Source organism: Carassius carassius, chromosome 5 (genome assembly GCF_963082965.1).
Source record: "Carassius carassius chromosome 5, fCarCar2.1, whole genome shotgun sequence".
NCBI classification, from domain to species: domain Eukaryota; kingdom Metazoa; phylum Chordata; class Actinopteri; order Cypriniformes; family Cyprinidae; genus Carassius; species Carassius carassius.
Genome location: NC_081759.1, coordinates 1,372,044 through 1,432,991, shown reverse-complemented (window position 1 = coordinate 1,432,991; position 60,948 = coordinate 1,372,044). Strand labels below are relative to the sequence as shown.

The following is a 60,948-nucleotide window of genomic DNA, read 5'->3' as shown; positions in this document are numbered from 1 at the left end:
AAGGGTGGAGAAGCTCAAAGCCCAAGTTGCTTAAAGTCCAGTGTTAAAGTTTCCACAGTCTGTGATGATTTGGGGGCAATGTCATCTGCTGGTGTTGGTCCATTGTGTTTTTTGAAAACCAAAGTCACTGCACCCGTTTACCAAGAAATCTTGGAGCACTTCATGCCTCCTTCTGCTGACCAGCTTTTTGAAGATGCTGATTTCATTTTCCAGCAGGATTTGGCACCTGCCCACTCTGCCAAAGTACCAAAAGTTGGTTTAATGACCATTGTGTTGGTGTGCTTGACTGGCCAGTAAACTCACCAGACCTGAACCCCAGAGAGAATCTATGGGCTATTGTCCAGAGGAAAATGAGAAACAAGAGACCAAACAATGCAGATGAGCTAAAGGCCACTGTCAAATAAACCTGGGCTTCCAGACCACCTCAGCAGTGCCACAAACTGATCACCTCCATGTCACGCTGAATTGAGACAGTAATTAAAGCAAAAGGAACCCCTACCAAGTATTGAGTACATGTACAGTAAATGAATATACTTTCCAGAAGTCCAACAATTCACTAAAAATGTTTTTTTATTGGTCTTATGAAGTATTCCTATTTGTTGAGATGTTGTGAATCGTTGGGTTTTTGTTAAATGTGAGCCAAAATCATCACAATTAAAAGAACCAAAGACTTAACCGACTTGTGTGCACTGAATTTAAATAATACATAATTTTCACAATTTAAGTTAAATTACTGAAATAAATGAACTTTTCCATGAAACTAATTTATTGAGATGCACTTGTATATAAGCGCAGTCATGGAAATTTTTGCATTTATACACACATTTTTGTTTTATGCACAGTGGTGGTAAAGCTTTTTGTTATGGACATACTAAACACTTAAACTGAAAAATGTGACATTAATGAAGCCTACCAAAACAGCAGAGGTGAAGGTAATGAATTACTACTCACGTTACTGCAATTAAGTAGTTTTTTCAGCACTTGTACTTTCATGAGTATATTTTTAAGTGTGTAACTTGTACTTAAGTACAAATTAATCAAATTATTCTACGTCACTACTTTTATAATCACAATTCTTTATTGAGTATGTCTTCTGGGGTCCACCTCATTAGAAATCATACTTTTTCATAATAAATAATAAACACAGCAGAGAGCATATGTACATATAAAACAACAAATCTTAATCAATATATATCTAATTGAGGCTTTATGATATTGGAATATAGCCTAATAGCAAAGGCCCAAAATGTAGGCTAAGGTAAATAATGTTAAACTGTTATCAGTTTATGAAACATAAGCTTATTTTTATTACAAAAATATATACCCAGGAAAGTTATTTTCACACAGAAGAAAAAACTTTCATCTAAAACTAAGTAAAATATTTTAAGATGTCTATCTGCTGATGTTTTGATGTTCAAAAATGAACAAAACCAAAAATATACCCTACCTAGGTTATGCTAATTAACTAAACCTTTATGTTGTTTTTCTGATGTTAAAATGAAGTTATTTTGTAAATAGTTGTAAAAAGTACTTTCAGTATAAAACGATTTATTTTTATTTACAAATGTTAATTTAGATGCCATATATATACATACATATATATATACTGTATAGAGAGAGAGAGAGAGAGAGAGAGAGAGAGAGAGAGAGAAATTCTGTCATTTACAAATTATTGTTAATTACTAACTTGGGCTGGTCTAATCAGATCAGGGGTGCATTTCCCAAAAGCAACTATGGTAGCAAGTTCTCTCATTACAAAGTTCAATGGAAATAACGACCATAGTTAGCTAATGATAGTTTTGAGAAAAGCACCCCTGATTTGTGCCACAAAATCCCCATGTTGAATTTGTCTCCCCTCACCCCAAAATGCTGTAAGGTCTGTTCTGGGTTTTGTTCAATGTTCTTGTTTTCATGTCTCTTATTTTGTAGTTTGTTTCATGCTGTTAGTGTCATGCTTCCCTTGCCCTCTTTTCTTCGTGCTATTGGTTTCTTGTTCATTGTGTCATGTTCACATCGGTATGTTCATGTCATGTGACCCTCATTGTCTGTTATAAGTAGCCATGTCGGTTCCATTGTGATTTGTTGTGTATTAATGTTGTAATCTGCTGTCAGTGAGTCTAGTCTGTTCATGCCTCATCAAGTCTGTTCAAGTCAAGTTTTTTTATTTATTTAACCTTTATTTAACCAGGGGATCTCATTGAGATTTAAAACCTCTTTTCCAATAGAGACCTGGCCAAGATGACAGTGTATTGACAGCGCACAGTAACAAATATGAACAACCAACACACATACATAAAAAAAAGTGTGCATTACACTACTTAAAAATTAGACAACATTGGACTACTTAAAAATACATATTAAAAGCAGTGACAACGATTTATAGCATCTATTTCCAAAGATTTCATGTAGTGTTTAAATTGACCAAAAGAAATCAGATTTTGCAACTTCAAATCAATCTGCAATGTGTTCCATGTGGAAGGGGCTGCATAACTAAAGGCCTTCTTACCAAGCTCTGTACGGACCGTAGGTACAGACAACAAATAGAAATTACCAGAGCGCAAATTGTAGGAACAGTTGCTGCGAGACATATAAGTGCAAAGATAAGAAGGGAGCATATCCAACATAGACTTATAAATAAACATAAGCCAATGAATGTGCCTCCTCATTGATAATGAAGGCCAATTTGTCATTTTATACAAAGTACAATGATGTGTTGATGCTTTACATCCAGTCACAAATCTTAGTGCACTATGAAAGACAGTATCCAATAAAGATAAACATTTATCAGGCGCATTTCTATAGAGCAGATCACCATAATCAAGTGCAGTGAGAAATGTAGCAGCAACCAATCTCTTCCTGGTTTTCCAAGAAAAACAGGCTTTGTTTCTAAAATAAAATCCTATTTTTAATTTGAGCTTCTGTACCAATTTTTCAACGTGCAACTTAAACAGAGCTGATAATCAATTAATATACCCAAGTACTTATACAATTTGACTTGTTCAATCTGCTCTCCATGTATAGTAAAAATATTTGGGAGACTTTCAAGGGACTTCTTAGATTTTGAAAAGAGCATAGTCTTAGTTTTCTCAACATTTAAAACTAGTTTAAGATGATACAGTTGTGCCTGAACAAGATTGAAAGCGGTTTGTAAATGTGAAAAAGCTTGGTGTAAAGTTGCAGCCTTACAATAAATAACGGTATCATCCGCATAAAAATGAAAATGAGCTTGTGGGATGTCTTGACCCAAGTTATTAATATAAATAGTAAATAAAATTGGACCCAAAACTGATCCTTGCGGTACACCACTAAATACAGTCAGTGTTGCTGATTTGAGATTGTCCGAATAAACACACTGAGTTCTATCTGCCAAATAATTGGTAAACCAATCTATAGTATGGTCAGAAAAACCAATATTATGTAGCTTTTCCAATAAAATGCAATGATCCACTGTATCAAATGCTTTAGATAAATCTATAAAAAGAGCTACACAGGTGTTCTTACAGTCCACTGCTTCAATAAAGTCATTAATGACCTTCATTGTTGCTGTAGTAGTACTATGCTGCCTACGAAACCCAGACTGTAAGTCAGACAAAATGTGGTTGGAAACCAAATAATCCTTTAACTGATCACCAACCAGAGTTTCTAAAACTTTAGCTAAAATTGGTAACTTAGAGATCGGTCTATAATTATCCAAATGGGCAGAATCACCACCCTTCAAAAGAGGGAGTACATAGGCCGATTTCCAGATTAATGGAATCTCATTGCAGACTAAAGTGAGATTAAAAATAATTGAAATTGGTTTAGCAATAAAATTAGCAGCTATTCGCAAAAAATAAGGCTCTAGCCTGTCAGGGCCCGGGGATTTACTAGGCTCCAAAGCAACAAGAGCTGATGGCACATCTGCGACAGTGAAAGGCTTTAGACAAAATACCTCTTTACTTGCCACAGATTTCGTTGGTGGTACTGATGAATTAAAACAGTTTGTCACGTTTGAATTTCCTACAAGAAGCTGCCGCTCAAACAAGGAACCAGCTTCCACAAAGTGCTTATTAAAACAATCCAACATTGCAGGCTTATCTGATATAACGGCTTTATCATTGATAATATACGGAGGTAACTCATTGTAAGCATTCATGGAGCATACCGATTTCAATGCTTTCCAGAATTTACGGGGATTGTTTAGGTTCTCTGTTGTAGCTGCTAAATAAAAATCTGATTTTGCTTTTTTGATACAAAATGTGCAGCGGTTGCGCAACTGTCTAAAACTATGCCAGTCTGAATCTGTCCCAGATTGCCTTGCTTTAGCCCAGGCTTGGTTTCTCTGCCGAAGAAGATTAGCCAACTCCGGAGTAAACCATGGGTTATCCCGTCCCTTTACTCTTAACCTCCGGAAGGGAGCATGCTTATCCACAATTTTACTAAAACCATCATAAAAATATTTCCAAGCAAGCTCCACATTATCAATCAGTGCAATTCTATCCCATTCAAAGCAAGACAAATCATGCAAAAACGCTTGCTCACAGAAGTGCTTCAAATTTCTTTTAAAAATTATTCAAGGTTTAGTCTTAGAGATTTTGTATTTCGTACTGCTGCAATAACACAGTGATCACTCAAATCATTAGCAAACACACCTACATTTGAATATTTATGAGGTGTGTTTGTCAAAAACACGTCAATAAGAGTAGCTTTATTAGGATTTCTAACATTAGGTCTAGTAGGAGTATTTATTATCTGTGTAAGATTTAAACCATTACAATGATTTTTAAAATCATCAGACACAGAGGATAACCAATCCCAATTTAAATCTCCCACTAAAACCATATCACTGCAATCAAATTCATTTAAAAATTTCATCAAATTTGATAAAGCATCGGCAACAGCAGAAGGGGGTCTATAACAACCAATAACAGTAATATGCTGACCTTTAGCTATTTCAAGATTTAACACCAAAATCTCAAATTGTTTAACAGTAGACTGTGAAGCTAAAATCCTGGTGTTAAATTTAGTCTTAACATAAATTGCAACACCACCCCCCTTCTTTAAACGATCACAACGGAAAACTCTATAGCCATTAATCACAATGTCCTTATCTAAGATAGTTTTTTTAAGCCAGGTTTCAGAAATTAATAGGACATCTGCATCTGTTTGAATAGCCCATGCCCTAACCAAGTCCATTTTTGGTAACAAACTACAAACATTTAAATGAATAAAACCAAGCCCCGTCCTAGATTTAAAATCTTCAGGAGTACTAAGACTATTAATGATAGGGCCAGGATTAGGATGTACATTTCCTGAGATTAACAATAAAATAAGAACCAAGCACTTCCTTTTCCTAGGTGTACATCCTGAATCATTGTAGGCACTAGGAATCAAGATGCGATTCATGACAACAAAGTAGTCCTTATAATCCAAGCGAACAGAGTCAATAGCCCTTAGTGATGATGAGTGATGCAGTTCCATAATAAGACCAATGTCCGAGAACGTTCCTTCAGATGAGATGTAAAAGTTTGTCCATACCTTTTGAGAATGAACCACCAGTGCCTTTTTATTCCCCGTGTAATCCATTACAATCAGCAGAAAAAAGGCTGCTGTTACAAACGCCATTTTGCACTACTCCGCACCCTCCGAAGTAGCTAATGAAGAAACAATCCACTTCACGAGGAAGGGGAAAACCACATCCAGCAATGCAATGTATGACATTGTCAATGCAATGTATGACATAAGTCAAGTCAAGTCTAGTCCCGTCTTTGTTTATTGTTTGGATGTCTGAATCACTTGTTAATAAACTGCACTTGGGTTCTCACTACTCATTACAGAGTACACGACCCACAAAAATTAATCCAGCAGTTAGCCTACTCTGCATTTGTCAAGGCGAGAGGGCCATAGAGGACTACTCTAGAGTCTTGACAGATCGCAGCTGATCGTCCAGAGTCTCATCACGACATGGCCACCATTTCAGAGCCTCGTCCCATCATGGCTGCCATTTCGGAGTCTGCTCATACCACGCCTGAGTCCCCGTCCAAGATGGCCGCCATGCCTGAGTCCTCCACAGATGCGGAGCTTGGGCAAGGACTAATTGACAGTATGATGGACCTACCATTGATGTTAGTGCGAGCAGCTGGCATCCCCAGGGCCTCAGCACTGGCTGTGACAGAGACAATTTCCCTGACCTCAGTGCTTCATGTTATGGCGGTCACTATTTTAAGCATGTGGGCTGCACACTGCGCTCCAGAGACTTCTCCTGTCCACGAGTCTGCTCCTGAAGCCTCTCCTGACCGGGAATCCACTCCAGTGCCTACAGAGGTGCCAGCTTCCGCTGCAGAACCTCCCGAGGGGGAGGTGCCCACATTTGAACTCTCTGCTTGTCCTATTACGGCCAAGGAGGCCGTCCACAAAATCTCTGCCTGTCCTGTCACATCCAAAGAGGCCGTCCATGAACTCACTGTCTGTCCTGTCACAGCCACAGAGGCTGTTCATGAACTCACTGTCTGTCCTGTCAGCCAAGTGGTCTCTCAATGTCTCTGCTCTGCCATGGCTACCCCGCTAGGCCTGCTCCGCCATGGCTCCCCACTCTGCCAGCTCCACCATGGCTCCATACTGCTCTGGATCTGCTCCACGGCCCAGGTCCACCTCTGCTGCATTGTCTGTCACTGCTCCACGGCCCAGGTCCCCCTCTACTCCATTGTCTGTGTAATGGTGTTTGCCTTGACTCAAAATATAACACAAATCAAATACCCCCACACAAAAAAGGGAGAAAAAAAACACACACTGCTGAAGCTGGAATCGAACCCAGGTCATCCGTGTGATGACTGAAAGTCCTAACCGCCAGACCACACCTTATTCTTAGTGATGACTGCACGCAGACTTTAGTCATTTTTCCAACCGAAAGCCTCAAAAGAAGAAAAAAAACCTATTATTGTTCGGGCGCCAGACAAGTCTATACCTGCCACATTTGTATATTCATTTCATTCATCCCAGATAGCACACCAGACAAACCAAACCTTCCGTTACATACAAAAACATAAACACAGAACAAAGGCAACACTGCGGGAAAGTTGTATGCATTCTTAGTTTTCTTTTAATGAGGTAACATTACTATAATATAGAAACGTTTTAAATCCAAACACACTTCCACTTCAAGGAAAAAAAATAAATAATAAACAACGACAATAATAATAATACCAATAACAGCAACAATAATAGTAAACTAATGAAAAGAAAAGGAACAAAATAAAAAATAAAAAAACAAGACCAAAATCAAACAAAACAAAAGAGCACTGTATATATATACAGAAATGAGTGCAAGGTGTATGTGTGACTGATTAAAGCGAACACTGACCAAGCTGGCAGTACGGGTGGCCAAAGTGACTTGGGAACATCAGCGGTATCAGCCTGACTTGCTCTTTCTCCAAGTCGCTGATTTTTAGGGGTAGAGCGCGGAACTCCAGTTCAATCCCGGAATTAACAAAGAGGCATTCATAGGCCATGGCTCCATACTGTTCTGGATCTGCTCCACAGCCCAGATCCCCCTCTGCTCCTTTGTCTGTCACTGCTCCACGGCTCAAGTCCCCCTCTGCTCCATTGTCTGTCACTGCTCCACGGCCCAGGTCCCCCTCTGCTCCATTGTCTGTCACTGCTCCATGGCCCAGGTTCCCCTCTGCTTCATTGTCTGTCACTGCTCCACGGCCCAGGTCCCCCTCTGCTCCATTGTCTGTCACTGCTCCATGGCCCAGGTTCCCCTCTGCTTCATTGTCTGTCACTGCTCCACTGCCCAGGTTCCCCTCTGCTCCATTGTCTGTCACTGCTCCACTGCCCAGGTTCCCCTCTGCTCCATTGTCTGTCACTGCTCCATGGCCCAGGTTCCCCTCTGCCCCATTGTCTATCACTGCTCCATGGCCCAGGTTCCCCTCTGCCCCATTGTCTGTCACTTCTCCATGGCCCAGGTTCCCCTCTGCCCCATTGTCTGTCACTGCTCCATGGCCAAGGTTCCTCTCTGCTCCATTGTCTATCACTGCTCCATGGCCCAGGTTCCCCTCTGCCCCATTGTCTGTCACTGCTCCATGGCCCAGGTTCCCCTCTGCCCCATTGTCTGTCACTGCTCCATGGCCAAGGTTCCTCTCTGCTCCATTGTCTATCACTGCTCCATGGCCCAGGTTCCCCTCTGCCCCATTGTCTGTCACTGCTCCATGGCCCAGGTTCCCCTCTGCTCCATTGTCTGTCACTGCTCCATGGCCCAGGTTCCCCTCTGCCGCATTGTCTGTCACAGGTTCCCCTCTGCTCCATTGTCTGTCACTGCTCCATGGCCAAGGTTCCTCTCTGCTCCATTGTCTATCACTGCTCCACGGCCCAGGTCCCCCTCTGCACCATTGTCTGTCACTGCTCCACGGCCCAGGTCCCCCTCTACTCCATTGTCTGTCACTGCTCCATGGCCCAGGTCTCCCTCTGCTCCATTGTCTATCAGTGCTCCACGGCCCAGGTCCCCCTCTGCTCCATTGTCTGTCACTGCTCCATGGCCCAGGTCTCCCTCTACTCCATTGTCTATCACTGCTCCATGGCCCAGGCCTCCCTCTGCTCCATTGTCTGTCCCTGCTCCATGGCCCAGGTCTCCCTCTGCTCCATTGTCTATCACTGCTCCACGGCCCAGGTTCTCCAGTGTATCACTGTCCACCACTGCACCATGGCCCATGGTCTTGCCCTCTGCTCCACAGTCTAGACCTGCCTCTGTTTTATGGGCCTGGCCCTCCATCCCATTCCATTGTGATTTTTCATGTATTAATGTTGTAACCTGCTGTCGGTGAGTCTAGTCTGTTCATGCCTCACCAAGTCTGTTCAATTCAAGTCTTTGTTTATTGTTTGGATTATCTTTGGATGTTTGGTAAATAATCCGCACTTGGGTTCTCACTATGCTCGCCTTCAGTGGACTCATTACAAATGCAATTGATTTTAACCCTTTGACGCACTGCGCTTTGGCTGGTGCTGAGCCAGAGAAAGACCAGTTCAGATAAAAAAAATAAAGGAAAAAAGTACTTTTCATATTTCAACTGTTTAGTGTTTTCAACCAAATAAAATTTATTTTAGGTTTCAGAAATGTAAATACACTTAAATTAAGTAAAACAGACATTTAATTTGTTAAATAGGCTACACACTTTCATGGTGGACGACATGTTTTATTCCTATCAAATAGCCTACACATTGTGTAGATTACTATAAGTTTACTGTTTTTCTCCCAGCTCAATAGTCACATACTTTCGAGCATTTCGGGAGAAATATGTGAATTTGCGTCCAGCACATAATCAACATGGTCACGTCACTATGTAAATAATAAAATGATATGTATAGATTATTAAATTATTTAATATTGCGCTTTTGTATAATTACCACTATTCACTGACATAATATATCACACTTTCATTTCATGTAAGCTGCATAAGTTTTTTATGCAAATTTTTTTGCATTTAGGCGCATCTGGGTGTTTCCATCCTGCATTTTTTAAATGTGATATTCCAAAATGTGCATAAAAACAGGTGGATGGAAACGCAGCTTATGTATAAACAGCTTGAATTTTTTATCTCTGCATGTGGGCTAGAATAAAATGCTCCTTAGCGCTGACTGGTCAACCAAACTTTGAAGCATGCCGTAATCAGTTCTTCCGCAGTTCTGTGTGGCAGCAAACAGTCCTGCTGCTACAGTTGTATGCGTTCTTAATGTGTTTATTACAACTATATTTCATTCACTTTCAAAATAACCAAACAAAGTAGTTTCACTTCAGCGAAATACACAGTGACTCCACAACATGGTGCCGGCAGCAATAGAGAGAATAAAAGTCATGCCTTCTTTCTTTGCGTGAACATTTGGGAAGCGTCATGTAAATCTTCCCAAATCGTGAGGTAGAGATGTGTGGGCGTGTTTAAACCAGGCATTTAGGGATGGCGTGGACGAGTCTTAACTTTTACAAAGAATATCTCTTTGGGTTTGAGACTTTGCAACTTTACAGATCTTCTTCATGTGTGCTTGTAACACTCCAAAGAGAAAGGAAAAATTGAAATCGCAACATATGACCCCTTTAATTTGTATGTTCGTTATGGCCACATCATTAAAAGCCACCAAATGGCACAATTCACAAAAGTCCTGAACATAATCCTCAATGGCCTGATTACCTTGACGAAGGTGGAGACAATCAACTACTGGGTTCAAATTTAGGGTCATGTATAATTTCACAAGTGGGGGACGTGTCCGGGCCCGGAACATAGCCCAAACCCAATGAACTCCCCTATCCCTAATTTGGGATAAAAATAGATTAGAAGTGAGGAGTTGGGGTGGAGGAGGAATGCCGAAAAACTGTCGTAGGACAGGAGGTAGGAAGGGTGCATATATATACACAATTGTTATGCTAGTTAAGATGGTTAGCTAAACGAGATGCACCTGCGCCAAATTTGAAGATTATCTGATCGTGCTCCTCCCAAACCTTGTTAATAAAACGTCATGTAAAGATTCCACTTGAAGGCGAGTGTTGTGAGAACCCAAATGCAGTGATTTAAACATCCAAACAAGAAACAAAGACTTGACTAGACTTAACTTGACGAGCCATGAAACAGACTTGGTATGAAACAGACTTGACCTCACATGAACAGACTAGACTCACCAACGGCAGGTTACAACATTAATTAAAAACAGGGAACAAGGAAATGGCTACTTATAGTGAACAGAGAGAGTAACATGACATGAACAAATCAATGAGCAAACAGAACTGATAATCATATGACAAGACAATAAACCAATTAGAACATGACACAATGAACAAGAGGAACCAATAGCATGAAGACAAGAGGGCAAGGGAAGAATGACACAAACAGCATCAAACAATAACAGAATATAATACATGAAAACATAAACATGACAAAATCCAAAACATCAAACATTACCCACATTACACTCTACTGTTAAAACAACCCTGCAGAGGCTGTGTTTCCTTGGCCAGCTGAGAAAGTTCAACTTGCCACAGGGGCTGCTGAAACAGTTCTACATGGCTGTTATTGAGTCTGTCTTTGTTGATCTGTAGATCTGTTTGGTTTGACTCAGCTACCAAATCAGAAATCAGGAGACTGCAACAGACAGTCATGACTGCTGAGAAGAATATTGGTGCCCCCTACCTAAACTGTAAGAATTTTACACCTCCAAAGTGAGGAAAATGGCTGGTAAAATCACTCTGGACCCAACACACCCAGCTCACTTCCTCTTTGAACTGTTGCCCTCTGGCTGGCACTATAGAGCACCAAAACAGCCAGAAGAGACCTTCCCCCGGCGCAATATCCCACCTGAACAACACACAACAGAAACCACAGAAATCCCTTTTACTAAATTGGGCTGATGCTTTTATCAAAAAATATGTGGTATTATGCCCTTTTACAAAGTCTTGATCTGGTTTTCGGGGTGTACTTTAGTTGTTAATGTTCACACATAATACTGGAACAAACTTTCAATTGACAAATAAGCATCGTGGACCACAGTTTTTGTTTGCATTATAAACACAGTTTATTAATACTTTGAAATAGAAGCAAGGTAATACATATTTTCATGTCAAATCATGTCTGTTATTGTTGATGTGTGTATATAAATGAAGTGCAAGCATCCTTAGCATTTGATGCTCTTCTACTGATTAAATATTAGAAGTAATGCTGATTTAGTAAGTTTTGTTTAGTAAGTTTTAATTAAGTTTAGTAGATCAGTGTAGTCAGTATTTAGACTGTTTTATTATTTAGACTTGTATTCATCATTAAATGTATTAATGTTAGGATTTTTTCAGCCCAGCGGCTGCACCAATCTGCTCCAGCAGTTTCTCTCTGTTGTTTGAGATGTTTTTTCCAGCAACCTCCATGAGATCAGCGATCATCCCAGGGCTGTAAGCTCCTTGAAAGGTGGAATATTTCTTCCACCAGGTCTCAATTTCATCTGAAGAAACAGTAACACACATCAGAACATTTTTTTCAGTGATATATACAGAGTTCTAGCATGAAACCCTAGATGGCACAGTCTGATAGGTCTAACTCAATCTGACCTAATGACATCATCACATGGCACAGCTGATTGGTTCTCTCTTGTATCGGTAGCCAATGAGTGTGCTGCTCAATAGTCAAATATATGACTAGAGCTTATTGTAGTAGTTTGCAGCCTGCTTCTGAAACCCTCTACCTTCTCCAGCTCCAGCTGTATAGATCTGCTATGAGGTGATTCATGTATGCTATATGGGTTTCTTCCATGTATGTTATATTTGCAGCAGCAGAATTTTCTTACATGCTTACAGCAGCATGTTTTGGATGTATTTGTAGTAGCAAGTCTCTGTACTTGCTGTGCCATAACAGCAGCAGCAGTAGAGTAGCAGATCTATTCCGCCAAGACCAAATACAATGACATTGTCATGTACATTACCATGCCAATCACCCCAAGAGTTGTCATAACAGAATTATTATTTTTTTTTTTTAGGAAAATGGTAAGATCTAAACTTGCCTCCACAGTTGCCCAAATTAAACAGAGGGATGTGAATCACGGTTGGAGCATTTTTGCCTTTGAACACATAGAAGTCCTTTGGTTTCTTTGTGTCTTCGTTGGGAATGTTGACTTCAGGGAACGGTATCTTTAGTTTATTGCACATTTCAGCAGCTTCCTTCACCGTCTGCAGTGGAAAATCATCACAGTATTACTTCATTGAAAAGGTTAGACATTTCAGTTGAAATTTATGTAATCCACTGAAATTGAGTACTAGCTGTGTCCATTAGTTATGCATGGATCACGGTTATATCTGCGGGTAATCTGCGGATTTGGTAATAAACATTTACATTCTGATTAATTGCATGTGGATTAGATAAATCATTAATGATGCAAATATTAACTGGATTCTCTAAAGTATGAAAGTGTTTTAAATGCATTTTTCATCAGGCAGATAGACTTTTCTTGATTTTACGTGTTTTTCTTGATTGTTGGGGTTCTACCATGGGTTAGTTGGCTAAATGGTTATGTTTTGTCCGGTTTAGTAATTGTGTTTATTCCTATGTCCTACTTTGTTGTGCTATAGCCTACAGATAAAGTTAAAACACTTAATAATTGAGTTATGAACGACAAGGATTAAAGATAAATATCTGTTTTAGTCATTTAAAATACATCCTCAATTATCTAATCATGTGCGGCTTTGACACAGCAACTGTCAAAAAAGGAATAGTCTATCTTTAGCAAAGCAGCGTGGAGAGCCGCTTCTGAAACTTGTCGCGGCATAGCTGGTATAAACACAAGCATTTACTAGTGGTCATGATCAGCTCTGGGAGCAATAATGCACTGCAGACATGTGCAGTGAGGAGCGAATAACGTCACTGAATCTGCTGTTAAAAATGAACCATAATTTCATCCCACAAAACTAGTAATTAGAATCACTGTAACGTGACGAATGTGTGCGGGTTGGGGCAGAAATATAAATAAGAGAAAATTATAGATATGGTGGATAATATATTTGAAGCAGCGGATTCAGGTGATGTTTGAGCTGATCCCCACATCTCTAGTGCCCATGCTCTAGCTGAGATATCCCAACTTAGTTGAATGAAGCAGATAAAAAGATAATCTCACTCAAGGTATTATAGACCCTATTTTAGCATATGCTTGTAGGTGTTTGAGCAAATCTTTTTTTTTTTTTTTATCTGTTAAAATGATATACAGTGCCTTTAGTGTAGTGCAACCTCACTATGAATGTCATGAGGAAAAAAGCAGGAAGTTTTATGCTAAAGGTTATAAAGGTTTGAAATGACTTGAGGGTGAATAAATTATGATTGATTTTAAATTTCTTTAAATCAGGAGTGTCAAATCTATTTCAGAGAGGGCCACTGCCCTGCAGCATTTAGCAACAATCAGAGGTCACATTAATTAAAAATTGACTGAATTTTTTAGCAGTGACGTAAAAATTTGAAAGCTGTCCGTCATTTTGACAGATTACATTGAGGGTGATCTATTATAACTTGTAACTGTAAATCCCACACCTATCCAGTTGGTGGTAAGTGCGGTAAGTTGTACTATATCTTTCAACATACCTTCTGATGTTCATTTATGTTTATTTGGTGATAACAGTTCATGCATTGTCGCTTCACAGCAATCTGTCATGGCATAATAAACCAGTGTCATCCCTGATTGAAGCTTGGCCATCCCTCTGGCCACCCTGGTTGCATTTTTACCGCATTAAAATAGCTGACTTTATAAACTGTAATTCGTTACCTTTTGAAACTTGAAAGTAAAATGGTAAATGGACTGCATTTATATAGTGCTTTCAACAGACCACATGGCCATCAAAAGCGCTTTACAAGCTGCCTCACATTCACCCATCCACACACTCATTCACACACCGACTGCGGTCTCAGCCATTCAAGGCGCCATCCAGCTTGTCGGGAGCAGCTGGGGTAAGGTGTCTTGCTCAAGGACTGAACCAACCTTCCGGTTTGTAGACAACCTACATGAACCACTGAGCCACTGCCGCCCCAGGGTTCAGTTTGAGCAGGTGATTTTACTATAACTCTCATTATCAGAGTGAACTTCCTCAGTACATTCAGTATTTAGCTCATATTCATGATCTCAACCATATTCTCAAAAATGTCATTTTCAGCACCTTCAAAATGAATATTTTGCACTTACAGCCTATTCACCATATCCACAATCAAATGACAATGACACTTTAGCCCCTTTCACACTGCACGTTGGACCCGGAAAATTGCCGGAACATTGCCAGGTTGCCTTCTGTGTGAACGCAAATACGTCCCAAGATTGATTCCGGGATTGGGGACCTAGTAACAATGCCGGGTTCAGTCCCGGAACAAGCACTGTGTGAACAAAAGCCAGAACTAATGCCTTAAAGGGTGTATCGTAGTGATGACACAAGTTATCGCGCAACTCTTTTACCGGGTGTTTTGAAGGCAGATCAGGGTGTGCTGTGTAGTAGTGTGAGAGTCTGTGTTGTGGATGATGACCTCTGGGTGGCGGCGTCCGCTGCAGAAACTCCAGAGGTGTCAGTGGTATCAACCTATGAACTCTCGTCCTGTCCTGTCATGGCTATGGAGGCTGTCTATGAACATCTGTTCTGTCCTGTTACGGCTATGAATGCCATCTTAGAATCCTCATTCTGCTCTGTCACGGCTATAGAGGCCGTTTATGAACTCTCATTCGTTCCTGTCATGGCTATGGAGGCCGTTTATGAACTCTCTGTGTTTCCTGCATCAGTCCCTGAGACCAGGAATGCACTGCCTGTGTTGTCTGTCTCTACTTTCTCTAGGCCCCAGTCTCTGCCATGGGCCCTGGCCCCATCTGCTACACCCTGGTGGGCTCCAGTTCCACCTGCTCCACCCTGGTGGGCTCCAGTTCCACCTGCTCCACCCTGGTGGGTTCCAGTTCCGCCTGCTCCACCCTGGTGGGTTCCAGTTCTGCCTGCTACGCCTTGGTAAGCTTCAGTTCCGCCTGCTCCACCCTGCTGGGCTCCAGTTCTGTCTGCTCCGCCCTGGTGGGCTTCAGTTCCATCTGCTCTGCCCTGGTGGGCTTCTGTCCCGTCTGCTCAGCTGTGGTGGTCTTCTGCTCCGTCCTGGTGGACTTCTGTCCCATCTGCTTTGCTCCACCGTAACTAGCCTTATACCATTTTACAATCCATCACGCTCCCTAAGGTCACAAAACGCTGGACTTTTGGTAGTTCCTAGGTTAACAAAGTCCACTAAAGGAGGTAAAGCCTTTTCACATTTGGCTCCCAAACTCGGGAATAGCCTTCCTGATAATGTTTGGGGTTCAGAAACACTCTCTCTGTTTAAATCTAAAAACGCATCTCTTTCATCAAGCATTCGAATAATGCATCTCTTAAATTGTGACTGCAGTTGCATCTGATCAAATGCGCATTCTTATTCTTTAGCTTGGGTTAAACTAATTAATTTTACTTTGTTGGAACAGCAGCTATGCTAACAATGTCTCTATTTGTTTCTCTGTTTTGTAAACTAGGATTTACACAAGCTCCAGTCTGGATCCAGAACACCTGAGAACAGATGATGCTGACCCCTCAGAGGACCCCAGATGATGCTAACCCTGAATCAAAAAAACAGAACTAACAAATACTGCTACAAGTGTGACTGCATCATATAATAATTGCTGTTAATAATGTTCATCATCTGGCTGACTACATCTTGAATTAATTATTCTGAAAAATCCTGTCATTTGCGCACAAACTGACAGTCAACACTTATAAGCTACTACTAAATATTGTAGAAACGTAATTTTCTGCAAAGGTGCTTTGTTATGATTTCTATCGTAAAAAGCGCTATACAAATAAACTTGAATTGAATTGAAAGTTTACTTGACGGGACATTGTTGTGTCCACCATTTTGTGACCAGGCTCTGCTTTCACTGCTATTTTGTGAGTTTGCTCTTTTGCAGCCGTCATTTCACGAATGAGTGCGATGTTGCGTTCCTACTCTGTGACAGTAAACAAAGACCCACAGTAAACAAAGAGCCAACAGACTAAAAAGCATAATCCAGGAACTGACAGAGTGATGAACGCGGACCCTCGCGTCTAAACTTAGATTGGAGAGGTTGATTTATGCCATCGCAGAAAATCTCTATTAAAATAATGTCTGATAACTCAGAATAGTAAGCAATGGTTAAAAACTGTCTAATATGGTTCTCTGGAGATCTAGGGCCTTGCTTAATGGCAAATTGTATTTTTGTAGTGTCCATTCCTGGCCAGTGTTCATCTGAACAGCAGCTGGATCCTTGTGTGGCCGAGTATTTCTAACGGCATGTTTTTAACGGGGCTGACGAGTCGTGAGATGTGCGGATCCATGTGCGAGCTTTTATTACACAGGGACATGGTCGTAACAGGTATATAGAGGGCAAGACAAAGAATATTCATAGGGCAAGTGTGGGTCTTCGATGAACAAGCAATATCCAGAGGGCTAAGCAAGAGGGGTAATCCTGAATCCAGAGCAAAGGGTCAAAACACGAGAAACAGGGCAAGGCAGGAAAAAGACTAAGCTGTGAAAACTAGAAACTGAGATAAGTCATGAAAACTATAAACTGAAACAAGACTATGAAAACTAGAAACTGAAACAAGACTATGGAAACAAACACGGAATGGCTTGGTATTGCAGCTATCACTAGGAGAGGGATATGTGTAGAACAATACTTGGCAGTGTGTGAAGGAAAGTCCAATGCTTATAAATCGTGTCACCCCTACTCAAGCCCTAATTAAACACACATGAACCAGATAATCAATGTCTTCAGGACTACTAGAAACTTCCAGGCAGGTGTTTTGCAGCTGGTTGGAGCTACACTCTGCAGGACAGTGGCCCTCCTGGACCAGAGTTTGACATGCTTTAAATAACTGGTTATCAATTCCAGTCCTGGTGACCCACTCCTCTGCACATTTTGTATGTCTGTCTTGTTGGCTGTGCTCTTGGCTCTGAGGAGGTTTTGACATGAATCTCTCTCCTAAACAGCTGATGATCTGAATCAGTTGTAATGAATAAAGGAGACATGCAAAATGTTCAGAGCAGGGGGTCCTCAGGGCTGTAGTTGAGAACCAGTGCTTTTAAATGGACTTTTTTTAAGAGTATTGTTACGAAGTATTGTAAGATGATTGGCCTCTCCGAAGCTTGTTTTCTTTAATAAACCATTTAAAACTGATATTTGCCTTTGTTGATCTGTTGGCTGAGGTCAGAATCCCATTACCACCATTCGTTCACCTTACACCCTATTAAAATGGACCGTAACAGTATGCATGCTTTATTATATAGAGAAAATGATATAATACCATGAAAGGATCGCCTTCACTGAAATCCAGGGAAATTATGAGGTCAGTGTCTCTTTCTTTTCTCAGAACTGACAAGTAGGGTGAGTTCAGCAACAGTCCAGCATCTATATAGTCTCTTGTTTCACTTGCCAGAAGAGCATCAGGCACTGCCTTATCTGACAGTATTGGAGTGAAAGATTACAATATGAAACTAGATAGTAAAGTTTGTAAGCAAACTTTAAGTTGGCTTGAAAAAGCCTAGCCAGAGAGACTGAAGTAGTTTAAAAGGGATAGTTCACTTTCAAATTAAATTTTGGTATGTTTTAGCTCACCTCAAGGGCATCCAAGATGTAGGTGTCTTTGTTTCCGCAGTAGTTTCCATTTTGATTTTTTTAGGTCAAACCGTTCTTGTCTGTGACTCATATAATGCAGGTCTATGGTCACCACCTCAAAGAGCATTCACAGAGTCCAAATTAAGTCTAAATTAAACAATTCCCCATCGTAAGTACACATTGATGACCTAAGACAAGAAACGAGCGGTTTGTGTGAGAAAACAAACAGTATTTATATCGTTTTTACCTCTTGTACACAACCATGTCCAAGTGATCTGAGTGCGCGCGGGCTTCCTGGTGTGTGACATATGCATGCCTTCTGGCTTAGTCTGTGCAAGCGTGGAAGTGATCTCTCGCGTGTGTACGTCACTCATTGTTTACACAGATTACTGAAGTGTTACCTTTTACTGTGAAGTTCTAAACATATTTAGACGTACAGGAAATCACAATGGAAGACGATTTCGATATATCAACAGACAACATTGCATTTTTTTCATAACCATATTTATTTGAACCAGAATAAACAGATCAAGTACTCAGAGCGATGGAGGAAGCATCCGCTGCAGCAGCACGTCTTCAGGTCTCAGAGAGACAGGATCTCTTCAAAACTGGTGGTGTTTTAGTAGCAAGTGTTGTGAGATGCCAACAGAAGTGGAGAGCATATGTTGTCATGAATGGAACACAGCAATGCCACAACTACAAGACGACGAGGAGAACATCGACAGTATCGCATCACACACCTGCCTGACTGAAGATCCTGAGTTTGCTCCGCTGTTGAGCCGCAGCGTTTTGCACGTTGTGTTTAGTTTGCCATGTATAAACTTGAGGTGACGTCCAATGCCAGAGGGACCCAATGGCACGCTGTCAATAGAGTGAGTAATGTGTTGTATTTTTATTATTATCGGAACGATTATAGGGTGCATTATAAACTAATTAATTAATTACAATTAATGCATTATATTCATCAGACAGTGCAGATTGGTGGCATATCATGTGGTAAACACAAGACTCATCCAAACACAAGACACGGAAAAGCTGAACAGAGTAGCTGGTTACTCGCGTGCTGTGTTCGGTCCGCACGCAGAGAGAGAGAGCCGCGTATCACGGACAGCGACACTGAATCGAGCTCTGCTCTGCAAAGTTCTCCTTGAAGTCCTGTACCTAGTAATATATATTTATATTACTAGGTACAGGACACTATAATACACTTATGTAAGTGAGTATAACAAAATTAAGCGACCTGTGACATATTATACCCAAATAATCTTCATACAGTGAACTACTAGTGAAATTAATAAAAAAAAAATTCTATCTATCTATCTATCTATCTATCTATCTATCTATCTATCTATCTATCTATCATATAAAGTATGTATTGCTTGTGTGCGTTTTTTTCTTTCTGAATTGCAAATGCAACATTTTCACACCACAGTCTGAACAAAATTAAGCATTGCTTGGTAATTGGTCAACAAAGTATTACTGGTTGTGTAAATATTTTCATACCAACAGTTGTCTGTAGTTTAGGTTGATTGTAATCCATTACATACATTTCTATCAAAGTTATGACATTATCAAGACGAATTTGTTCTGACACAATTTAACTCTAAGTTCTTGTCATATTTTATAACCATTTTACAAGCGATAGCAAATAAACTGTAATAATGTGAGAAATGTTGAAGGTGTCTGAATAAATTTTGGTTTGATTGTATATTTCATTGCTACACTGAAGACTATCCAGTGCTATTTTACATTTAATTATTCGATTGCTCTACCTGGACACCTACAAACTTGAAAAAAACTTAAACATTGTGTAAATAGCAAAAATAAATAAAAATTAACAAAAATACAAATGAAACAATTTCAAACAGGGCCCACTGGTACAACCTTCACCAGGGCCCGCTAGCCCTGCATAGACCTGCATTATATGAGTCACAGACAAGAACGATTTGACCTAAAAATATCAAAATGGAAACTACTGCGGAAACAAAGACACCTACATCTTGGATGCCATTGAGGTAAGCTAAACATACCAAAATTTAATTTGAAAGTGAATTATCCCTTTAAAGTCTTGAAGGCAATAAAATCTATCAGAAAAATAGATAGATAAATAGACAGATAGATAGATAAATAGATAAGAAATCATAAACTAGCATGTCATTAACATGATTAGCTAGTCAATAGCATGTTGTTAACAATTTTCTAGCATGTTGTTTACATTATTAGCAAGTAACTAACATGTCGCTAGCATGTTTCAGACATGATTGGCAAGTGACTAGGATGTTCCTAGCATGATTAGCAAATGTGACTAGCATGTCATTAGCATGTTGTTAGCATGATTAGAAAGTGACTAACATGTTGCTAGCATGTTTCCAGCATGATTAGAAAGTGACTAGCATGTCGCTAGCATGTTTCCAACATGATTAGCAAGTGGCTAGCATGTTCCTAGCATGATAAACAAGTGACTAGCATGTAATTCGCATGATAAGCAAGTCACTAGCATATTATTAACATGGTTAGCAAGTTACTAGCATGTAATTCGTATGATAAGCAAATCACTAGCATGTTGTTAGCATCATTAGCCAGTTACTAGCATTTTGCTAACATGGCTACCAAGTGACTAGCATTTCATTAACAGGATTAACTAGCATGTTCGCTAGTATGATTCCAGCATTAGCAAAAGATTAGCATGTTGTAAGCATGATTAGCAAGTGACTAGCATAATCCTAGCATGATAAGCAAGTGACTAGTATGTTGTTAACATGATTAACAAGTGACTAGCATGTCATTCGCATGATTACCAAGTCACTAGCATGTTGTTAGCATTGATTTGCAAGTTACTAAAATGTTGTTAACATGACTACCAAGTTACTAGCATTTCATTAGCATGATTCCATCATAAGCAAAAGACTAGCATTATATTAGCATGATAAGCAAGTTACTAGCATGTTGTTAAAATGATTAACAAGTAACTAGCATTTCGCTAGCATATTTCTAGCATGAATATCAAGTAACTAGCATGTTGTTAGCATGTTTATATGCTAATCCAGCTAAAACCAGTTGGTTCAGTAAAAAAACAGCTAAAGACCAGCTAAGACAGCGTTAAAGTAGCCAAAACCACTTTAAAACCATGTTAAAAGCATGTTTCTAGTGCATGTTTCAAGTCAGACCAGTCTGAAGGTCTGACCGGAATTGGTGGTTCTAGCTTTAAAGGTCTAGGAGGAGATACATTTTAAAATTTGGTCTCAGAAGAAGAAGAAAAAGAAGATGTTTAAATAGGATTTCAGTAAGTTGGCTTAAAATAAGTCTTTAATTACTAAAATTACTTAATAAGTCTGGTTAACAAATATGTCTGTTCTTACCTGCCATGTTATGCAGAAAGTCATATTTTCTTCCCCAGATCCACATAACCATGCAATTACAAATGCTGAAGCAAACATCTGTAACACGAAAAAAAAAATCATTCTTTATTTTATCTTCAGTAGTTTTTGTGATTCTAGACTTGAAGGTTCAGTCCTCTTGGTCAATGCTCTTGATGTTTGCATTTACATTTATGCAGTCTTTTCCAACCCTGCACCATCATACCTGTTTGTGATTATCAAATATGATGTGTGGCATAAGACTGGAAGACTGATTGGAAGCTTTATGGCTAGAAAACCAAAAGTGAAATTACAGTGTTAAAGGCAATTAGTTCAACCTACCAAATGGCCAAAAACTGAACCAACTATTCAAATAGTTGCATACATCCATTGTGTATTGTTTCATATACAGTTGTGCAGCTTCTTTGTCAGAAAGATTCAGTTTTTGCACTGGAAAGACAAGCTGACGTTTTCCTCCAGCGAGGTCTGCAACAGACAGGAGCATGTACATTATTTCGATTTTCTTATCTGACACATAGGTTATTTTGTTTTTCAAAACTGCAAAATTGTAATTGAAAAGCCATTAAAAATACAAAAATGAAAAATTGCCTTTTTGGGGATTAAATAGTATATTACATTTAAAAAGAAAATTGTCTATACAAAGCAGATTCCCAAATGTGACAACTAAACTCCATCATGGGACACTATAGACAATGGATGGCATATTTAATGGCATACTAGACTCCTCAATATGAATTCTAGCACACTTAAGGAAAGGTTTACCTTTCAGCTTTGTTCTGATAGATTTATCAATTTCAGAAGGGTCTTTGTCATTCAAAACAGAGAGATTCATGTCTGCAAGTTCCATGAGCACCTGGTAACATTTGTCAACAGGTGGGGAGTTTGGGTCTTAAGAAGAAAACACATTAAACAAGAATTTGATTACATTTTCATGATATACTGTACAATCACTGGCCACTTATACATGTTCGGCCTCTTGAGTGTAATTAAAACACCACGGCCAACCTGAGTATTATGCCCTGATGAATAAAGGCAAGGTGTACCTAATGAAGTGTCCAGGGAGTGTATTTATATCAACCAAGTGTTTATTATGGGTCAATAATAGTATTTAAAACCAGATCAAAGATAATCTTTATTAAATTCAACACATCAATACAAAGATTAACTTCAGTCAATCAATAAAAATAAAGAAAAGCTTTACCTTGCCCAATTTCCTCGAACATCCCTGTTTCTATTCTAAGTATTGAATGAGTAAAGAAATCTGTGGGGGGGGGGGGGGGGTCAAATGGAATCAGAGGTCAAATGATAATGAAATAAATGTCAACTTCAGTCAGAACTGAATCTTCAAAAGCAGCAGCACCTTTTATTCGTTTCCAGAGGAAATTACAGTCCATCTCCTGTACATCAGCTAAGGCACTGCCACACAGAGCTGCAGAAGACATTATTTTAATAAATAGGACATTTCAAAGAAATAAAACACAATAAAATAAATAAATAAAATGAAATGTGCAACAGAACAATTCACTGTGATGTCATGTATAATTGTAATTTATACAGTATTTGGAAACAGCTGATTTTATGAAACAGCTCAAGATGGGGATGTGTCTCATATTTTTGAACTGGGTTAATCCAAAATAGGCGCACCAGTATTGACAATAATTATGATATTTAAAAAACAAAATATTGTTTTTTTATTAAATAGGAATGTTGTAATATATTGGTATCGCACTGAAAGTCCACAAGCAAGGACTAGTAAAACTCAAGACTTTTGTCAGCAAATTCATCCAGCTATTGCTGTAGCTGGTTAAAATGCAGAAAGAAATTTGATGACTGATGAAATGTGAATATGCATACAGTATGTGTTTAATCTGGGGTTTTTTTTTTGGGGGGGGGGGGTAATTTCATAAGGATAATGCATATTTATATTATAATTATATAAAACAGTTAGTTCCTGTCCTTGATGCCGATTGGTCAATAGGTGTGTTGAATGAATCAATAACCATAAACAAATAATAAACTGTTACCTTGCAGATACAGCATGTCAATTTCATCCTGCTGTTTTTTCTTTAAGCCATTGTCAAACTGGCTGCCAAAGCTGGAAGTATCCACAAATGCTCCAGTGAGAGAATAACCTGCTTCATGTGGACTGATCTCAAACCAAGGGTCTGCAGACAGACAGAAAAAACAACCATGCAACAGCTTATATGAGCACATTAACATTCTTTCTCACTCACACAAATACAGACCTCCATCTCTTTGCTGTTTGCATTTTTTGTCGATCATTGTGTAGATGGGAAACGGGTCTCTATTGTGCTGATCCTGCTGCTCTGAGATTTTGTGTTCGTCGATCTGAAGAGAAAGCACTGTTGTTTTACAGAAGCATGGGGACAATTTCTTCAACACAAACAATCAAGTGAAGCAATTTAACTTGTTCTCAGTAAACCTCTTTCTAGTCTGTAGCAGTCTAAAATTAAAAGACTTTCCACTGGTGGAAATATCTGAAGGGGAACATACATTTTTAATTTACAAAGTGGATTCTCAAGGTTTCAGTTTGCAACACATCTAAACTGGTGAAGTGCTGTTATGCCACTGATTATACAAACATGTTCAACAAGAAAATGGAGATATATTTTTACAGGTTGCCAAATGAAAATGAAAAGAAAGTAGATCACTGTAATGCCTTGGTGCATTAACAAGTTATAGGGATTGAAAGTGAAAGTCATGACATTTGCCAAGTATGGTAAGTTCAGGTAATACTCAGAATTGGTGCTCTGCATTTAACCCATCCAAGTGCACACACACAGCAGTGAGAAGTGAACACACCGTGAACACCCCCCGGAGCAGTTGGCAGATATATCCAGCACCCAGGGAGCAACTGGGGGTTTAGTGCCTTGCTCAAGGGTATGAGTGGAATTAATTAATTATCATGGGTATCAAGCGCTGTTCATTCACTCCCCCACACCTACAACTCCTGCCAGCACCGAGACTTAAACCTGCGACCTTCAGGTTACAAGTCCAACTCTCGAACCATTAGGCCACAGCTGCCCTGATTGGTTATATGGTGATGTATAATGATGATCAACTTAGATATATACTGTATTTGTACAGTATCTGCAGATAAAGTATTCAGGTTTCCCTTTGTTTATTTCCTCTATGTCCGTTGAAATTATATATACAGCATACAGTCCATGTATACAGTGCTGGGTAGTAACTGACATGTAATCTGGATTAGCCTACAAAATCAGATTAAAAAAAAAAAATACTTATCTGTAGATTATAATACATTTGAGCGTGTTCATAATCAAATTATTTCTTATAGATTACATGATTAAATATTATTTACCAGTGCTGTCAAACGATTAATCACATCCAAAATAAAAGTTTTTGTTTGTATGTGTGTGTTCTGTGTATATTTATTATGTAGGTCTATATATAAATACACACGCATACAGTATATATATATGTATGTATATGTATATGTATATATATATATATATATATATATATATGTATATATATATATATATATATGTATATGTATATATATATATATATATATATATATATATATATATATATGTGTATATATATATATATATATATATATATATATATATATATATATATATATTAAATCAAAATTTAATTTAATTTAAATGTAAAAAAAATTACATTTAAATTAAATTTATGCATTTAGCAGACGCTTTTATCCAAAGCGACTTACAGTGCATTCAGGCTATCAATTTTTACCTATCATGTGTTTCCGGGAAATCGAACCCCCCACCTTACGCTTTATAGCGCAATGCTCTACCAATTGAGCTACAGGAACACAATAATAATAGTACACACACACACACACACACACACACACACACACACGTTTGTTTTTGTGTAAAGTGTGTTCATCCCATAGGTGTAATGGTTTTTATACTGTACAAACTGTATATTCTATGGCCCTACACCAACCCTACACCTAACCCTAACCCTCACAGGAAACTTTGAGCATTTTTACTTTCTCAAAAAAACTCATTCTGTATGATTTATAAGTGTTTTGAAAAATGGGGACATGGGTTATGTCCTCATAAGTCACCCTCTCCTTGTAATACCTGTGTCATACCCATGTCATTATACAGAGTTGTGTCCTGATATGACACAAAAACAAGAGCACACACACACACAGACACACACACACACCATGAACGCACACCTAGAGCTTTGGTGTACCTCAGTCATGGTATTGCTGCCCCGAGACTCCATCTCACAACCTTAGGGTTAGGAATCAAACTCTCTAACTCTCTAATTAGGCCACGACTTCCCCTGGTCTCAATTTTACAGTAGTCACATGTATTATGAGAAATATTGAAAACGTACTCGGTTACTAAACGTAACCTCGGTTCTCTCTAGAAGAGCGAACGAGTACTGCGTCTTAGCTAAGACGCTACGGGAAAAGTCTCTTTTCACGAAATACTGAAGCAAAAAATTATCCTTAATTTTGTATTTTTGTAAAGCGCATTTGCAGCAGTACACAGCCATAGGCGAGACGGCTCGTTCGCTCATTGGCTTGTTCTGCGGCAACTGCACAGCCTATCGAGCGCGGGCTGATGCAACATCAGACCAATAAGAAGGGCTTTGCGCCCTTCTTGCCACTTCCCGCCGAAATGGGTGTGGCCCAACCTATAAAAGGAGCTCGAAAAGGCTGACTCACCTGATTTATTTCATCGCCGAAGCGAACCAGAGTGAATCGTGCGCACGGCAGAGAACGCAGTACTCGTTCGCTCTTCTAGAGAGAACCGAGGTTACGTTTAGTAACCGAGTACGTTCTCTTACGAGAGCTCTCTCGTACTGCGTCTTAGCTAAGACGCTACGGGAACCCAATGCAAAACGCCGTGCGCGCAGGGATCACACACCAATAAACCTGAAGCAACGCCCAGGATTTACAGTGCACAGTCACCTGAGGGACTCACAGAGAGTGCAGGACAGAAAAGGGGGAAAGCCCTCCGTCCCATATCTAGCAGCATCCGTAGATGCGGCAATATGACATCACACAGCCGAGGCAAGCCTGACCAATGTTGCAATGCGGGTCTTACGCAATACTGCCCATATAACAGTCGGCAGCGCATAGCGCTCATGAACTCAGAATTCCCCTCAGGGCCCTGATTCGACTATACCGACAGCAGCCTTGCTTGCAAGGCGGGAACCTCCAGGTTATAGAACCTGATAAATGTAGACGGCGAGGCCCAACCTGCCGCCATACATATATCCTGCAAGGAGATCCCAGTAGACCACGCCCACGACGAGGCGACGCCTCTTGTGGAGTGTGCTCTGACGCCCAACGGGCACTGATGGCCCCTGGAAGCATAAGCTAATGCTATGGCGTCAACTATCCATCTGGATAGAGTATGTCTCGAAATAGCCATTCCCTTGGAACGTCCACCGAACGAGACAAACAGCTGCTCCGTCTGCCGAAAGGCAGCAGAGCGAGACACATAAGCTCTTAAAACCCTGACAGGGCAAAGAAGACTCGAGTCTCTATCCTCTCCTGACACCGGCAGGGCTGACAGGCCAAAATAACCTGAGCCCGAAACGGCGTGTTGAGGGATTTCGGCACATAACCGTGCCTAGGTTTGAGTGTGACCCTTGAGTCATTAGGCCCAAACTCCAAGCACGACTGGCTCACCGAGAGCGCGTGCAAATCACCCACATGCTTCACCGAAGCGAGAGCCAACAAGAATACTGTCTTGAACGACAGATGCTGAAGGCTAACCGATTGGATAGGCTCAAAAGGGGGACCCTTCATGGCCTCCAAAACCGCCGCGAGGTCCCACATAGGGACTGACGGAGGTCTGGGAGGATTCAGCCTCCTAGCTCCTCTGAGGAACCGGATGACCAAATCATTCCTTCCTATTGACTGACCGAGCACTGTTTCAGGAAACGCTGCGTTGGCCGCCACATAAACTTTGAGCGTGGATGGGGCTCTGCCCTTATCCAACAGCTCCTGTAGGAAGGAGAGAACCTCCGTCACCTCACAACTAAGGGGTGAATATCCTCGAGCTGTGCACCAGCTGGAGAACACCGACCACTTCGAGGCATACAGACGTCGTGTCGACGGAGCTCTAGCCTGAGTGATGGTATTCAGCACTCCCACTGCGAGATCAGCGGGTAACCGTTGAGCGCCCACACATGGAGGGACCACAACTCCGGTTGAGGGTGCCAAATCGAGCCCTCCTCAACGGTACTGGCCACGGGGCGACATCTGCTAACTGCATCAAATCTGGGAACCATGGTTGGTTCCTCAAAAGAGGTGCTACAAGCAGTATTGAACACCTCGTTTCTCTCACCCGTTCTATCACCTGCGGAAGGAGGGAGACGGGAGGGAAAGCATAAAGCGGGCAGCACGGCCATTCCCGTGACAGCGCACATTCGGGGAAGTCCCCAGGCTTACACCTGATCGGTACCAACCGTTCGCTGTCCAAGGTGCCAGAGCTGTGACACAGCTCTGATTGACCTTGAGATGCAGCCGGCCAGACGCCCACGCTCTGCGCGGCACCCGCGTCTTCAGCCAGAACTGCAGGGGGCGCATGCGGAGCAGGCCCAGCTGCAGAATTGGAGATGCTGAGGCCATGAGGCCCAGCATCTTCTGACAGTGTTTGAGCGACACGGTCGCGCCGCAGCGGAAAGAAGTCGATGCGCGCTGAATGCCCATCACGCGCTGTGGTGACAGCCGAGCCGTCATGGAACACGAGTTCAGAACTATACCCAGAAACAGAATCCGAGCTTCTCGAGGTGATCGAGTAAAACAGCCCTGTGGTCCACGAGCTCCGCTCGTGATCGGGCCAGAACCAGCCAGTCGTCCAAATAATCCAGAACTCGTATGTCTCTGAGTCTGAGAGGAGCGAGCGCTGCATCCATGCACCTCGTAAACGTACGAGGAGCCACGGAGGACTGTAAACTGGTATGCCTGGCCCTCAAAGGCGAATCTCAAATATCGCCTGTGGTTTGATGCTATCTGTATTTGAAAATACGCGTCCCTCAGATCTATTGACATGAACCAGTCCCCTCTGCGAATCTGCGCGAGGAGTTTCCTGGTCGTAAGCATTTTGAAACTGCGTTTCATCAATGCCTTGTTCAGCTGTCTTAGATCCAGTATGGGCTTGAGACCCCCGTCTCTCTTGGGCACCAGAAAGTATCTGCTGTACAGCCCCCCCTCGCTTTGAGCTTGAGACACAGGCTCTACAGCCCCTTTGCTCAACAGTTTTGATATTTGGGCCCGAAGTATGTGTGCTACTTCTGTTTTGACCGTAGTTTCGACGCGCACTGAAAAGCGCGGAGGGCGTCGAAAAAACTGTAGCGAGTAGCCTCTCTTTATAATGCCTAGCACCCAATCCGAAACCCCTGGAAGAGCTGACCATGCATCTGCATGAATGGCTAACGGCTGGATGCGAAGCGCGCTCTGTTGACCGGGCAACGGCGGCGCTCGGGTGTGCTGCGCATTTGAGGCGGGGAGCGCGCTGATCACAGCGGGCAGATCGCTCCTCCTCGACCCCGTCCCGGCGCTTAACCGACTGGGGGAAGGCTGAGCAGGTCCCGTGGGACTCGATATGTCTGCGAGTAACTGTGGGCTGCATATGTGCACATTTACCACTTTCAACTCGCTGTCTGCCTGTGCAGAGCGTACGTGCACGGGCCTCGTTTTTACAGAAGCCACGCATGTGACATAGTGTATGTGGGCACTGGGGAGTGGGCACGTTTACTATGCGGCGCGCTCGACCGATCTGTGTCGATCTTATGTGCGCGAGCCCTGTGTGCAGGGCTGTGCTTACATGTGGAGATGGGCACTGAGGAGTGGGCATCGTCACTGCATTTATAGCACCATCGGCCGTGGCCGGACGAGCGTGCACGGGTTTTGTTTTTACAGAAACCACATGACGCGTGTGACATAGTAATTGTGGGCACTGAGGGGTGGGCACGCTTACTATGCAGTGTGCGCGATCGACTTGAGTCGCTTTTATGGGCGCAGGCCCTGTGTGCAGGGCTGTGCTTACATGTGGAGATGGGCACTGAGGAGTGGGCATCGTCATTACATTTATAGCACCATCGGCCGTGGCCGGACGAACGTGCACGGGTTTCGTTTTTACAGAAACCACATGACGCGTGTGACATAGTGATTGTGGGCACTGAGGAGTGGGCACGTCTACTATGTAGTGCGCGTGATCGACTTGAGTCGCTTTTATGGGCGCGAGCCCTGTGTGAAGGGCTGTGCTTATATGTGGAGATGGGCACTGAGCAGTGGGCATCGTCACTACATTTACAGCACCATCTGCCGTGGCCGGGACACCAGAAATTACACCTAGGATGGCTTCGGGGCTCCCGGCCTCACCGTAATCCTCTGCCGCGGTCCCCGCCGCGCGGGGCGACGGCCGGTAGAGCGAGAACGGGGGTCTCGAGCTGCGTTGCTGAAGCTGTTGTGATAACGGCTTTTGTGTGCAGGCAAGCGGGCAACTGTGCAGGCTTGCGCATTGCAGAAAACGCTGAGACAGTCACAATTCCTGGAACTGAAACAGCGGCGCGCTTGGGTGAGAGCTCGGCCACAGCGGAACTCGTACACCTGCGCTTCGATGAAGCAGCCATCGTTAGTAGTGCCGACGCAGCGTCACACAGCAGGCTTTAGATGGCAACACCGCTTTTGCCGCCGTCCAGCAGAGGGCGGACAAAGGTGCGTCGCTATCGCCTATTCCACCGGCGGAAGTGACTGGTAGTTCCTGTTTTTAGCATCATCAGTGTGGAGAATGCTAGTGAGACAGACGAACGAGTTCGCGCTGAATATGGAGCGTTCCAAGCCTTCGCCACCTCTTCCTGAAGCTCAGGAAGAAATGAGGCGGGCTTTGACAAGTACGCTCATCCGAAAGGGAAATACCATCCAGCCGGGAACGAGAGGGGGGGCGCTGGTGCAAACCACTCGCGGCCGAGACTCATCGCGGCCAAAACGAGCATTCGCCCCGGCTCCTTCTCGATGTCAGCTCGTCTGCTGGGCTTCTGAGCAGAAGGCGCGAGATCCTCGGAGCTCGCCCAGCCCTCACTGCCCGAAGCTAGCAGACAGCGCGTGTCCTCTTCCCCCGACGCGGCCCTGAGATCGACTTCCTCGAAGACGCGCCAGCAAACAGCGGGCGCTGCCCACCGGGAAGCGATGCAGGGGGGGCCGGTGAAGCAGGGCGAACCGGCGAGCTCGGTTGAGCTGAAGACGGTTCCGGAATCCGCTGGAAGCGATGCTTTTACGGCGCCTCAGCACAGCGGAGAATGCAGGCTCAGAGAAAAGGCTAGGCGAGTCCTCAGAGTCACCATGGCAACAGCTCGCAGTGGGGGCATCCGCCGTCAGCGAGCGCAAGCGCTGCATGATCTTCACCCAGGCAGGAGACACAGATGACGTACCGGTCTCCCTCGCTGAGTGGGGCTCTGACGAGCCGCAGGAAGTCATCTTAAAAAAGACGCGAGCTCTTTTACGAGTGTGTGTCGCAGGGCGAATACACACACACACACACACACATAAAGAACAGCTTGGATATAACAGAATTTAGGCGCCGGATAGCGCAGCAGGAACGGTCAGTGGAAGGCGGCGATGCCAGCAGCTTCAGGATGGCTCGTCCTGATGATGTGCTTTCTCAGACGGCGCTTGCTTCCTCCGTCATCCAGCGATGCGTGAGCTTCGCTTAAGAGATGAAAAATCAGGTGAGTCAGCCTTTTCAAGCTCCTTTTATAGGTTGGGCCACACCCGTTTCGGCGGGAAGTTGCATCAGCCCGCGCTCGATAGGCTGTGCAGTTGCCGCAGAACAAGCCAATGAGCGAACGAGCCGTCAAACAAACATTTTATCAAACAAATGCTAACAGATGTTGTGATGCTAAGAAACAAAAAGGTATTTTTTGTTTTTACAACTGGTTTGAAGATTTCCTTGTTGTCTGGTCTGAGTATATAAGGGAAGTGACAAAACACTACTTTGCAATACTATAGCCAGAATATAGCCAGCAATACTATGTCCACACACTCCATACTATGTATTTTCAGGTAAGTCAGGTATGCATCCCTTACTTTTAGATTTATCTTTGAGAATTTGATGTCTCGTATTTATCTGATATATTTGAATTGTAAATTGGTATAATACATATTAACCTGGCTGATAATAAATAGTTATATTTGATACTTTAGAGGGGAACAAAAAAACATTTAGTGAGGGAAAAATAAAAGTAAAAGTGTAATCGGGTAAAATGTTACACATTGCTCTTTGTATTGTAATATACATTTATGAAAAACAAGTAAATATTTTTAAATATATGCAATAAATTAAATACATTTATTTTACATTTATAGCACAGTAATGAGGCAGCAACATATGTAAGAGAAGACAGAACAGGAAAGGCTATTAAAAAATGTTCATTGCGCAATAACATGAAAGGTTCCAATTCAGAGCGGCACGAGCAATTATGCGCATCCCGTGCACAGAAAGACACGTTTGAACCAAAAGAAGATACTTTGAAGAATGTGTCTCAACTAAACAGCTGATGGTTGTAACTTCCATAGTAAGGTATAAAACTATCAGAGTCACTGGGGACCAGAAACTGTTTGGTTACCCACATTATTTTAAGTATTTTCTTTTATGTCCAACAGAAGAAAGAAATTATTACAGGTTTGAAACAAGTTGTGGGTGTGTAAACGATGACAAAATTTTCACTTTTGGGTGAACTGTCCCTTTAAGTCAGACAGTTCACAGGGAACAACTGAAATGCTTCTCTGCAAACTGCGCGTTTATCATTAGTTACAAGACAGACCGACCCATTATTAACTTTTCCGTTCAACCCTAAATCTGGAGAGTCTTGTGTTCAAAGAGCACATGTGAACCATGCAGGTTTAACGGCACGCACAAAAGGAGCGTCTCTAATACTTTTTATTAAAGCTGATTTCATTATAATTGCTATTAGTATTACAAACAGTGCAAAATACTTATTTTTTATTCAGATATGTGTTGGCCTTTGTGAAATATGGGACAAATCGCGTCCTGTATTGATTTAATACGGGACGCATCATTTTACCATTAAATACGGGATGATTGCATATTTAAAGGGACAGGTGGCAACCCTACTCATAACCATAGGCTGTATATAAACAGGTAATAACTGAATATGATCCGCAGTTTGAATGCTGAATGGAAGATGACTGACAGCCGCAGCAGAGAGAAGAGTTTATGTGAACTAGAGTTTAATGACTTAAATATTCATCTGTACCTCACATTAAACTATGGAACGGTTCACTTGAAATATAGTGCTCAGAAACTTTATGGTGCTTTATAATATTTTGTGCCTCATGTGGGGCTTAACAACAACACAGTATATGCACAATATCGGATTTGGAGCGATAGCCAGATCCAGCAGAAAATGCTAATATCGGAGCGATACCTATCCTGAATATGAATATCTTGCCTGCCTCACCACTGGCTTATTTCCTTGAGTTGGTTTAGGGTTTTTTGTTTTGTTTTGTTTGTTTGTTTGTTTGTTGTGGCTATGACACAGCTAATTGTTACTGTCTGTGACCATCTACTGTGAACTTATTATTGTTTATTGATGGTCTCTTTTTAACTATTTATGACAGTTGCTAAAAAGTTGTACTACAACCTAATAGCGACAAATTGTGTATTTTCATATACATGTCTCATTGTCTCTTTGTGTTGAGGAAGAACCTCGAACCTTTGTGTCTTGGATTTGTATCTCCCCGGGTGGTAATACAGGGTGGCGTGGGCTACTTTCGGCAATTATAGTAAAAAAAACCTTTTGTGTGTGTGTGTGTGTGTGTGTGTGTGTGTGTGTGTGTGTGTGTGTGTGTGTGTGTGTGTGTGTGTGTGTGTGTGATTGTTAAAGTCCCTCCTTTGCCACATAAAAATCAAAAAGCTGTCAAAATGTCATGAATATTTACAGACCTCTTTTACAAACGCTGTGACGACCAGCACTGCCCAGACGTCAGTCAAGCTGAAGATGTCTTTCCCGTAGTAATATTTCTTCAGTTTAGTCAATGCGTCTCCCCAGCTGACTCCTGGTCCGCTGATTCTCTCAATGATTTTGTTCTTCACAGTCTCTAGTTTGGTGGACCAGTCTGGTTCTTGGTATAAGGAGGCCATGCACCTTCAGAGAAGAACATACAGTACATCTGTCATTTTTGACATTCAACTCAATTCAATCTCTATGTATTTGTTGTTTCTCAGGGTTCATACCAGGTGGATCCAGAGACTCCGCTCAGATAAAGGATGCAGTCCAGAAGACCTGCTTTATCAAGCTGAACCAGGGATCCCAATAAACCCACCATGGCTCTTTGTCCTCCTCCAGAACCCAGTAATGCAATGTGTGGCACTTTATCCTGAAATGTAGTTTGATTTTACAAACATTTGATGTTCATCAGTAATAGCATCATTGGTAGGGAGAAAAAATAGATAGATAGGCATGAAGTACAAAATATGTTTTACCCGACTGCAGCTTATTTTAAGATTCTTCAGACTTTGTAGAACAGCTTTTTTTCTTTTGACTACAAACTCCTTCTCATTCTTAATCAGAGAGTGTTTGATTCTCACCTCACCACTACTGCAGAGGTACAGACAGACAGATCAGTGCTGAATTTAACATCATGTGCTAATTGATTTTAGATATAACTATAATATAGTCTTCAGTTCCTTTCAATCAGTTGTTCTCAGAATGGTCCACTTTGTTGTAAAGTTTAATTGTGTAAGAAATGCAGAACGGTTCTTATTTTACTTTCTCCATCATTCTAGCAATCTGAGCATATTACATACCTTTCCAAAGATTTGGATGCTCCCATCTATAAAACAATGGAGTTAACATTAAAGTGGAGGGGAACATATTAGGAGAACATTTTTTTAATTCATTTAATAATCACATGAATGTTTTGTAAAAGCTTTAAAATGTATACTCACTGTTTTTGTGTAGTCTTGTAAAATACTGAGACTCACTAATAACAACTCAGCAGTCTTTAGGATCGGGAAGAATGTGCTCTTTTATAAGGTCCTGAAACTAAAGTCTAGATGACATCAGGAAGGGTGGAGATTTGGGGAAATGTTCTTCAGTGGAAATTTCTCATAATCAAAGTAAGATTAGGGTTGACAATGAACAGTTGTGGATTGTGTCTGAAAGTGAAAGTGACATACGGCCAAGTATGGTGACCCATACTCAGAGTTCATGCTCTGCTTTTAACCCATCCAAAGTGCACACACACAGAACACACTGTGAACACACACCCGGAGCAGTGGGCAGCCATTTATGCTGCGGCGCCCGGGGAGCAGTTTGGGGTTCAGTGCCTTGCTCAAGGGCACCTCAGTCATGGTATTGAGGGTGGAGAGAGAACTGTACATGCACTCCCCCCACCTACAATTCCTGTCGGCCCGAGACTCGAACTCACAACCCTTCGATTGCAAGTCCGACTCTCTAACCAAACTGGTCCACCAAACATTAGACCACGTCTGTTGTGGTTGGAGGTGGTTTGTGGTGAGGATGGGGGGGTTTATACATTAAATTAATTTTTTTGCTTGCTGTCAATGTATCGCTATTTTAGTATATAAATAATGAAATACTTTATTTTACAAATAGATACAGTTCTGTATTAATAGTCAAGAAAAGCCACCTTAAATGTATAATTGACGCAAAAATGAAAAATTCTGTCATTAACCCTCTAGTCATTCCAAACCTTAAGTGTTAATGGTATGAGATCATTTTGGGAATATTGGTAACCGAACAGTTGCTGGAAGCTACTGACTTTTTCTGTACGATGGGGGTCAATGTATCTGTACAAATGTATCAGTGTACAATTTGCATCTCTGCCCCCACACTTTGGAATTCTATCCCCAAACACATTTGTGATCTCTCATCATTACAGGATTTCAAAACCCACCTTAAAATATATATTTTCCTTTCTTGTTTCTTTGAACTATGACTGTATGGAATTACATTTGGTTCAATAATAATGAACGTAACTTTATAAAACTGAATGTAACTTTTTCAGAAACTATCAAACATATGCCATTACAAAAGAAGAAAAACACAATGAAAATGAAAGAAATGAATTCAGTCGCACAAATTTAACAGGCTCTTCAAATATGCTTCATTCTTTGTTAATGTTTTTCAAAGATTCATTTTCGCTAATCGTGGATTCTGAATGCATTGCCACAGATTTCACTTTTGCTTCGCAGTTTTTCGTTTGGTGTTTTGACACAAACCTCTCGTGGGGGCGGGCTTAAAGCCCATGTTGCAGGTTAACCACCACTGTCGATTAATGGGTACATAAATCACTCAAGATATGTATATCATTTTTAAAATGTCTCAAAAGTTGTCTTAAAGACCATTTTTTTACGTTTTTGGTATTAACAGTTTTTTTTACGCAATTCGGTGATGATGTCACGTTGGGGAGAAGTGGAGGAAAGGTAGCCTCAGCCTAGTATGATGCTGTGTTCCAGGCAACCCATAACCCGTGTTTTTCCAACCTTAAACCCGTTAAAAAGTGCACTGGAACGACCCGTGACTTCCCACCCATGAACTCGTACTAGATTGATATACTCCGAGTTCCGAGTTCTGAGCACGCAAAACAACAATGACAGCCCCTACGGATAATACTGCCGACGGATGCAGTGTTTATGCAAGTGGTACACGTTGAAAAAATGATTTTAGATCAATGTAACGTTGCAATAAAATTAATAATCTAGCTAAATTTCCTTGTGCTCAGAAAGTTTGGCGTAACTTGCCTGGAACGGTACAATGTCGTTAGTCGGGGTTTGAAATAGTGATTACGAGCTCAAAAACCTGCCTGGAACGCAGCATCAGAACTATAGCGACTGACTGGGATGAGGAAGAGGTGGCAAGAACCAATATGTATGATGGCCTGCAGCCGTATAATTTCGAACCTGCCAGACATGAGAGGGCAAATGAGGAATTGCCAAGAACTGATGTCCGTCAAAGCCAATTAAATGCATGGCCCGAGGAGAATGAGTGGAGAGTTGGTGAAGTGTCCTGGTGAGTTGCTATCATTTAGCAACGCAGCAATGAGCACTGGAGCTAGACTACGAGCAGCAGTGCACAATAACAACACACACTCACACACACACACACACACATATATATATTGTGTGTGTGATAGCGATCATGACGTTAGTTAGTTCAATTCATCTATTTATCTATAATCTGCGCTATCTGAATACTCTCATCTACTACTCATCTCTAGTCACTCTCAATGCGGGCTTTGGTAAATTCTCTCCCCATCGTGACGTAATGCAATGCATTGTGGGGTAAAGGAGAATCGTTGCAAACCGCTGTAAGATATTCTATTTTTTCGTATTATATTCCGTTTTGTGATACCCAACAACATAAAATACAATGGCTAACAGTTTAAATGTTTATTACCAACAAGCAAATTGCAAAAATCCATTGAAAAATTAACCCTGCAACATGGCCTTTAACAGTGATTTACTCTGATTGGATAGTGAGCTTTTGATGGACAGCTTTTAAGCTCATACACAGGTTCTACCCTGTAAAGAAGAATACGAAACCCCACAAACGAAAATATAAGTTTTGTTTATATTTTGGCCCTCTTTTCTTTAGTTCTATTTTATTCTTTATTGTTTTTTTGTGGTTGATATTATGTGATGTATGTTTATACTTTTGTATGTTTTTGTTCTCTGCATTAATAAAAAAAAATTTGATTTGTATGCAACACATCGTACCTTGTATTACTAAATATGTAAATAATATTTGACCTTCGATCGTCTCAGTCTGTAAAGATGAGCTCTCAGGAGACACGGAGCGGCATCATCTTCCTCCTCCGCTTGTTCTCAAGGCAGCTTGAAGTAAGCTTGTGTTACTGAAGTAACCAATATGCACGCCACTGAGTGACGTCTGTACTTCCCGATCAGAGAGCACCTGTCCATCAAAAGCTCACTATCCAATCAGAGTAGATCACTGTTAACCCCACCCCCATGAGAAGTTTGTGTCAAAACACCAAACGAAAAACCGCGAAGCAATAGGGAAATCTGTGGCAATGCATTAAGAATCCACGATTAGCGAAAACGAACCTTTGAAAAACATTAACAAAGAATGAAGCATATTTGAAGAGCCTGTTAAATTAGTGCAACTGTGTAAATTTGTTTTCATTTTCATTGTGTTTTTCTTCTTTTGTAATGGCATATTTTTGATAGTTTCTGAAAAAGTTGTGTTCAGTTTTATAAAGTTTCGTTCATTTTTATTCAAGCAAATGTAATTCCATATGACTGCATGATCTGATTCATGTCATGTATTTTATGTTTATCTGAATTGTTTTCGGTCTACTGTCATATTTATTTATGATACTGTAAAGTGACCTTGAGTTCACAGAAAGGTGCTGTATAGAATAAACTTATTATCATCATTATTATTAAACAGTCAACTGGTTGCACAACATACAGTACAAGTGTGTAAAACATTAACAGTGAACTAGACAACATAAAGGTATGAATCTAATAGAATTTAGAAGCCAAGACCATAATCGGAATCAAAAGAGTGAAAATCTGTTAGGGCTATAGATGAGATTTGATGAACACCACAAATGTTAATCTAACTGGCCCTCAATTTTCCAGCTTAATTTGTAGTTAAAATGAAAAGTTGTAATTATTTTTCTAAAAGTACACAAATATATTGAGTGATTAAACAGTTTTTTTTTTTACATTCTTTACATTATCATTTATAGTATAGCCAATTGTATATTCTAGAGTTTCACACTGATTAATAATAATAGAATTTAACTTACATCTGTTTGTTATGTGAAGGCCCTATTCAAATTTTTTGACTTTCAGCTAATCAAACGTGGAGACATGGTGTGCGCCAGCGAGGCCACGCTGCTTAACATGCTGAAACCCTCCCCATTCTCTTACGGGCTGATAATCCAGCAGGTGTATGATAACCACAGCGTCTACAGCCCCAAGGTGCTGGACATCACTGAAGACGCCCTGCACAAGAGGTTCCTGGAGGTCACTTCAGTTAATGCTGCTAATGTGCTTATATGTTTGGATTTGACCAAAAGAAAGATGTCAGATTAAACAGAAGACTAGAAGAAGTGTTATGAACATCAAAAAAATATTGGCAAAGAATGTAAAATAAAGAGTTCAGGACCTCTAAGATTTAAATGTTTATTTTATAATGGTCAAAATAAGTCTGATATGACAAGTGGGGGACAGTGTACATCCATACAAGGACGTAGCCAGCTATGAGGTCACAGTACATTTTTTATGTTCAGAAATAAAATGTGAAGTATTCTGGATGATTAATTACCCCTTTAAAATCCCTCCTGTGAGTGTCTGCATGTATAATTCAATTTAGAAGGTTTGCCTAGATGGCTCAATGTCCATAGTGTGAAAATAATGAAGAATGAGCAATTCATGTGAAAGGGGCTGTAGAGAGAGTTGTAAGTGAGGGTGCAGGCGGAGTGACATATTTCCAGATCCAGTCATTATAAATGCCTTTGAACTTTTTTTTTTTACACTTAATGTGACACTTTGGGAAGCTGCAGTTTAGAGTAAGTGACATTTGAACTTATTTTAGGCAATACCAAGCTACACTGCATCACCAGCACTTAAACTGACATGGGCATGTTATTGCTGACAGGGGTTGTAAAATTATTAGGAGAGACTAGACTGACACATATACAGTAAGTCATTGTAAATTTGCTTCCACATTTTAATTGAGAGCAGTGATATTGCTGTAGGATGGATTCATGGGAAAGAACCTTGTCTTGTAGTGACTTGAAGACAACTTAATGATGAAGCCAAAGGATATCTATGGTCTTTGTTTATACTTTCAGATAGTGACTGAGAGGTTCGTGCCTTATCGTACAGAAGACACTCTGTGGTGACAAACACCGGCAGAATAACAGGAACTTCAGAGAGAGAAAAAGGATCTTTAACCTTCAATCTTGAAATGGTTCTTTGGAAAGAACAAACTATTATACACCATGGAAATGCTGTATCTGCATCTAACCCCTCCCCACCCCCTAGGCTATGTGAGTCTGGGCTTCCAAGTCAACTGGCTTAACTCTAATTAGACATGCACTGTGTGTAATGTTTAATTAACAAAATAGATAAACGTTGCAATCCAATAGATAAGACCCCTACCTGAGCAAATATCACAATTTTGTCATTTGATAACCGCTGTTACTTTCTCAACTTCATCAGTCCCAGCAGTAGCATAACGTTTTGTTAATTCATGTTCGTGCAATGATGAGATTGACAAAGTTAGCGGATGCATGCCATTTTGCTCTCTCGTGCAAGTATCAATATGCTACTGAGTGGACAGACACACAGCACTGTCTGTTAAGGCTTGCAAGGGTGGCTTGTGTGAGACCATCAACAAAGAGTGGTGTAACAATGCTGTGGTAGTGACAAAACACTGTTCATCACTGGTGGAGTTTATGTTGTGATGTGTCGACCATTCCATCTGCTGCTGCAGTTCACGTTCCTTTGTGATTGTCGAAGTTTGCATCCCCCCCGTGTGCTAAAGCGAAGGGCGCGTTTCACGAGATGTACAGCACTATTAGCTAACAACAAAGTTACCCTGATGGCTTTTTCATAATAGCCATTGACTTCAACCACGCAAGCTTGAAGACAGTTTTGCCAAAGTTCTACCAACATGTGAACTTTGCAACAAGGGGAAAAACCCTGAACTTTGTTTACACAACAGAAAAGAATATGTACAAGCCTGTACCGCACCTCGGGTACTCGGATCACATCTCTGTTATACTAAATCCAGCATACAGACCACTTCTGAAACTCGCCAAAACGGTTCAAAAACTCATCACAGTTTGGCCAGATGATGCTACCTCAAAACTACCGAACTGCTTCCAGTGCACAGACTGGAACATGTTTAAAGAGGCAGCAACCTACAACAACCTCACAAACCTGCAGGAGTACACTGAAACTGTGAGTGCTTGCCCACATGGAAAGAACCTATATGTGGATATATGCGCATATATGAAACCTATATGCAGTGTATATGCACATATATGATAATATATATGCTGCATATATGTTGCATATAGGTGTATATATACTGCATATATGCCGTATATATACTGCATATATGCGTATATATGCCACATATAGGCAAAACTGAGGTGCATATATGTGCATATACAGGAAATATAGGTCTCCTGTATTGCTTCTTCATATCCACATATAAGCCCTATACATACAAGATATGTCTTCTATGTAGCTAATGGCAGGATCTGGTCATTTTGTAGCTCATTTTTGACTGTCATACATGATGCCTAGCTCATATTTTTTGTTTTGTACTATTTGATTGATCTTGAGTAAATAAATAATACACATTTCTACATTTTGGACTTTTATTTATGTTGCCTAGCAGCTATGGATTTTAATTTTACTATTATAGCTGAACATATAGGTGCATATATCCGTGCATGTATGTACCTATATAGGTATATGTATGCACATATATATGTGTACATATGTGTAAATATATGTGTGCATATATGTACATATATGTGTATATATGTGTACATATATGTACATATAATATAGGAAAACGGCCAATTTTATATATGTCACATATATTAAAAACCTATATCAAAACCTATATTGAAACATATGTTTATATAGGTTTTTCCATGTGGGTATATCAAAAAGTGCATTGATGATGTCACCAAGACCATCACCACACGTGCAAACCAAAAGCCGTGGATGACAGCAGAGGTTCATGGGCTGCTAAAGACCAGAGACGAAGCATTCAGATCAGAAGATAAAGCAGCCCTCAAAACAGCAAGAGCCAAACAGTCCTGTGGCATAAAAAATGCAAAACGGTCATATGCTCAAAAAATCAACAATCACTTCATAGACAGTAGATAGGTTAGTCATGCACCACTTACCAAAAAATAGTATACTTCAAGTTTATTTTATTAAGTATACTTAATTAAAGTTCAAGTATATTTTTAAGTATACTTTATGCATAAAGTATACAAATATCAGTTTTCTAATAGTATACTTGTAAGTCTGCTGTTTCAATACACCTTAGGAAAACAAATTGGCCCACTTTCTAGTACATAAAAGTATACTTTTATGTATACTTTAAGTATAACAGTAGCAAACTTTGAGTAAACAACTAGTTTATGTCTATGTTTGTAGTTTGTACTGGAATTATACTAAAAGTGATCTTAATTAAATACTTTGTACACTTTGAAGTATAGTCTCAGTAAACTACTAGTTTAATACTGCAAGTATACCAGTAAGTTTGTTTAAGTGAACTTTAAATCATACTTTAAGTATACTACTATGTCCCTATTTAGGTTTTAATTTGTATACATTTTGTTGAATACGAATATCATGAATATCTGAACATACAAAAAATCCAAAGACAGAACAGGGTATCTGCATGTAAACAAAAACATTTAATTCTAGCTTCGTGCATTCTTTTTTTAAACACTTTAATATTGGTAAGTTTCGTTAAAAAAAATAAAGAAATAACATTTTAAACAAAAAGCTGAAAAAAAAACTATGAATTGGATTCAAAATGATAATCAAAACATAGATGGAGTCGATCAACACCCCAAAGCTTGAATGTAATTATTACCTCTTCATCTGTTGATATTTTATTCTATAATGTTACACTTTTGATGCGGTTTCATGTCATATGATCATGTTAGATTATGTGACTTTTTTTCTGATTCACTTGTGTTTTTTTTTTAATTCTGTGCAGAAGATCGTCTCTACTGTATAACAATGAAAACACGGATTCTAGGAGTGTAGCTCAAATATATTTAGACTTTTGGCAAGTATAAGTCAAGTATACTTAAATGTCATTTTAAGTATATTTCTGAGGAGTACATAAAGCCCATTTCTGAGAAGTGCATAAAAACCATCATGAGGTTGAGGGGCCGTTTTTTTCTGGATGCGTCCTATGAAACTCCTCTGTGAGTGCGGGGTCGAGGATATCTCCAGCTTTGACCCAAGACCGCTCCTCCGGTCCATACCCCTCCCAATCGGCCAGATACTGGAGAGTGCTACCCCGGCATCTGGAGTCAAGCAAAAAAAAATCGTTCTACAATAGTGAGTATAGTGGTATTACCTTGAGAATTGGGAAGATCAGTGATGAAGCCGATGGCTATGTGAGACCATGGGCATTGTGGCATGGGCAGTGGTTGTAACAGTCCAGCTGGTAGTTGTTTGGGGGTTTTAGACGTGTTGCAGATGATTCAGTTTTGGACGAATTGGCCACCAGAATTGGTTCTTGAGCAGATGCGCAGTGGTAGTGATTCCGGGGTGTCCTGAACTGGGCAGAATATGTACCTGGGATAATAGGTGTTCTCGTAGGGATTCTGGCACATAGGTGAGATTTGCGGGACATTTAAGAGATGGCGTGTTCTGAAGATTCAGGTTGTTTATTTCAGTCATGATGTCCCACTGCACAGGGGCAATGAGAAGTTTCGAGATTCTTGTGGTCGGTGAGAACTATAAATGGGTGTGATGCTTTCTCCAGCCAGTGACGCCATTCCTCTAGTGTTAATTTCATGGCCAGAAATTCACAATTTCACAAAGTTTCACAATTGCCCACATCGTAGTTTCGTTCTGCTGCCTTTAATATGAGAGAAAAGAAGGCATATTGATATAATTTTTCTGTCGATCCGTGACGTTAAGAAAGTATAGTGCCTACCCCAATGTTAAAAGCGTCGACCTCGACAATGGACATCCTGGATCCAAATGTCGGAGGATGGGCGCTGAAGTGAACTGAGTGCATAGAAGGTCTGCTGTTATTCCGAAGACCAGGTTAATTTGGTGGAGCGATGTTTAGTCATGGCGGTCAAAGGAGCAGCTGACGAGAACGTGCGCAGGTGGTGTGCGTTTTTATCGGGAATGTCAGTTGGTAAAACCACCTGCCAGCCCAAAAGCGCCTTTGCGCCCTATTCCTCTAGTGCAGGCCCCCTTCGAGCGAATTGATATGGACCTCATCTGGCCGTTAGAACGATCGGCACGGGGACACCGTTTCGCGTTGGTCTTAGTGGATTACGCGACACGATATCCTGAAGCAGTGGCGCTCCACAACATCTCGGTGAAGAGTGTGGCGGACGCCTCGTTTCGTTTAATCTCCTGCGTGGGAATCCCAAAGGAGATTCTCACGGACCAGGGCACCGCGTTTATGTCACGCACGTTAAACGAATTGTACGGATTGTTGGGCATTAAAGCGGTGCGTACCAGCGTCTATCACCCACAAACGGATGGACTGGTCAAACGGTTTAATCGCACATTAAAAACCATGATCCGGAAATTCGTACATGAAGACGCGAAAAATTGGGACCGTTGGCTAGAACCCCTCTTATTTGCTGTGCGCGAGGTCCCCCAAGTCTCCACGCAGTTTTCCACCTTCGAGCTTCTTTATGGACGTCAGCCCCGGGGGGTGCTAGACGTCCTGAAAGAAACTTGGGAGGACGGATGCTCGGATAGCAAAAGTGAAATTCAATATGTCTTGGACCTGCGCGCAAAACTCCATACACTGGGGCGGCTCTCTATGGAGAATTTGCTTCAGGCCCAGGGCAGACAAAGCCAGCTATATAACCGGGGGACTAAGCTACGAGAATTTGCACCGGGAGATAAAGTGCTCGTGTTACTGCCAACCTCTAGCTCCAAATTATTAGCCAAGTGGCAAGGACCCTTTGAGGTCACACGGCGGATAGGAGATCTCAATTATGAGGTAGTACGAACAGATAGAGGCAACTCACGGCAAATCTACCACCTCAACCTCCTTAAAAAATGGAGCGGGGAGGAGTCAGTGTTGCTAGCCATGGCAGTGAGTGGGGAGGAGGATCTCGGGCCAGAAGCGATTATTAAAGAAAAATTCCTCACACTGGCCCCAGGAGGGGACCTCTCGCCCTTGCAGCTACCTGACATTGCGCGTTTGCAGGTAGAATTTGCGGACATGTTTTCACCCCTACCTGGTCGTACAAACCTGATTCAGCACCACATTGAGACAGAGCCAGGTGTCGTAATTCGCAGCCGGCCATATAGATTGCCTGAACACAAGAAAAAGGTAGTTCAGACTGAATTAGAGGCCATGCTGGGGATGGGTGTAATCGAGGAGTCACACAGTGATTGGGCGAGCCTGATAGTTTTGGTGCCTAAAACGGACGGCTCGGTACGGTTTTGTGTAGACTATCACAGGGTGAATGCAGTATCCAAATTTGATGCTTATCCAATGCCACGAATTGACGAGTTGCTTGATCGGTTAGGTACGGCTCGCTTTTACTCGACATTGGACTTAACAAAGGGATATTGGCAGATCCCCTTATCTCCCATGTCCAAAGAAAAGACAGCCTTCACCGCGCCGTTTGGATTACACCAATTTGTTACGCTTCCTTTCAGCTTGTTCGGGGCCCCGGCTACGTTTCAGCGCCTCATGGATCGAGTGCTGCGGCCCCATGCTGCATATGCCGTGGCCTACCTGGATGATATTATCATCTATAGTGGGGACTGGCAGCGGCATATGGAGCATGTTAGGGTGGTCCTCAGGGCGCTGAGGCGGGCGGGGCTAACGGCCAGCCCGAAGAAGTGCGCAGTTGGGCAGGTGGAGGTAAAGTATCTGGGCTTCCACTTGGGCCACGGGCAGGTGCGTCCCCAAATCGATAAGACAGCAGCAATTGCAACCTGCCCCAGGCCCAAGACCAAAAAGGAGGTGAGGCAGTTCTTGGGGCTGGCGGGATATTACAGGAGGTTTATTCCTCGTTATTCGGACCTCACCAGCCCGTTGACTGACCTCACTAAAAAGGAGGTGCCGGATACGGTCCAGTGGATGGAGCAGTGCCAACAGGCCTTTATTCGAGTTAAGGCTGCCCTGTGTGGCGGGCTGCTCCTGCACTCTCCTAATTTTGCTCTCCCCTTTTTCTTGCAGAACGACGCGTCGGACAGGGGGCTGGGCACAGTCCTGTCCCAGGAGGTGGGGGGGGGGGGAGACCGCCCGGTGCTGTACATTAGTCAAAAGCTCTCGAAGAGAGAGACTAAGTACAGCACCATAGAGAAGGAGTGTTTGGCCATCAAGTGGGCGGTTCTCACCCTTCGCTACTATCTCCTGGGGTGGGAGTTTGCCCTCTGCTCGGACCACATGCCCCTCCAGTGGCTCCACCGCATGAAGGATACCAACGCGCGAATCACCCGTTGGTATCTAGCTTTACAGCCATTTAAGTTCAAGGTGATTCACAGGCCGGGGGCGCAGGTGGCTGTGGCCGACTTCCTCTCCAGAAATGGGGGGGGGGGGCTGCAGGCCGGATCGCTCGCCGGCCTGAGTCGGGCGGTGGGGGTATGTGGCGGGGGATGCGTGGTTTAGCGAAGTCTGCAACGGGAGAGCGAATGAAGAGACGAGCGGCGGTAAGTGGTTCGGGTGAGAGACAATTAACACCTGGATCTCGTTGCAGTGATTGGCGTGGGGAACCAGTATTTAAGCAGCGCGACAGCCGGCGAAGGACGAGAGAGACGGGGACTCGTGAGTGTGTGAAGCTGGAGAGCGGTCAAGGATGGAAGACTGCAGTACCGAAGCAGAGAAGAGTTTTGTGAAGTGCGCGCACCTGCCACGTTTTGTTTGTTTTGTTTTGATTAGTGTTTAAATAAAGTCTCTCACGAGCCCGTACGCCGACCCTGGTCTCCTTCCTCTACATTAGTCAGAACCTCATTACAGTCATTAAGGCCGCGGTAATCGATGCATGGCCTCAGTCCTCCACCTTTCTTCTTTACAAAGAAGAGCCCAGCCAATGCAGGATAAGTGAAGGGTCTAATGAATCCTTTGGCCAGTTTTTCTTCTATGTAAGCTTTCATAGCTTCTGATTCTGGTTGCGATAATGGGAAGATCCTCCTCTTAGGAGGAGTGGCGCCGAGCATCAGATCGATGGCACAGTCGACGGCACAGTCGACGGAACGGTGGGCTGGGAGCTGTAATGCTTTCCTCGTACTGAAGGCTTCCTCTAGGTCGGCATATTCGGTGGGCATTCTGAATAGATGGAGAAGAGTCATGAAGGGGTGTCCATGTGTTCCTCGCTAGACAGTGATTCCGACAGGTAGTGTCCCATTAAAAGACTTGCCCCTCCCTCCAGGAGATGTGTGTATTGTGTCTGTGCAGCCAGGGTAGTCCCAGAATGACAGTGTGATTGGTTGAAAGGATGACATAGAACTTGATGTGCTCAGAACGAAGGGTTTCTATTGGTAGTTTGACTTCCTCCGTGACACGTAAAACTGTCCCCTCTCTGATGGGTTGGCCATCTAGCGCCTCCACTGCCAAAGGGAGATCACAAGAGGTGAGTTTGAGTTTATGTTTCAGAGCCAATTCATGTGACACAAAGTAACCAGCTGCCCCGGAATCTAACAGGGAAGTAGTGGAAATAGCATCATCATTAACAGTTATTATAACTGGCAACCTTATGCTCGAGGAAGAGGTAGTGACTTGGGTACTGACACTCACCGTCCGGGGCTTAGATGACAGTTGGTTCTGCATACGGCTTTCCCGTTCCTCGGGAGTGAGATGAGTAAATCCGATTTACATTGGCTCTGCTGCAGCGCTGGTGTCTGGCGTGAATCAGGATAGGGATCGGGAAGGACGTCGTGAGCAAATTAAATTGTCAATTTGAATGGCAAGATCAATGAATTAACTTTTCCCCTCATTTCGGCAAGCCCACTCTGACTGGAGTTCTGAGTTCAATCCCCTTCAGAACAGAAGTTTCAGTGTGTCCTCTACGCAAACTGTCTGTGCAGCGAGAGTATGAAAAGATAGAGCATATTCAGCCGCCGTACTCCTTCCTTGTACAAGTGTTACAAATTTAACCTCTGCACTTTTCCCTTCCGCAGGATGTTCAAAGACCTCACAAAAATGTTTTGAAGAAAGGTCGTGAAGGTAGTAAATGAGGAGCTGTCCATTCCCCAAACTGCGGTGGCCCAATCCTGCGCCCTCCCGTTAAGCAGTGAACTCACAAAGGCAATGCGGCTAGACTTTGGGGTATAGCGAGGGCTGTTGATTACTGAACAGCAAGCACTGAAGCAAGAACCCTATGCATCTGGCAGTATTTCAATCAAATTTCTCCGGGAACGCTAATCGTGGGCTTACTGGTGAGGTTAGGGGTGACGTGGTGAGATTAGGCGTTGGGGGATGGTGGGTCGCGGTTGAGGCCGTGGCTGGTGTTAGTTGCAGCCCTTGCAGTGCCTTCTATAACTCATCGGTGAGGGTGGTAAGCCGATTTAGTTGGTGGTGATGCAGGGCGAGTTGCATCCCCTGTGCAGATTGCTCAGTGGAGAACTGCATGAATGCTGCTGGATTGCTTTGTGGCAAGTTTTCTGTTATGAAGCATCAGCAGAGGCGGAATCCATTTGCGGCTTTTATTCGGGTAGTAAAACAAGACTTATCACCAGTGGATACAGTGGAGAAGGCAAGACTGAGACAAAACCAGGGAGAGGCACAAGATCAGGGCAGATAGCAAACAAACAGAAACAGGTAAATCTGAGTCAGGGCAGGCAGAGAACAATCAGTAAACGTTAAACAGTCCAGGTCAAAATGAAAAGGCAGAATAGATGAATACAAACACTCAGCAGTGACAGCCGGGGCAAATCGAGACTTTGCAGTGAGGTGGCGTGAGTGTGCTGTTTATATGTTCCTGTGGCTCAAGCGGTAGAGCATTGCAGCGCAAGGTTGTGGAAACACATGTTAGATAAAATGTTTTAGCCTGAATGCACTGTAAAAGTGTCTGCTAAATGCATAAATTTAATTGAATATGTGTGTGTATTAGCTGCAGGTGTGTGTGTGCAATCAGTCCCAGGTATGAGGCAGGATGGGAATTGGAGTTCAATGGAAAAAGTCAATATTCTGGAGAGAGTTCCCTCTGGTGGTGAGAAGGAGGCAGCATGGGAGCCTCCTTTGTAACACTTTCCTTTTTTTTAGTTACTATACGATTTCCTCCACCCACCACCTGGCTCTTACCCACCTAGAAAATAAAAACTCCTATGTCAGAATGCTGTTCATCGACTTCAGCTCAGCATTCAACACAAAAATACCACAACAGTTCATTAATAAACTATACCTGCTTGGCCTTAACTATTCCCTCTGTGACTGGATCCTGGACTTCCTAAACGGAAGACCTCAGTCAGTCCGTGACGGCCATAACACCTTGAGCACTACCACACTAAGCACAGGTGCCCTACAAGGCTGTGTGCTCAGCCAGCTGCTCTTCACGCTGCTGACCATTGACTGCACTGCCAAATTCAGCTCCAACCACATCATCAAATCTGCGGATGACACAACCGTTGTAGGTCTCATCAGCAACAGTGATGAAACACACTACAGAGAGAAAGCGGCAAAGCTGACTGAATGGTCTGTCACTAACAACCTGTGCCTCAATGTGGAGAAGACAAAGGAGGTTGTGATGGACTTCAGGAGAAACTCCATCGATCACCCCCCACTGACCATCGACAGCTTGACTGTGGAGAGAGTCAGCAGCACTAAATTCCTGAGGGTGCACATCACAAAGGATCTGTCATGGACCACCAACACCATGTCACTCTCCAAGAAGGCAAAACAATGGCTACACTTTCTCTGCCGGCTGAAAAGAGCAAGTTTCCCTCCACCCATACTAACCATTTTCTACAGGGGAACCATAGAGAGTGTGCTGACCAGCTGCATCACCGTCTAGTACAGGAACTGTAGTGCAGTAGACCACAAGACCCTCCAGCGGACAGTGAACACAGCTGCAAAGATCATTGGTGCCCCTCACCCCTCCATCCTGGACATTTTCCTTACACGATTCTTCAGCAATGCCAACAGTATCGTGAAATAACCTAGGCCTCACTCCCACAGTCTCTTCCAGTTCCTACCATCAGGAAGATGGTACCGGAGCATTAGAGTCCACTCCGCCAGACTGCTCAACAACTTTTTCCCCCAGGCTGTGAGAGCCCTGAACTCAAGTTAGTTGTGTATATTTTTTTACTGTTTTACTTCATTGTTGTATGTCTGTATTTATGTAGCACCGTGGTCCTGTGAGGCACGACATTTCATTCCACTGTATGTCACACATGTAGTGGAATGACAATAAAGCTCAACTTGAACTTGAAAAGTTGTCAAAGTTACAGTGCACAAAAACCCATGGGTGGACTGACCTGAATGAACTGAAATAACAGAAGAATATTAAAGTTCTTTCTTCCTTTTTCTGAATTACAAAGCACAGCGGTAGCCCGTCGCAAGAGCACGTTTATCCGAACTACACTACCCATAATGCATTTAACTCTGAACTAACTGTTACAGCCGTAGATAGTGATCTTAAGTGTCTCCCGCAACGCTGTCATTGATATGACTGCGATAAGCACGTGCTTCTGACGTGCAGCTGAAATCAGCCACACACTCATCATAATGAAAATAACGACCTTAGAGATAACAAATGTCAACACTGGGATAATTGTTGATGTATATGGTGATCCCCCATTGAAATGAATACACAAGAATGCTAAGTCTGTTTCATTTAACCTGTTTCATGTTTGTTACTATCAGCTTGTTTTCAGAGCAATTACATATGCTCTAAACTGAGTATTGCTTTAGCAGAACTCTGTATTTAACAGCCAAAGGATCTTTAGAGGTCAGATCCTTCCAGGAACTGAGAGATTCATGCCCTGTTGTAAAGAGGAAACTCTATGGTTACAAATACCAGCAGAATAACACAAACTTCAGACCCAGTGACAGGAACTTCAACTTTCAATCTTGAGAAGGTTCTTTGGAAAGAACAAAATATCAAGACACTTCATGAACATGAGACATTATAAAAAATTACAAAGGAAAGATGCTGAAAAGAAATGACAGGATAGCAACTAAGATGGACTCTAACTGTTTTCAATATTTATTTTGGTTTTCAACAAACAAAGGTCTTTTTAAGTCACATTCTCATAAACAAATTAATACAGGCCAACCAATGAATTATTTTCAATCATGAAGCTGTGATCAAAATTAACATGTTGTGGATTCAGTGATTTAACCATGTTGATCACAGTGATGTAATAAATCAATTGACCTTGGTTGATTTAGTCAACAGTCTAGCTCAGTGTCAAGGAGCAGGCTGGAATCAGATGCAGGTATAATGAAGTCTTTATTGAATAGAAAGTAATCAGAAGAGGTGACGAGCCCTTCCGCGGACAGCTCAAGAGGACATAGAATCTCCTTCCACACAGTGGATCGGATAACCACTGCTGGCACAATCCACATAGACGGCAGAGGAGAAGAAGCAGGCAAGTTGCTACTCCGAGTGAGAGGTTGAGGCAGGCAAGACAGTCTGAATAATTGGGATAAACCACAACAGACTGACAAAAGACAGGGAAACACAGGGAACTATAAAGGGGTGAATATGAGATAACAAGGACCAGGTGGGAACAACAAGATAAGCTAACAAGCAGAAAAACTAGGAGGGCGGGGAAAACAATTACATCAACAACGCGAATGTGGCAAGCTGTCAAAACAAGCCACGCACACGACACAACACCCAAAAGTTACAACACACAAAAATATATTATGTATTAATTTAGATATTTGATTATTCTAGATTTCCCATACTTTCAACTATTCATTCTTCAGGGACCTGGCATTGGACAGAATTTCACTTAGCCATTTAGTGAATTCACAACACAAATATGCCAGCTCTGGACTTACTCAGAGGATACATGGTGATTAGATACTTTTAAGTTGGCTGCACCCTGCTAGCCTATGACAAAAAGTGTACTTTTTCCCTAATCACAAAAGCTGTAACTTGTTAAGCCAGTGATAGTAATAAATCAGAAAGTACCTAAAGATATCCTCCATGGCCCATTCATTGGTACTTTGGATAAGCCTAGAATAAGAAAGTAAAACTAAAATAGTTTCAAAAAGTCTGCATACCCGGCAAAAAGAGAGACACGGCAATCATGCAGGTCTTTCTGTTTACAGATGCTTCCTTGAATGTTTCGCCAATCCTCTTTAAAGGTTCTCTATGTAAGATTTTTACTTTACTAAAGCACAAAAATACCATAACATGTTTGCAGATATTTAAGAAAAATTACTTGTTTATCTGAAAAACAATGCTACAGTCAGTTATTCTCCTTTGAAAATGTGCGTTCCGGGCCGGAATGTCAATCTTTGTTTGTCAAGTCAAACAGTACACTGACTGAACTGCTGTGAAGAGAGAACTGAAGATGAACACCGAGCTGAGCCAGACAACGAACAATAGACTGACTCGTTCTCGAGTCAAGAACCGTTTCTGTCAGACGCGTCTGATTCGAGAACCGAGGAGCTGATGATAACTGCGCATGTGTGATTCAGAGGGAGTGTCAGCCACATTAAAAAAGTTAACAGCTTAAGTCATTTGTGGATTAATGCTTATTGGAGACGCGAACTGTTTCAAATGATTCAGTTCGATTTGGTGAACTGGTTCAAGAAGATCCGGTTACATCGAATGATTCGATCGCGAACCGGATATCACAAACTGCTTTTGTTTTGAACTCTCTCACAACAGACACGGAAGAGAAGACAATGCTGAATAAAGTCGTAGTTTTTGCTATTTTTGGACCAAAATGTATTTTTGATGCTTCAAAAAATTCTAACTGACTCTCTGCTGTCACATGGACTACTTTGATGATGTTGTTCTTACCTTTCTGGACATGGACAGTATACCGTACACACACTTTCAAATGTAGGGACAGAAAGCTCACAGACTAAATCTAAAATATCTTAAACTGTGTTCCAAAGATTAACGGAGGTCTTACGGGTTTGGAACGACATGAGGGTGAGTTATTAATGACATAATTTTCATTTTTGGGTGAACTATCCCTTTAAGTCTCAATAGTGCCTGATCTTGGATCGCTTCATACCACACCTAACTGATGAGTTTGTGCTAAAGGAGCCCCAACCAAGTAATTAGTACAGTCGTGGCCAAAAGTTTTGAGAATTACATAAATATTAGTTTTCAAAAAGTTTGCTGATAAACTGCTTTTATATCTTTGTTTCAGTTGTTTCTGTGATGTACTGAAATATAATTACAAGCACTTCATACGTTTCAAAGGCTTTTATCGACAATTACATGACATTTATGCAAAGAGTCAGTATTCGCAGTGTTGGCCCTTCTTTTTCAGGACCACTGCAATTCGACTGGGCATGCTCTCAATCAACTTCTGGGCCAAATCCTGACTGATAGCAACCCATTCTTTCATAGTTTTTCAGAATTAGTGGGTTTTTGTTTGTCCACCCGCCTCTTGAGGATTGACCACAAGTTCTCAATGGGATTAAGATCTGGGGAGTTTCCAGGCCATGGACCCAAAATTTCAACATTCTGGTCCCAGAGCCACTTAGTTATCACTTTTGCCTTATGGCATGGTGCTCCATCGTGCTGGAAAATGCATTGTTCTTCACCAAACTGTTGAAGAAGTTGCTGTTGGAGGGTGTTTTGGTACCATTCTTTATTCATGGCTGTGTTTTTGGGCAGAATTGTGAGTGAGCCCACTCCCTTGGATGCTTTACTGTTGGCATGACACAGGACTGATGGTAGCGCTCACCTTTTCTTCTCCGGACAAGCCTTTTTACAGATGCCCCAAACAATCGGAAAGGGGCTTCATCGGAGAATGACGAGTTGACGAGTTGCTCGATCGGTTAGGCACGGCTCGTTTTTATTCGACATTGGACTTAACCAAAGGATACTGGCAGATCCCCTTATCTCCCATGTCCAAAGAAAAGTCAGCCTTTACCACGCCGTTCAGATTACACCAATTTGTTACGCTTCCGTTCAGCTTGTTCGGGGCCCCGGCTACGTTTCAGCGCCTTATGGATCGAGTGCTGCGGCCCCATGATGCATATGCCGCAGCCTACCTGGATGATATTATCATCTATAGTGGGGACTGGCAGCGGCATATGGTGCATGTGAGGGCGGTCCTCAGGGCGCTGAGACGGGCGGGGCTAACGGCCAACCCGAAGAAGTGCGCAGTTGGGCAGGTGGAGGAAAAGTATCTGGGCTTCCACTTGGGCCACTTGCAGGTGCGTCCCCAAATTGATAAGACGGCAGCAATTGCAACCTGCCCCAGGCCCAAGACCAAAAAGGAGGTGAGGCAGTTCTTGGGGCTGGCGGGATATTATAGGAGGTTTATTCCTCATTATTCGGACCTCACCAGCCCGTTGACTGACCTCACTAAAAAGGAGGTACCGGATACGGTCCAATGGACGGAGCAGTGCCTTTACCCAAGTTAAGGCGGCCCTGTGTGGCGAAAGCTCTCAAAAAGGGAGACTAAGTACAGCACCATAGAGAAGGAGTGTTTGGCCATCAGGTGGGCGGTTCTCACCCTTCGTTACTATCTCCTGGAACGGGAGTTCACCCTCTGCTCGGACCACACGCCCCTCCAGTGGCTCCACCGCATGAAGGATACCAACGCGCGAATCACCCGTTGGTATCTAGCTTTACAGCCATTTAAGTTCAAGGTGATTCACAGGCCGGGGGTGCAGATGGCTGTGTTTTTATTTCCTAAATAAAGCATCTCACGAGCCCCGTACGCCGACCCTGGTCTCCTTCCTTTACCTCAATCTTTCAATTCATTAAAACATCATACTTTAAGTATACTACTATGTTTTAATGTGTATATATTTTGTTATATGAATATCTGAACATACAAAACATCCAAAGAAAGAACAGGGTATCTGCTTGTAAACAAAACATTTAATTCTAGCTTCATGCATTCTTTTTTAAAACACTTTAATGTTGGTAAGTTTCATAAAAAAAAAAAAGAAATCACATTTTGAACAAAAAGCTGAAAAAAGACTTTGAATTGTATTCAGAATGATAATCAAAATGTAGATGGAGTTGATCAACACCCCAAAGCTTGACTGTAATTATTACCTCTTCATTGGTCAACATTTTCATCCATAACATTACAGTTTTGATGCTGTTTCATGTCAGATGATCGTGTTATATTACATGTGTTAGTATCTGTTGGTTATTTTTCTTCTTCATTTATGTTTATTTGGGAAATTCTGTTAAGAAGATACTAGTGCCCGCTACCATATAACCATGAAAACACAGATTCTAGGAGCACAAGTATAGTTCAAAAATATTTAGACTTTTTGTAAGTATAAGTCAAGTATACTTAAATGTTATTTTATGTATATTTCTGAGAAGTATATAAAGCCCATTTCTGAGAAGTACAGAAAAAGTTAACTAAGAGCATACTTTCCTATTTTTAGTTTAAAAGAAGTATACTAATAGCACACTTGAATACATTTATTTTATTCCAGATTCTGAAGTGTATCTAGATGATGTAGTTGGGTACTCAAAATCATGGAATGACCAGTTGGCTTCTTTGTGTTTGGCCAGTTAGCTGATGCTTCTTTAAATTTCAACCTAGGAAAATGTGAATTTGTGTGTGTGTGTGTGTGTGTGTGTGTGTGATCTCGTTTTCTCTCTTTCTCTCTCTCTGTCTCTCTCTCTCTTTCCAAACTAGTTGGTTCTGTTTGTTACTTTGTCATTTTGCATCCTTGTACTACAATGTGAATGTAACAGATTGTTCCATTTCAAGAGAACTTTAAACTGCGTCCTCTAGGGGCCGCTATGGGGAACACCTCGTCGTGACCCGTGTCTGAAGCATACACTGAAAAAACACCAACTAGTTGGCCGGCTACAGCCTATGACGTCACTACCGACGCGACCATAAAAAACCATTGAAAAAATGTTTTTTCAATGTATGCTTCAGACACGGGTCACGGCGAAGTGTTCCCCATAGCGGCCCCTAGATGACGCAGTGTCTCGTTCCCTACTCAGGGAACCATGGTTACATCCGTAACCTGAGACGTTTCCACAATTGAGAAATATATGCTGATTCTAAGGAATTCATTTTAGGCATTCATTATTTTTTTTTTACTTTGAGTGTAAGGATAATATTTCACTGCTTATAAAGAAACCAAGTCCTAACTCTTGTGAAAATAAGCGTGCAGAACAACCACCCAATAAAGCATTACAAGAATCTAACCTTGAGGACATAAATTCATGGAATTCTGCATTTGACATTGAGAGCATAGCTCATCATTAAAATATATTTTTGAAATGGAAAAATGCAATTTTACAAATGTTAGAAACGTGGCTTTCTAAGGAAAGATTGCTATCAAATAGCACACCTAGGTTCCTAACTGATGACGAAGAATTGACAGAGCAGCCATCAAGTTTTAAACAGCGTTCTAGGTTATTACATGCAGAGTTTTTAGGTCCTATAATTAACGCCTCTGTTTTTTCAGAATTTAGCAGTGAGAAATTACTCATCATCCAGTTTTTTATATCGACTATGCATTCCGTTAGTTTTTCAAATTGGTGTGTTTCGCCGGGCCATGAAGAAATATAGTGGTTATATAAGAACGATTTAAACCATGCTAATGCACTTCCATTAATGCCAACAAAGTTTTCTAGTCTATTAAAAAGAAGGTTGTGGTCAATAGTGTCGAATGCAGCACTAAGATCCAGGGGTCGTGCTCTCCTGATGAGAGGATGCTAGCCCAGCCCTGTATTACATTTATCCAAATATTTTCCTGGTATCCATGATAACCATTCTTACGAAAGATGAGATTGAGCTAGCGAGGGGTTTAACAGAAAGACCCAGTGTTCAAATTGTGTCCCCTAGACCCCCTAGTTGAACAGTCAATTATCATTTTAATTTTAACTGTTTTATTATATTCTCCATTTTAATTTGACCTTTAATTAAAGTTTAAGTTATTGTGTTTTTGTTGTTGTCATTTTATTAGTTATTATTTTAAATGTCCATTTTTGTTAATTTTTAATTCAGTTTTCAGTTAATTCAATTTTATTTTATTTAGTTGAGAACTATCTGAAATAAACTAAATTATTTAATAAATATATTATGTTGTATTTTATTTCAGTTAGTGTTTATATTATTTCAAATTATGACATTTTTATGAAAGCTTATTTTAGTTTTACTTTTGGTTAACTGTAACTCAATGTTAAGATGTTAAGATAAATTCCAAGAAGTTAGTCAGAACGTTCCTAAATGTGGAATTCTTGGAAAAACTACATATTTATACTCACATTGCACTGGTAATTATATAAATCAGTTTCACATTAAATACTTTTTGTTCATATGATCAGGGTTGTAAAAATGCAATAATAGCCCATTTTGATGGATTTTCATAGTTTAAGAAAATCTGGAACAAATAAAAAAATACTAAAATAAACATAAAAGTTTAAATTAGTAGAAACAAATGTAAAGGCATGAAAGTTTTAATGTGATCATTAAAGAACAAGACAAAAGATGAAATCTAATAAAAAAATAAACTGTCTGACATAAAAATTGTTGTATACAATATAAATATAAAAATATAAACATTTTGTTATTAATTGAACACTAAATATAATCATTAATTATTATTTTGTAATTAAATATTTAAAATACAACTATTAAATTCTTAAATGTATTATTTAATTATAAGTGGATCTTATTCTGTCTGAGTGTTCTTCGTTGGATTGTGTTCGGAGAAGTTCCTCGTTGGATTGTGTTCGGAGATCTGCCCATTGTAGTCCCTGTGCTGCCAAGGACCAGCTGCACCTTGACTTTCCTGACCTGTCATTGTTACATCGCTTTGTGCTTCCTAATAAAGGAATTTTCATTTGCAATTGAATCCCGAGTTATTTGTCCTGACATAACAATCTGACCACAGATGAATTCAGCAAGTGGTGAGTGGAAGAACGTCATTGCTAATAACAGTGTTCGTATGGATCAACAGGATGAACAGATATTGGCTACAGGTCGTGTGATGCAAGTCTTGGTGGTACAGGTGTCGGAGGTTACTGCCCAGCTCCAACGTTTAAGAACGGGCATCAATAGAGCGCCCACTGTGCCTACCCCGCCATCTGTTTCCCCTTCTGTGGCGCGTTTGGAACCTCACACCGAGCCTCGTCTTCCACCTCCTGCTCAGTATGATGGTGAGCCACATTTATGCCGAGCTTGTGCTAGTTGTTTTTCACTCTTCAACCCACATCTTTCCCTATGGGGCAATCCAAAGTGATGTTGATGATCATGTTACTTTCTGGATGCACTGCGCTCTGGGGAACAGCAGTGTGGGAGAGCCAATCACCATGCTGTGCCTCGTTCCTTGGGGTTCATTATGTCGTCCGAGGGAGTGCGTATGGATCCCGACAAGATTCAGGCTGTGTTGAATTGGCCAACCCCAGACTCCCGTAAGGCCCTACAGAGGTTTCTGGGCTTTGCCAATTTTTACCGGTGTTTTATTACAGCCAGCTGGCCGCTCCTCTGACTGCCTTGACCTCCACCAGGGTAACGTTCAGGTGGTCTAGTGCAGCCGAAGCTGCCTTTTTCAACCTAAAAAGCCACTTTGTTTCGGCTCCCATTCTGGTGACCCCTAATCCCTCACATCAGTTCGTGGTGGAGGTTGACGCTTCAGATGTGGGGGCTGGAGCAGTTCTCTCCCAGCGTTCTCCTGCGGACGGGAAGGTGCTCCCTTGCGAGTATTTTCCCCTAAACGCTTGAACTGTAGGCAGGCTCCGTGGGCCCTGTTTTTCGGCCAATTTTGATTTTTCCATCTCATACCACCCGGGCTCCAAAAACACCAAGCCGATGCTTTGTCTCATATTTTTGATCATTCCAAGCATCCGTCTTCTCCTGATTCCATTGTACCGGAGAGACTGGTCGTCTTTGCGGTCATCTGAGAGATCGTGTCGAAGGTCCGTAGTGCCTTACCAGGGGTAACGCCTCTGTCCAGTTGTCCACCAAGCCGTTTAGTTGTGCCTGAGAACTTGCGGTCCGAAGTCATCCATTGGGGTCATTGTTCCAAGGACGCTTGTCATCCAGGGGTCAATCGTACCGGTTATTTGGTTAAGCAACATTTCTGGTAGCCTTCTATGGCTCAAGATATTTGTGGTTTTGTTTTGGTCTGCTCAGTTTGCGGGGTTGGTAAGACTTTCAATCGACCCCCAGCGAGGTTGCTGCAGCCGCTGTCAGTCCCTTCGAGACCCTGGTACCATAGATGGGGATCCAGCATATTCGGTCAATCGTAGTCTGGACTCGAAGCGGAGGGACGTGGATTTCAATACTTGGTGGACTGGGAAGGTTACGGTCCGGAGGAGAGAAGTTGGGTGCCTGCAAGAGACATATTGGATCTCTCTCTTATCGATAATTTTAATCGACAGGTAACGCCCCACGGGAACGCCAAGAGACGTTCCTAGGGGGAGGGGTACTGTCACGGTTCGCAGGTCTGTGGATTTGTTCTGTTGTTTGGCGTGTGTCTTGCTGTCACGTGTCTTACTAACGAGTGCTGATGTGAGCAGCTGTGGCTAGTCAGTGCTGCTATTTATTGTCTCTGTGTTTGTTCGTTCAGTGTCGGATTGTTCTGTTTGCTCACGCTGTGTCCTTCGCAGTTCTGCCTTCTCCTGGGATCCAGTTGCTTGCTTCGGAGTGGATCTTATTCTGTCTAAGTGTTCTTTGTTGGATTCTGTTCGGAGATCTGCCCATTGTAGTCCCTCTGCTGCCAAGGACCAGCTGCACCCTGACTTTCCTGACCTGTCGTTGTTACATTGCCTTGTGCTTCCTATAAAGGAATTTTCACTTGCAATTAATTCTCAAGTTATCTGTTCTGACAGCAGCTTTATTGCAGTGTTGATATTAATACACTTAGAAAAAACTATACGTTCATGTAAAGCCTAGCAAACCATAGAATATCATGCACTTTCACAAATAATTTTTTCCTTTGAATAGTAAAAACTGGCCCTTTTCTCTTTCTCTGGATCATTGTTTCTGGTGATTATTTTAACTAACTTTATTCTATAATCATGTCTAGAAACATCACACTTCACGGGGTGTAAGGAACAAGGAGACACTGGAGAATGTTCAGTACTTGACAAATCTTTATCTTGAAGGACGCTCTGTGGGAGCAGACCCTGGAGCGAGCTCTGGATCTTAAGCCGACAATGGGTTAAACTCGGGGACAGGAGTCTTCCCTGGGCAAAACGGGGTATTGGGACCAAAGAATAACGTGGGCTCCCATTCCCGAGTCAAGCCCACAGTGGGCTTTGCTCTGGGGCCTGGGCCAACACCCTTTTCCGCCGTGGAGTTTAGGAGGATAGTCAAGAATTTGTGGTTGGGCAAATGGTAGGAGCCATTGGAGAGGTATGTTGAGTTTCTCGGCATGGGGTGAGCTGGGGAGACACGGGACATTCCAGCAGGAGTTGCATGACGAGGTTTAAGAAAATGTACTTCCTCAGTTTCGAAATCAGATCCATTTAAGAACAGCACAAGATTGATGAGCTCAATCAGGGGGAAAAACACACACACACACAACAGAAGATCACAGCAGATCATCTCATGCAGATCAGCATGTCTAACATAAATTCTTTGCTGAATAAAGAACCATGACTTTCAACTCAACCTTGCCAAGACAGAAGAGCTTGTGGTTTCAGCAAACCCATCACTTCATCACAGTTTCACCATGCAGCTAGTTTCATAAATCATAACTCCTTCAAGGACAGCCAGGAGCCTTGGAGTAGTGATTGATGATCAACTGAATTTCTCAGACCACATTTAGACAAAACCGTCTGGTCCTGTGAAATTGCTTTATACAGCATTAGGCCCTTTCTTTCAGAACATGCTACACAACTCCTTGTTCAAGCTCTTGTTCTGTCAAGGCTGAATTATTGCAATGCTCTCTTGGTAGGTCTTCCAGCCAGTTCTAGAAATCCTCTACAATTAACCCAAAATGCGGCTGCAAGATTAGTCTTTAACGTGCTGAATAGAGCGCATGACACACCTCGGTTCATCAGTTTGCCCTAGCTAACAATAATTGCTCACATAAAATTCAAGGTATTGATGTTTGCCTGCAAAACCACCACTGGCTCTGCACCCCTTTACCTAAATTCACTACTTCAGACTATTGTGCCCTCTAAAAGCTCGTGTTCTGCAAGTGAACAGCGCTTTATAGTGCTATCCCAAAGAGACACAACATCACTTTCAGAGATTTTTACATTAAATGTTGCCTCCTGGTGGAATGTCCTACCCAACTCAATCCGAGCAGCTGAGTCCTTATCCATCTTCAAGAAATGGCTAAAAACAAATCTCTTCCATCTACACTTGACCCTCTAACACTTGCACTCTCTATTCTTTTTTCTATTCTACTTGTAACAAAGGAGGTGTGACAAAGTTGGGATCCACGTGCAGAATGGAGGGTCAGGTCCATGAGGAAGGAACAAGGGACTGTGGCAGAGACGACAGAGCATTGAGCCAAGGCAAAGCAGGTGGAGCTGACAGAATTGAAAGTAAATTGAAAAAAAAATGAAGTAAATATCAGATAAATAAAAGAGTCCCAAAAACAGAAATATCTGATCATTGTCCATATCGCTGTTTACATTACT

General features: G+C 41.8%; 1 protein-coding gene across 1 annotated transcript; it reads right to left on the bottom strand.

Annotated features, from left to right (window-relative positions):
• Window positions 1-11,617: 11,617 nt before the first annotated feature.
• On the bottom strand, window positions 11,618-34,517 carry zgc:101699 (uncharacterized protein LOC492789 homolog). Its single transcript, XM_059549397.1, has 15 exons — window positions 34,466-34,517; window positions 34,325-34,350; window positions 34,001-34,115; window positions 33,752-33,894; window positions 33,461-33,662; window positions 23,747-23,849; window positions 23,525-23,665; window positions 22,861-22,929; window positions 22,702-22,761; window positions 22,263-22,388; window positions 21,822-21,965; window positions 21,483-21,560; window positions 17,813-17,967; window positions 12,505-12,670; window positions 11,618-11,949 (listed from the first exon to the last, which is right to left on the bottom strand). The coding sequence occupies exons 2-15, from the start codon at window positions 34,348-34,350 to the stop codon at window positions 11,789-11,791; spliced, it is 1,689 nt and encodes a 562-aa protein (XP_059405380.1). The 5' UTR covers window positions 34,466-34,517; the 3' UTR covers window positions 11,618-11,788.
• Window positions 34,518-60,948: the final 26,431 nt, after the last annotated feature.

Bases quoted from the DNA above. Each gene is read 5' to 3' on its own strand.
- zgc:101699 (XM_059549397.1), bottom strand. From the start codon at position 34,350: ATGGGAGCATCCAAATCTTTGGAAAG. The intron at 23,850-33,460 runs GTCTGTAAATAT...CTTTCTCTTCAG, and splicing joins TCACAGCGTTTGTAAAAGAG to ATCGACGAACACAAAATCTC. The intron at 21,561-21,821 runs GTAGGTTGAACT...TTCGTGTTACAG, and splicing joins GTTCAGTTTTTGGCCATTTG to ATGTTTGCTTCAGCATTTGT.